Here is a 61,627-nt window from a genome sequence, read left to right on the forward strand (position 1 = left end):
AGAGATGCAAAAAACAATTTTTCGCTTAGACGCCACGGAAATACTACGGGGATAGAATTATGGTATTACTAGAAACATGACAAAAAAACGTCGACCAACATTGCACATGTTTAATAAATATTATTTTAAATTACGAACAAATATTTGCTCTAATTTTGGTTTAAAGAAGACCAATGCTCGATCGAAAGCTTTTCAAACAAGCTTTTAACATATACTTAATTACAGAACGTAGTCAAACTGTTTTATAAACTTATACACAAGCGTATTTTCAACTTGGACATATACTATAAACATTTTTTTGCCTCGCTTGTTTAGACACAGGGAAAAAAAACTTATAGCAATCATGTCTTATTACAGCCGTGTCAAATAGATAGAGCTAAGGTGTAGCACAATAGTTCAAACGCTGCTACACTTGAAAGCGATGACAAATATTTGTATGATGAGTATTAATGATCCTTCATTACGGCAGATCTAGATTGATGTATCAAACATAATGCGAGACAGGTTCTACAGCCATGCAGCACATATATTGTTCAGTAAAAGCTCCTTTTATCCTAGGCGGACATAACGGGCATTCACTGTGTGGTGGGCGTACATTACAAGACTGACATTATCAGATCTAGGGAATACGTTTTAACATAATTATGATTTGTCTATAGATAATACATCTAACACTGGTTGTAATTACCTCTAGTGCTGCAATGAGTTTGCTTTCATTGCGCCCGGCAACCGCAAACGAGAGACCTTCTTCTTTCGACGCTTTGTACATTTGCTCCACTGCGTACCGACCTAAAAAAAAGTTCATCAACTGGCTACTATCAGTTTATAGTAGCAGCGACTTTACTGCCAGAGTAAGTTGAAGGGTGGAAATCGCGGTGCAAGCGCTCAAACATGCAAGCTTATAGTTAATTCGAAGTCGCGGCCTTACTATATATATGCGTATTTGGAAACATAATCCGTGTCAACTTCTACAGCATCAAAATATAGCTGAAGACTCCACTTCAACTATTTCGCTTTTCAGTTATGTTTAAGACAAATACTTCATACTAACTTTGCACAGTTCTTTGCACAGTTCAGGGATGCAACTAACGACTAGCCATAAAGGTTCATAATTTGTACAGACCTTATACGCACCAGTTTGTTGACTTTAAACAGCAAAAGGACTGAACAACTGATGACTGTACCTAGGTTCATGTGATGTTATGCCTAACGTTATAGGATTCCGCCGCGCTACAGCAAACCAATTTAATGAATATGTTATTCTGAGATATCGATGCGTTTTTGGACCATAATACCTTCTAAACCTGAGCAGTTGAAAATAGCGACAAATGATTGGCACTATGAAACGGAAACTTACTCCCACCACGTCGCAGACTGCAGGTTAGATCAATCGCTCATTTCGAAAAAGTGTTATCTACATTAAAGGGTGGGCTAAAGACTACACAGATTGCGCAGCGCACTGCCGAACCCGAATGAAGCATGGAGAAAAGGCGTTATGAGTATAAGACGTTGATAAATAACTGCAGAACTTACCGAGCTTTTGTGTTTTCTACAAACATACACGTTTTCATATGCATGCGTCTTCAAAATGAATACATACTGTATACTTATAATAGCACTGGAGTAAACAAGAATCAAACAAGCAACGAGAATATTTAAATTAGGTGTTGCCCACAAAGTGACGGTGACTGAAGTGTCTGAGATACACTAGAAGCTCTTATGAAGTATTAGTCAGCACCTTCTAGCAATGATTAATGTAGAACGGTATCAAAAAGATTCCGGTTGCATTCCGATAGCCTACGTTAGGTCACAGCCATTATCACTGAACGTGACAGCGAGCGATATTGCCGAAAGTGAATTTTTCATGCCAACAAAATTTTCTCATAAATAAAATCAAATCAAATAAACCTAATTACAGCTTAACATAAGACTCAAAACCACATACAAGCTCTTCTATAAATTAGTTTTAGAAACATTACATTTTCCAAATAAATTACTATTTGTACCTATTAGGCAATGGGTCAAGCAAGCCATGATTTATCGTATTGTTTAAATCTTTTTACATTGTGTCGAAAAGCGCCGAAAATAATTAAAGCAATGAATCGAATTGCATGTCCAAGTATACGTCATCGTTGAAAACAAGGACGCTCGAAATTGCAGTTCTAGAACGATGAAATATGTTGAACTTTCATATTGCAGTTCTGCTGAACTTTTTAATTTATGGACTTGTGAGCCGTGCTGTAATATAGCAAAAATATAGCAAAGAAAAGGCGAGACCGGACTGAATGCTAAGAATAATCATAGATGCCTTACCTTTATACCATATATGTATATATCTATGATTTATTTTGCACAAAACAGATGTGTTTTAGATACTGAGTGTGTACACAACACTATTACTCTAAAGTAAAGCACTAATCCTCACCTATCTCATGGCTACTCAAAAATGCATTTCAGTCGAAGAACGACATGCAGGCCAGGGTATCAAGCTGAACAACGATTTAGGCCCCAAGCCAACATCATTGCGTTTACTATATATTTAATATATACATTACTTTAAAAATACTACACAAACCGAATGAAAAAAAGAAATACCGTGGAAGAGAAATTAAGAATTTTGAGTTACTTCGAAAGATCATACCAGTTTGATTATAGCTAATTATGGGACTTGTTGACCTCTGTGATGTCTTCCCCAAGATACCTCAGTTTTTGGTGAATAACTAAATTCGGTTGTAACTCGGTGTTTACGAGCGAAATCTGGGCTTGTTGACTTCTATAAATTAATAACACTCATTACCTTGATACTTTTTAACAGCATAAATAAGCTTCTCAAACATACATAAACACACAGCTACAAAATTATATTTTTAAAACGTGCAGCTTTACACAAAAAGCCGTAATGATTACTTTCACATACACGCGGCGTAGTGGAAGCAGGTTTTTACTGAAGTTAGCTACTGGACATGAAACTAAGAAAATAAAGAAACTAGGGGACTATATTTTCTTATTTTGCCAATTGTACGCAACATTTTTCGTCACATACGAACGTGTTTAATCAAAAATACTAATCAAGTTCTATTGTTATACAAGTTTTGACCACCCACATTATGGTAATCATCATTAACTTGTCGTTAAATGATTATCATAAGTTTCCTTACGTGAAAAAATTGTTTTTAGCAAGACAATTTTTGGGAACTTTGTGTTGATAAAGTTATTTTACATTTATGTCCCATCAATATCTAGATCCAATTCATCAACATACCTGTATATAATGAAAAATCATAAGGAATGTAACGTTCTGTAATATCAACAAATTACGGTTGATTATTTACTTCTACTACTAGTATATCTGACATAACCCTATGTATATAAAATCACATACAACTTTGACAGACGTACCGGTAACTCCTGTCGCACCAAAAACAATAATGTCAAACTTTCGTGCCATGATGACGTTGCTTGCTGTCAAACCTTTTCGACTTCTTTTTCTGGAAGGTTGTACTGAGAATTTTCAGCGCTTTTCTGGCGACAGCTAACTAAATGAAGCACCGAAGCAGAAAGAACATACAGCAATGACGCGTCTGTCCCTACGTTTCACATCTAAAATATCTCCAGCATGGAAAGCATTGAACCGCGTATTGCAACTGAAGCCTTGGCGTCTACTTGCGAGAGCAACTAGTAACGTTCGTAATAGCTACCCATTGACGGATATGTGGAGAGAAGGATGGCTCAATTATCTACACTGAGACGGCTACACACATCCACAGTATCCACCTAATGTCTAGACTCAGCTGTTGGACGTGTGCGGAAAAGCATGATTTATGATTGGATGGCCGCTTAACTGGTGAGATAGCATATGGCGCCACAATTCAAATTTTTTTCCTAGTGGCTTGATACACTCTGTTCAGATGGAGACGTTTGCTCTGTTACAATTACCGAAAATGTTTAATATGCATTTTTATAGATATATGCGATGGCTGTTGTCAATAATTTTATGTACTAAGAGTGTTGCTCTATTGTCGAACCAGGTTATAGCGCGAAGATTGAAGCTATGCTTTATGAAGACCAGATACGCGTTCACACTTCACAATCAGTGATTAGCTTCTAAAACATTTACTTGTAAAATGATTTCACATGGAAGAATACATGATGTTCAGGGTTCGATTCATTTCTGATAGCTACATGGACGATGTCTTCACGATGGTGCAATGGTAACGTGTTTACTTATGAAAGTAAAAAAAACGGTGTAGATACACTTTGTTCCGTTCATGCTGGCAAGAGCCGGCGTTTTAAAGTAATGCTTAAGCATGACGCAGTGCCGCTATTTAGCTGTATAGAAAGTGGATGCGAAAGTTAGGTTGACAAACAGAATCTTTCAGATCTTTCCCGAAGTCAACATTCCTAAGGAAGGCTCCTAAGTTCGGTAATGATGTGAATGATCGCCGATCGAATGAGCAATTTAGAAGTCAAATCAATTTTATTCTTTTTAAATTTTGACGTACTAAACAAGTAACCATAAAAGCTAAAGAAATCACAAATGCGAAGATCTTAAAAGCAGAGTTGTTCTAAATTTGACATCCCTCAGAAAACGATGTACAACGTATTTTTCTAACAAATATTTAGAAAACTAATATGAAATAGCATTACAATATAATAAATAAACTTTACAAAGCTAGTCTTATTACCAGTCGTTTAAATCAATTACGTTGAAGACAACAAATGTGGGGATAAAAGTTTGATTTCTAAAACGCGATGGAATTAATCACCGCCTAACACTTCTGAATCACAGTCTTTTTAGGGTAAATATCCGAGCTCTAGTGTGTATCTCTTAACACGTAAGCACAAGGTAATGATGGAATATATAGTAAGACGTAGTATCAAATATAAAGATAAATTTTTGGTTACAATCATTATTGCAGACAAATTATATATTATGTACAACAGAGGATATTTTAGAATAGATCGCGAATATATATGTATATAATGTTTGGAACTTTTTGACTGTTATGGTGGCGATGGGAGATATTATATGACCTTAGGCTTACAATATACGATCTCCTAGCTGAGGCTAATTTAGCAGCATTAGTGAATATTTTGATATTCCAATTCCTAATATAAATTCAGTAACAAAAAAAGTAAATATAATTACAGTTCCAATTTGCAGCCCGTTTAAAAGGTATCGATCCCTTAACTAGAGGTATTGATGCTGAAAGGTTTCAGCCCTTGAAAAACAATTTAGTACGTGACTGTAATGAAATTTTACTGGGAAGCTATTACGTTCAAAGTGAAAAACATAATTTTCAGTTCAATATCAAAGTTACTATAGGAAGAGGATTAGATCTATAGATTAATTTCTAAATTAAGCTAGGCAATGAAGGTCCCACGTCTTATTTGTACAACTGATATTTCTGTATTAAAAGTCTTTGTCATTTAATACATTTTATTAGGAGACTGTTATTAAGGAAGCTCATGTGCGACTTTAAACTTGATGTTACATTCATTTAACCACTGGCGTAGACTCGTCGTCCCGAACCCAAAACCTGGAAGGATGTAGCCTTTTCTGTGATGATTTTAGAAAAGACGAAAGAACTGTTAAAAAATTCGCGAAACATAAAGCTTTCGTCTGTGCGTTAACTACGATTAATATAAAAAATTAATATTATTTTTATTATCTCAACACATTATTTATTTCGCATTTATAATATAGGTAAATGAGGAAGGAACCGACGAACTGATTTTTACTAGAAAGTAACAAAATCCCACAATACACTGAATAAACTAAATAAGGTGGTCACCAAAAAATAATGGATTTTGCACAAACTAATCAAATACTTAAACTGTTTGAAAGTATAAATTTACATGAATATATTATGTGAAAAGTTCAAAAGGATTGGAAATCGAAAATAAGGGCTTACATTCTTCATAAAACCCCCACGATCTTCACTTGAATACCGCCTGCCTAAGTTATTAAGGTATTTTTACACTACCAGTCCAACAACGACTTACCTCAAAAACATAAACATATTGCCCTTAAAATGCACAACGCGCTTTAAATAAGCATTATCAGAGCTAAATGAAAATAGGGCCAGGACTGCTTATCTCTACAAAGATCTCTTTTGTCTATAATGAGTACCTATTATCGTCTGAATGGCATCGTCTGACGAAAGCTGATATAGAACAGCTCAAATATTTGGCAGAAATGACTGGATTCAACTTTTGCACTGCGTCATTCACATAGTTAGCTAAACGTAATTAGATGATGTATGCGTCCATTGTTTTTAATACAGATAATAGGGTTGTGATGTAATTTGTACTATTTTTCTTAACTTTTGATGTATTTAATATGGCAAGGTGACATTTGTACTTACATAACTTGCTAATCACTACACTTAGACACAATTTCGTTGCCGCACTGGAAACGCACTGCTAATTTTTATGGGTCAAGAAAAAACAATTCTATGTCGTTTTTCCTTTTTCTCCGTTATGAAGTCGACACTGGTGAATGAAGTTCAACACGCTAAAAATGCTCTGAAAAATCTTCTACACTGAGCATAAAAAGAATAAAGAACACCCCCTAGATCAAAGAGTGTCAATCTCAAGAAATACAGAATACACAATAATTCACGCTTATCCTCTACACGTTGCCATAATCTGAATGCAGTGCAGTCAGCTATGTTTGGCTAAATAAATTTGGCTATAGATCGAATACAATAACAATACTCTTCTGCCATAGCATATCTGTAATATATACCGATGCTATTTAACAGATGTTAGAAGTTCAGAGTGCTATATGCTGTATGCTAAAAGTTCATTCCTATTAGTTCATTTTCTATCAGTAATTAACCATACAGAAAACGGTAAGCGTGCCATCGTATAGTTGTCAACTAAAAGGATCTTATATTTGTATGAAGTTTTCTTAAAATGTATAAAGAACGATTTTTTATAAATGATATAAAAGTTATTTTCGCTCAAGAACATTGTAGGAATATTTTTTTAAAATCTATTGTAAATTTTTTTTAATCTATCTATAACATTGTGATACACGTATGGCACCGGAGTTCTTCTCAAAATGCTCACCCACATTCTGAAGCTAGTATTATATTCACTACGCATTATCTTGCAACTACCACCATCGAAAAAGTCTCGACCTAATTAAGTTTTTCTTTTTTAATTTCGTAATTCTCGCCAACAAAATGGAAACTTGAATTCTGCAGAGATTAACTTAAGCCGTAAGTAGACACGGTAAATTTCTGTGACAAAAGATGAGGTGATACAATAATAAATTTTACCTTGGTAAATTGATTGTAAAATTTTAAATGCAAAGATAGCCTAACTTACACGAAAGGATGAGAAGCTAATTTAATGTATAAGAATTCTCTAGTTTTCGCATAATTTCAAAAGAGTTTGTTTAAAAAAACTTTTGCACCGGCTTGTTGCATAAAAATCTTTCCTGCTGATCAACTCATTTTTCTCCTGGCCTGTATTATTGTTGGGTGCAATCAGCAGAAAGCGATTTGAGACGTGACTCACCCACACAGGCGCTCACAATAGCTTTCCGGTTGAAGCCAACAAATCATACATAAGGCACGGCTGGTTCAAAGATGAATTTATTGATATAACACATTGGAGGATATCGTTATTGGCGATTCATATATATAATGTATATATATATATATATATATATATCGAAATAGGCCATCATTTGTTCCAAACTAATAACGAATTTCTGATTAATTCCGCTAAAACCTGGCTGGAACACATCAATACTTCTGTTATTAAGTAGAGATTCTGAATAGCTATGTATTTTGTTCAAAAAAAAAGCTTGTTACGCAACATTATATAGGAGGGCTTTACTACAAATACTACGAATTTGTATATTGTAAACTAAAGAAGTTTCAGAGCCATAGTTATTTTTCGTACGTAGATTAGCTTATACCTACGAATCAAGTTTTATTTTGCTTTTTTTACCATCTTATACAGCGATTCAGTATGAAAAAAATCGACGATAACCTTCAGAATTTCGTGCGAGAATCCGTCTGGATTCATTTGCATCCAGGCAGATGCAACCTGGTCTCCTCCAAGGTCGAATTCCTTGTATTTTTACTACAAGATTACAATGACTTATAGATAGATGACTGCATACGTCAGCATATACGTACCAAATACTCCTCACGTAATCTAGATATTTCTTAATGCCACTCAGCCATTATATGGCAGCTATTGTTTGTGGAGTTTTAACGAAACTTTTTTTAAATAGCACTCAAGAAAATAGCCCTTTTACATAATTTTCAGCAGACTGATAACATCTAGTTGTTTGGAGCTGCATTCAATTCTCGAGTTAGCGCTTAAACGCTACGTTCAAAGACGCTACACTGTAATATTTTCTTGATGACAAAGCTCTCTATAGTCTTACTTAAACATAGCTAAAAGAAAAAAAAACAAACAAGCGTAGTTCGTCGATGGCTTGCAAACTCTCGCAATAAATTTACTTTGTCTTAAAATAGGTTGCTCTAAACTACTCACAAATGGAAATTTCGCCGTTCGAGACAAAACGCAATACCGTGTGTATGGCAAGCTCTGAAGAATACTGCATATTATAAGCTTGTAAGGCCCGCCACGCTAGAGGTGAGCCCTTTATCCTTTGAAGCCTTTTATTCCATAGTTTAACCATATACTTACCTGAAAGAAGACCAGAATGAACATGAAATGCTGGCATTCGCAATGGAAAAAACGGCGAATCCGATCCTCTTTTAACGCTCAACGTCTATCTGATGAAAATTCATACATGAGAAACCTCGTATCAGTGGAGTTGCTTTTTCCTGGTCCTTAGGTGGTCTAGTTACCTAATTGTTCTTATGACCAACCCTTTCAATTTAGTGGTATTGAAAAACGATCTATAAAAAAATGTACAGAGTGTTTATATATACGCTGGGACTCACAGATGAACGAAAACGTATAATTATTTTCTGAGATGATCAGACTTAACCGGATTCCACACAGTATGTTCTCAGCAAGGTCAAATATTGCCTGAAATTGCCTTGTCTTAACTGTACAAAATTTCACGTAGATACATAAACGTTTTCATACTTTGAATCTACACACGTACGGATATTCTAGCCAAAAAAATTATTACAATTGCAGCTGTATGAGTGCTTCGATATGCAACGAAAAAGAATAAATAAATGCTTTTATGATTCTTTAATTTGTTTCGGCAAAACGTCATAACCCTGTTCTTTTACCTGCTTCACTGCAGTCAATTCATATGCTTAACAATGTCGCAACTGACAAATTACACCGCCGTGTATGTGGATCGCTACAAGCAATGCTCGCTTGATGCCTGTTAAAAAATTATTACATATTGAAAAAATTCTCAATTTCGTAAAGAATAAGCACATTTTTACAAGCCAATTGGCATTCATTTAAAAGGCCAGTCATAAAACACATTTTAAAAAGTTTAACTCACTCTTATGTATTTTTTACTTGCGAATGTTCGATTGTTTTAAATTCTACTTACATTTCTTTTTATTCCACTTTCGTTTAATTATACGGCGTTCTAATGCGTAACTGTACGTAAACTATGTTCCATTTGACGTGTCGTAACTGCCGATGTAAAGGCAACGTTTGACGTTGACAGGCTGTCTGCTAGCGCGGGAAAATTCAATTGTTTGTCCACCGTTTTTGCAGCTGGTCAAACGTAGAGAACTCGCACTGACCGGTAGCTTAATAAGAAACCTGATTGGAGGGAGATCGCAGTTTCGCTGTAATATAATATTTCAATAAATTGCTTGGTATTATGGTAGCGTCATATCTTCAAGTTCATTGTTTACTGTACTCTAAAAGATGAGTCATGGGCTGTTATTGTAGGCGGCGCTACAAACGCCTTCTTTTAAAACATATAGCCCGATCAGCTGTAGGAAAATTTTTAATCATCGGCCAATGAGTGCCAAGCGGCTTGCTATTGACAATCCGCTGAACTGTGTTATAGTTACAAAATTCAAAACCTTGATCGTGTCTAATGATTAACTTCTAAGGAAAAAATTATTTGTGACAGAACTGTTGTTAAGAGTGTCAGAATTAGATTCACCAACCTTGAACTTGGCAACTTTAAAAACAAAGCTTAGAAAATGGAAAATCCAGTTGTTAAGACCATGGATGAAGTGTTAGTAATAATGCAGAATATACTTATATTCTTGGATTATTTTACTTCATAAAGTAAGGGGAAGGTTATTTTGCATTTTTATTTGATAGGGTTTATCCAGTATCAAAAGCGACTCAAGTTAGCTTTGTTTTTGCACGATGACGATATTCATCGTAGTCCTAAAAGGCAGAACGTTTTTAAGATATCGGCCACCTTAATGAAAATGTAGATATGTTTTTAATGATATAATTATAACATAAGCTAATACAATTGTCCTGTATGATGCTCACTCTTGAAATTCTACTTTCAAGTAACTGGGGTTCGACTTTTGGTTATTTCAGCGCCGGGCGCGAGGGGATTATCGCCGTGGTCTGTGCCGACAATGACGGTTTTCCTGTACAAGGTTTGCGCAAATGATCAAATAAATTATACATCAAAATAGTTTGGGATAACCGACAAAGGGTATATTTTTTGAACGAATAATTTAATTTTCTAGACCGACTCGATTTCTCTATATTAGTTAAAAGAAGCTTACAAGTTTCGGGCAGATTTATTTGGATTGCATATATTAATCAATATGCGAAACGATATTGAAAAAATTATTACGGAGGATCGACAAGTAAAATGTTACTGCTGGAACTTCGTACATCGCTAACTTTTGCATTATTTTGCCCTTCAACTCATTCGTCCGTAATTTTTGTCATCCCTGTTGACGTTGCGCTTTTTAGTTCGTGGTAGTGTGCCGTCACAGGCGGCCGGCGTAATCACGCAAATGTGCGAGTTGGCTAAACAACTCGAACAAGACGTGAGCAGTACTCCTACAATCCAGTTGGAAACCGACAATATGTAAGTTTTCACAGCCGGATTTATGGTACGAGGTCTTCTTCGAACGGCAGCCAATTACAGTAAAGCTATACTGACTACCGTTTTGCTTCCACGCTACGATTGCTCTTAGACGACAGATTCCCTTTGTCGTGGGCTCATGCGAATGGCACTATAAAGCATGGACCCTTTGAAACACATCTATGTTTACCTTTGTAAAGGACCTCAGCTGACTGGGAAAGATCTATTCTTTTCGCTGAGAAGGATACAGTTGATAATTTGTGTACAAAGACAAATATACTGAGTTAATTTTCAGGTCAGCTTACAATTAGTGAAGGCTATTGTGGTGCAGACAAAAGGTTGGTTCTATTTTTTTGAGTTAAACTGTTATTTTAGTCACGCTAATAATAAAGACGGTGTTCGATTTAATCTGCGTTGAAACCATAAACTGACGATTGCGGTCGTTGCTGCGTCTCCGTTGAACTGCTAGAGATGGAATTCACGATGGTATCAAGAAACGGTTAAAAGGGATAAGCAACAGAGATTAACGTAAAGTCAACGTTATCTCTCCTTTCAGGAACGTGTTTATACAAAAAAAGGACATGGCGACAGTGGCAGTTTACCAGAAAAAGGAATAATGTTAATAAATTATTAACAATAGTATATCAGTATGTATTGCAATAAATAAGTGAATATTTTATTTCGAATAATTATCTTTTCGCGCTTGTTGGCTTGACAGATTTACTACCGGTTCATCAAGACAGTAGGTTGCTACTTAACAACGACGTCAAGATGACGAACATCTTGATGTCTTATTTTGATTATGTTCTTATAGACTACTTGGAAGGCATCCATTAATTGTTTTTGAACAGGAGTGCCATTGACAGCTAGTAGCCAAATTAGGTTTATTTCTGTTCAACCGGCATACGTCAAATGCGTTTACGTACTTCCTGTATTCTGTTCCTCTTCTAGTTCTATAAACTACTAATAATAAAATGATTGAGAGAATTTTATTGCGGGTCACGTCCTTAGTAGCCTTATTTACTAAATTAGCACACAGTTGGATCCTCAAGAAACAATTCAAAAAATATAATACAGTATTTATTTAGACGTATTATATTCTGGTATCGTTATTCATACTTACACGTCATACGTTTATAGCATGAACGGAAATTCAGCTTAAAATATGGGCTCTTTAATACTAGTCAGAAATTCTAGAACCGTAAAAAAAATACTTGTCTATATTGTACCTATCGAACGGAAAAGAAAAGGTACGCGGTGTTGCTCGAATCAAGGATTAGCGATCAGCCGTAATTTCAGCCAATGGTTTGCTTGTGTGTCCGTTATCGCTATTTAGAATATTATTAAGGGTCGTTTTGAGGCGAACAAAGGTGTCCTAACATTCTTCGGAATTCTCTGCAAACAATCTTGAATCGAAAACTTAAAAAATAAATACGGAAGGAACGCTTGCCGTCTTCAGTTGATTTATCAAAATTCAAAGGTTTTCTTATTAGCGTTGTTACTTCAACCAGAAACAGTATCGCATTTGTCCCTTAATTGTATTAGCTAGAAAAACTGGAGAAAACTAAATTAGTGGTGATCAAGAGCAAGAGCTCTTTTTGATAGAACAGAGAGGTGCTTAAACAAATTTCTGCTATTCTATTTGGGCTAGTGTAAATCTCAAATCATTATATATATATATATATCTAATCTATAATAATCCTATTATAGATTAATAACTTATATATATAACATATAGATTAGATAACTAATAATCTATAATATACCTATTATAGATTATTTCGGTACTGTCAATAAAATAATTTGAATAAGCACAGTAATACTTATTACAACTATTGCATTTTAGGCACGCACTAAAATAATTATATTTGTTATAGGAATACAGAAACGGTTCGAGGGTGCCTTGTTACAAACATGGTGTTGCGTGGTTACTTCTTAGTGCAATCTTTTTTCGGTACAACCTGCTACATCAACATAGGCCGAATAGAGACTCTTCAACTGTTGAGATACTCTTGCCTGATCCTGTACATTATTTCGTCTATAAAAAATCACCAAGGTTGTGTAGCGAGCATTTCGGATACGGTGAGATTATCCTGACTTTGACGGCAGGCTGTTGTAGAGATCTTTGCCTACTCGTGGCTCCAAAAATGGGGCTCAGGCTTTAAGCGGTTAAAAAGCTAAAAACCTTTGAGAGTTGGCACACTTGAATCCCAGATGTTTACAGGTTTAGTTGAAATACCATAACTATGCTATTTCTTAATACAATATCAAATCAAAGTGTACCAGAAAGCTAATCTCAAACCACGTTGCATTAGATCAAAAAACCATCACTGTAAAAATACGTTTCAGAAGTTTAACTATGATCACAAATACATAAAATTAGCCAAGCCTCAGCGATTATAAAATAAAATGAGTCGGTTTGAGAACTGAACCTTAGATACATATAAGAAATGTGATGTGACTTACCATATTGTAAAGTATATATTATGTTCTTAGGACTCATTTGCAAGGGATGCCCATCTTAATAGCGCAACGCTTGGATACCATTGTGTAGCACCATCCAGATCGTAATGCGAGTGTCATATTGTAATTACATTAAGATTATTACTCGTTTTCCTCAATATATTGACATGGATCGCTTTAAAGACAACGGTTGGATATCACGGCAGATATAAAGCAACTGACTGAATAAGTATCGGTGAAAGAGGTAGAATTATTAGCTTCTTAGATGGACGATGAAGTAAGTGCAATTTCAATATCCTTACAAAATCGTCGCAATAAACACATATTATGGATGCAGATATTTTACTTGTAACGAAATGTAAAATAAGAAGCATAATCATCAAGCAAAGTGATATCATCGTCGTCATAGATTTCTGTCACGTACGTTCTGCAAGGATCTGTTAAGGAATTAATCCAATGAACTAAAAGGCGCTTCTAACACTTACCATACTGATACATTTGATGCTAAAAGGCGTGCCTTACACGATAAGGTCTATTAGTGATTCTGTCTACCGCAAACTACATGTGATAAACAAACATACAAAGGTATCTTCAATAATTGGCCTGCTTTCGCTTAGACTTTCTTCGAAAAGCATATTGTATACATGTGTTTTATTTGTAGCATAATAACTAGCGTGATAACCTGGTGCGAAGCTAGGCTAGCAATAGTAAAAGGTCAGGTTCGATACCCAGCCGAGACTCAGTAATTTTTAAGTGATTTTCAGCGGCAATGGCTGAGTATCTACGTTGAGAGGCTTCAGCTGGTGCAATGAAGTTTTACAAACCTAAGTGATCAGTTAGAATCTCACGCGAATTAGGCTGCACATTGCGGTTATGACTGCTGTTACACAAAATATATATTAAATATATTTAGTAACTTTTTAACTTTCAATAGCTACTGCAATACCTCTATGGCTCACAACATTCCACATGGAATAGATTTATCTCACATGGAGTAGTTTTGTTTGTTTTCCATTAATAAATGAAATGATGATGAGGGGACATCAAAGATGCGCATCATGGGTTGCTGTGGGCTTTCTATACGTATTTTCTTTTTGTAAATTTGTCCTACTATTGGCGATGTTTTGAACAACTTCTATTTCTATAGTATGGGATTTGTTCTCCTAATTCCAGTCGAGTATTTGAGTTGCTTTTTGCAAGGGAACGTTGCGTTATTAACGACGTTGAGTGTAACTGTATCATTATCGACTTGACTGTTGCGTCAATAACATAATAGGTCCTCTTGCCATAGTAGCTGCCATTAGATAAAAATCAGTGTCCATACAAAAGATCATACGTTTCCAAAACCATACAAGAATCATATTTTATATCAGGATATCAGTTATATCAAAATTAAAGTAGGTTTTTTAAATAAATTGCTTTGACGGCGAACCGGAGATTATTATTGAGTTTTTATTTACTCAAATGTAACTTGAAATCACTTTAAAATCGAAGTTTTAAGGTCCATTGTTGCGGCATCTACGCTAAATTTTGAGATACCTAGGGCATCGATAACGCATTATTCTTCAATGGTTAGAAGTTTAAATCTTATTTTTTGGGGCCTTGTGGGCTTTAATGTGTCATCAAACTCAGTACAATCTGAGCCTATACAGGATTTTGGCTACACAACCTTGGCAATTCCATGTTTTCCATCAAATCACTTTTCTCTTTGTTTTCTGTGCTTTTGATTTCCGATATAATCATCTGTTGATTTTGCTTTTCGATTATTTTCTTGCTCTTAAGCATTATGTTTGTCAGTATGAATTTGCGCCATAGGAAGATGCATAGCGAGTGATAAACTGACGAATAATGCAAGTGCGATATCACGGTGACAGACGCGATTCGATATAAAGTAAGAACCTTAATGAACCCTTAACGAGAACTCATTCAAAGGTATCCTAAAATGTCCGCTCTGTTTGACTAAACACAAGGCTCGAAATGAATATTTCTTCAAATTATGTAATTTAGCGTCTAGCTTACGTATACAATAACGCAAAGATGGCCACCTTATTTTTGGCCCTCTGAGGTCTACCGTGCCTTTAACTTCAGCTAGTTCGGTAGCTAGTGAATTGAAAAGTTTCACGACGGCTTTTCCTGATCTATAAATCGAAATGGATCAATATTGAACTTTGTTTGATTCAACATTTTCCATTAATTTCGATGGTTACCAGGATGGTTTACTGTCCAACAATATTTATTGCGAAATTCGTTCATTCATTCATTCATTTTCACTCTTATATTCAATCCACATGGCACTTGATAGTGGTTATTTCAATCGAAACAACGGCATTTTTTATATGATAGTGTGTGTAAATGTATATTATTCACTATATCTTCTTTCTGTATAAATAGCAAAACCTACGTAGGTATTGACTCGCGTTGTGGCAATGTATGTTCTATTTTCGTTAAAAAAAATATCAGCTTTTGCAAATAACGAATTAGAAACAAAATTCGCAGTAGATACATATAATAAAATGGTAGTGTGCTATATTTATAATACGTTTTCTGTATTGATGAATGTAACTAGATCCGTATCATTTGTATTCCGTTTCAGACCTTGTGCCGGTTTAGAGAAAACTATTATCATAATTAGGCCTATCAAATTCTATCCGAAGCTTTTTAAGAATTTTCTGTTTCCAGTTTTCGATTTCCGTTCCTGTCGCCAATGTCCCCTTGGTCTTTTTATTTTGATTCGAGCCAAGATGACTCATTTGAAATTTAATCAGATTCAGTTACTACTCGTTTTGCGGTGATGTCGACCCTGTAGTCGAGCTTGAGTTTGAAGTTATAATATCAAATTTAATGTATTCTGAAGCAATGTTCAAGGACGTAAGGTGAAATAAGGTTTAATAGGTAAAATGGTTAGCACTTGGACTTAAAGATATGATTTTCTACATATATATATATATATATATATATATATATAAACAATCCGAAAAAATATTCGTATCCTAATTACAAGATGAGGAATATGATGATATTATTTGATAAAACAATGTTACTCGCCCAATATGATCTAGTGTCATGCTTGTGCTTTCAGAAATGATCTACATGGTATATCATGCTATGAACTTATCTCGCTGCTAAGTTATGGTCCAAAGTACATTCTTTTCCATGTATCACGCATCAAACTTCAAGCAACTTGACTAAGGAAGCATTTGAACTTCTGCCTTGTGACATTATAGCTTTATAATTGCAATATACAAATGCCGTATAACATACCTATGAGGTATTTGCCCCTACCTACTGCTATGAAACTGCTATGACACGATTTCGCCGCCCTTGGCGCTGGTTGTTCCTTGCATTAGCTAGACGTTGTCGCTTCTTCTGCAAGTATAGCAGCAGCGGCACCGGCGACGCGCCTCGTCGACGTCAGGTATGGTTCATCAAGTGATTGTCAACGGTGCCTGTTTTTCTCACTAGTGCTTAGTGCTTTATTGATCGATAAATTAGTAAGTTTGTATACTGTACATCTGTTCCGTGTCAATTTATCTTGAGAGTTGCTGTTGGTAAAAGCTGTTATAGATCATAATAGTTTGCAATTAGTGTTGGTATGACTATGCCAATGATGATGTCCTCTGAAGTTCCATTCGAGCATTTAATAGAAACGGAAACAGTATTTTTACTAGTATTATACTTTGTTTGTTTGTATCAGTGAGCAAATCCCTATATAAGCCAGCATGAAAGCGTTTTGTGCAATCATTTTCGAACAGGAATCCTATCATTTTTAAGCCCTACTTTAAATGAAAGCGGTGCATTACAAGCAAATTCGTACCGAACAGCGTAGCGTATGCTGGTTCTAAATACCGCAGAAAGATCGTTTTGACTAGCTATGCTTAAACCGACGATGAAAGTATACTTCTAGAATGAACATTATCTACGTATTATATTCTCTTGGCCAACATATGTAGCCCTATTCTAAAACAAATTAGACACACAGGAAGCTGAAGTGTGATTTCTGATTTAGAGATCTACGTTTGTCGGTAGTACCCTGCACAGTGATCATGAAATAGAAGAAAGGAAACCTTGTATCAAAAAGCGATGACTATATTTATCACAGGCAGTGGGCACTTTCTATTTCCCGATTACAATTGATATAACAGGACAACTCAAGCGAGGATAAAAACTGCTAGAAACTTCTGAACTGTCGCCTGGCTCGGCTGTCCGAAAGTTCCGCAGCTGTTGAGGAAGGCTCTCTCATAAAAAACGCCGTCCTTTTTTTCTTTTGTCCTTTTGTCGTCCTGACACACTTCGGACACTTGCAGCTATGTCTTGTAGAATAAAGATGTCTCAACGCACTTTCTATCCTCCAGAACATTTTATTATGTCTCAGAATACGTATATGGGTATATATGCATATATATATATATATATATATATATATATATATATATATATATATATATATATAGAGTACGGAATTTGAATTGGGATATTCTTATGCTGTTTTTGACACTGTACTTAGGATCAGACTGTAAATGGAGTACAAGAACTTACCTCAGCCGCGGTTACTTGCTTCAAGTTCGCGTGGCATCCATCGATCTTCGTCAATCCAAGATAATTGTGCAGGACTTTATAACACATATCACAGTCATGTTAACAGAGGTTTCACACACAAGAAAAATCGTCATATCTTTTGTTTGGCCTCAACGAGTTCTTTGCCGCCACGCACAGCCACCATCAATAATTAATGCTCCTAAACGACCTGCTTTTTACAGTTCCTAAACTTTTCGGGTAGTAATTTGCGCGACCAGCAGCGAGGCCAGTTAGGGCTGTGTGTCTAATAACTTCTAATAGTTCTATTTAACTTCTGTTGGCTTCAAAGTTTTTGTCAGAATGAACTATATTGGAACGGTTCGACAGCGTGAGCCCGAGCATTCTTCTGCAAGGGAACCACGATATTGTACTCGGTCGGAACTACAGTGAGAGAGCACATCAGCGCAGCTTCCTTGGACGGTGTAAAATAAGTCCAGTTTTTGCGTATGCTAAACGAAAATAATATAGTACTAACCGCTGTGTCGGCAAAACGTAACGTCAATAATTTTACGTCATAAAAGCTAAAGGTACCAGTCGCGATAAGGTTTGCCTATTAAACCTACATTGAAAAGGCCAAGGTTAGGGGCCAATCTGTCAATCGATGATGGATATGGCACCGCATCTATATTTGAGTATTTATTCGGCCTCGTCCTCACTTGATTATTTTGCTACAAATACATAGCTATATACAGTTGGTCACTATTCCATTAATCGCCCCTAATTTTGTAAATATTCTATTTATATATCCGGATGGTTTTAACACCATAGTGTATATATCACAATATGTACGCGTATGTTTCGTAACTGTCCCGCCTATCTTTTGCCCCATTATTTTTATTAATGAAAGTAGAAAAAAGCTATTAGGGGCGGGCATTCCTACACATCGTAAGGACACAGCGTAACTAATCTTAAATACATTGGAGGTTCTGCACAACTATGGACCTATAGCTACAACAAATGGGTGATTCACAACCTCGACGAAGTGAACGAGTGCGACTCCAATGAGAGAGTTCAAAGCCTCTTCTTCTGTTTCTCACACTGAATGGATCGTACAGACGAAACTATGTTATCTAGGAAAAAATCGTAGCACATCTTAGGCAAAGCGTGAGTCGGGCATGTTAAGACATCATTTGGTTCATGATGACACATCAATCACCATTAAGATTATGAAACATATCATGTACTGCTTGAAGTAGGACCCAACAATGCGGCACAGTTTGTCTTCTGTTTACAGTCACGGCGGAATAGGAGAAACTTTAGGCATTCGGTTGGCACCCAGAATGATTTTTGTCGTATCTTTCTAGCTAGTCGCATAGAAGAGACGTCAGCAAATGGATCGACTATAATTATCTTAAACGGAATAGCATCACCTCTGCCGTAAATGATTTGTCTGTCGGCCACATCAACATACATCTTTGTAGGCAACCATAAACCTGTTAATTATGGAACCGGCATGCGAATACAGAACCACTATTCATTACAATATCAACCAATGTCAACAAATTGTCATCAAATGTCTGTTTTTTTGTTCAACTATAATATCAGCCGGGCCACTTTAGACTTTATCATCATGAATACCTTTCTCGACGGTAGGTTATTCCGAAGCCGGTATTTTAATAGTTTGATAATGTTTTAAAGCGAATCGTAGATACTTCCACCACGAAATTATTAAATCGTCAACGTTTGCTCCGGCGTGATTTTCGACTGTGTTTTCCGTTTTAAAACGTATTCTCTGATTGGAAGCTTTGACAAAAAGGGCGGAGTCATACTGAGTCACATATACGAGGACCTGGATCAACAGAGCATATTTATAAGCGCTTATTTAATAAGGGTCAGCATATACAGAAATAACAGTCGACAACACAACTGTTAGAATACCTCCAAGCGAGTATGGTTGATGATCCATACATCGAGACAAGATAACACATTGTATCAATAACTGCTTTTTAAAAAGTCCAATTCAATATATAGAGTTGTTTTGGCATATTCTAGGATGTGTTGTGAGACATAAGAATCACTAAGAGCTACAGTGGACGGGTTTCCTTGAGCTTTATTGGTGCAGACACGCTTAGCTACTACAGAACAAACTACGAGAAGGTGCTATTTTGCCTTAAAACGTATATTGTCCTTCACCAGTGCTGTATCTGTAGATTGGCAGTGTTACGTTACATGCTGTTAGATAATTCTGCCATAACTGCAACAAAAAAAAAGAGAAAGAACGCACATGTATCCCTAGTCTTCTGAGAACGCCGTTATTTTTTAACGCCTATGAAGACCTGCCGCCATATGATGAGACAGCAACCGTCAGTAGTCACCGTATATATCGTCTCCGATGGAACGAATACTTCACTTGTCAAACGGGTACGGACAGAAGGTGACGTGCTTGTAATTTCTTTAAATGTTATTGCATGATTTATCTATTTTCAGGTTTAATACCATTATACGCCACATATTGAGTAAGAATAGTCCTTTTCTCTAGGTTATAATTATTTTATTTAATATAATTCCATGGCTTTGTTTAACCAGATTTGAGTGAAATTTTTTTTTTTTTTTGAGACGATTTCAGCTCTATGAGTCACTGAACTGACTACAATGTAAATTGTACGTTCCCATCGTATATTATATCTCATGTACGTATTTTGGAAACACTTGCTTGTGGAAATGGTGTTTCAAAATTCGACCCTTACATTTGATTTCGACTACGGAAACCGTAGAGCTGTTCTTGCTGGAAGGGATCTAGTGCAAACTCTCGTTTTACACGTCATGCACGGGTCCCCAATTCGATCGTATTAAGCGCACAGATACCGCGTCTGTTGCAATATGGTTCTTAGTTTAAATTATTCGGCAGATCGAATCTGATTTGTTCGACCTCTAATATATACAACCTGTAATTGGCTGCAGTAACTTGTTTTAAGGATGACATAAAAGTTTTTTTTGTGCGGCCATTTTCAAAGGCACGTGCATTCTAGAAGATGTCAGTCGTAACAAATGTGGAGCGTGTTCACCAGCAGAGTATATTTTTGTCTCATTTAAATAACTGAAAAGACCCGTTATATTCCCAATATTATAGTTACCACTTAAAGCATAAATGAAGTTTCAGATCTGTAGCAGAAGAGTCAGTGTGCTGGGCTTCTATCTTCTGCAGTCTGTTCTAGCTTCAGCGTTGTAACTAGCGTATAGCACAAGCTAGCAATATGGCTGCTGTCGCTCTATGAATTTTATTGGAACTTGTTCTTGGTTAATAAGTTAATCATGGGTTAATAAGTGTTCATGTATAGGCGTTCCCGTTCTGTTCGTAATATAGCACTGATGGGTTGAATAAAGACAGGTGCGGTTTACTCGAATCGAAAACCGTTACTAGGACAGCAATGATCCAGAAAAACATATTACCTTTATCGTGGAAGATTATATTCGCAAGGGATTTCGCATTTTAGCTGCTTCTACTAGTATCATTCGCTCGGTCTAGTTAGGTTAATCAGAAATGAAGAGACGCTTATCTTCAAAATAGGCCCTTCGATACTCTTCTGCAACAAAAACTTCTATATTATTTATAAAAAAAATAAAAGCAGTAAAAAGCATCACTATCGGAGCAAGCAGAAAAAGCCATAATGTCTTCAAGGTAACTAAAGAGGAAAGAGGATATGACTACACAGGGAATGCGGCGCCAAACATTCATTCATAACCTTGTAATGGGATTTTTTTCTGTCAGAAGAAAGGAGCGCATCGCAAGGTGTGCTTCAAGGTTCTGCCTGAAAGTCGTAACAGGTTCGTACGATTTTCAATCGTTTCTGATGTAGTTCTTATAAAACGAACGTTTACGAAATACAGCTTCAATGAAAAACATTATTTTGTGCCCGCTCACTTATATCACTAACTTTATTTGGTTGTGGAACATATTTTATTAAAACATGCTTTGCCTATATGCAAATTGTATCCGGGGGCAATTCGTCAAAAGTTCAACCCATGGTTTTCGTGAAATATGAGTACTAAGTCGATCGTCTCTCCTGAAGTCTGGAAGCTTGAAGTTCACCGCAGAGCGTTCAAAAGTATGGTCCGACTTCGCGCAGTTCTACAGGAAGATAACGCAAAGCGAACGAAAAGTAAAGCTGCCTCATAATCTTTATACTATGGGTTTGCAAAAAGACGAAAACCTTTTACAAGGCACACGATGTATTTCGGTTTGCGTTAATGCTTAAACGACTAATTTTAAACGAGAATTGTAGCTGGTTTATGATGTCCTTCGGATGTCGAAATGGGTTCTGACGTCGTTTGTTGCCCGTGCACCTTACAGCGCTTTCAAGTCTCAGTCAGCAGGACAACAGATCATAAAGCTCATTTTATACGCATTGCGTGCCACGTGTAAGACACACGCTTCTTTGCAGATTGACAACACAAAGTCTTCAATAGTGCACTTACCTATAGCAACGAGGGTTTTCTCGGAATTCCTCGTTGCTGTAGACCAGTGTATTGACACATCATATTGGACGTGAGTCACGATTTCAAAAGGTTTTGGTCGGGCGACTTGTTCAGCTGTTAGAAGTTAGGTCCAAGAGTTCTTAGCAGGACTCTGCACTCCTGAATTCCTGTTTATGACACAACTTCCGTAAGTAACGAAGTTCAGTAGTTGTAGTATATCAACATATTTTGTCGTTTGAGCAAGCCTAAATACATACGTATTATAGTTATTATCAACCTGCAACATTTTCAGAGTTCGATTAAAAAGAGTTGCCACTATTGAGGATAAGGATTTCATCTGTTAGTCATCACTGCAGGACTGCTCAGTAACCATTGATACGCGTGAGCTCGTCAGGACCTGCAAACTAAATTCGGGTGATTGGCTGAAGACACAAGTCACATATGTGGATTATTTCTTATACTTGTTTGTTTAACTTATATTTAAATATTCATAACTGATAGATAGTGTGCATTACTTGCCTTATATATACATATATATGTGTGTATATACTGATACGTGTTACATTGTTGAAGCTCAGCTACATGCCGGTATACGATTGGACTTCCTGGAAATAATATTATTCCTACTTTTATACACTCAGCTTCATTTGTTTTTAAAGGAGCTGAATTTTTATTGAACTTCAGAAACAGCAGGCAGTAAGTCGTTGCCATAACTTTGACGAGACGAAGCTTGTGAGAAAGGCCTAGTCAAGTAGATAGGCCTTTCAATTTGAACGTGTGTGGGTGCTTGTGTACAAACACCTCAAACTGTTTTTCTGAGGGTCCGACTCGCTTCATCTGCTAAGGACGCCTTACTAACCCACAGCAAACAAGATCATGTCGAACAAATATATAACGGTCTTTGTAAGAGCGAGGTTTGCATTTCAGGTACAATCTTAAAATTGTCTGACGCCATTTTAGGAGCACCAAGCCGCAAATAAATATCGACGCTCCACAAATAGGGATAAATCTCTAAGCATTTTTAAGGTATCGGGTCTCTGCTCTTGATCAGTGCTAGAAACGTGTCTACTTAGCTCTAAAGAAAACCTTGAACTACGGTAGCTCGTCAACATTGGCGAGTATGTATTAAAGGTTATATATCATCATATATATATATATAGGTATCATGAATTCTAATTAAGAACTATCTGAGGCAAGGAGCAATGGACGCCTTGTTTGTATGGGCGAACAGCGCACCGCGTAACCATAAAGGATCATTGTAGACGGTAGAAAAGTAATTATTACTTTACAGATATCTGGTCCACTCCGTCCACTGGTACTCTTAGGCCTGTACATGCGCGAGGTACTTTAAGCAATGTGATTAGAATTAATGTGCTCGTAATGGAAGATGATGCCCTTTTTATATCGATCAGTATGTGGAGCAGTTTCCACATGAATTTGTACTATGTTTGGTATTAAGCCTGCTTATATGTAGGACCTAAGTCGTTCCACCCATAGATCGATAAAGAAAAGGTGACAAGCTAATTATTATTACTATTGCAAACATTTCTGTTTAAAACTATTTGGACGTAGATAAAACTACTTTGAAAGACAGTTCGTCATTGTAGGTGCACTGTAACAGGCACAATAACGAAACGGAACAGGGATGAAGCTACCCTAAGATCCCGTAATAGAACAAGAACGTACCACAGCACAGTGTCGAAATCATAAAAATAGCAGACCTAGGCTTATATCTGTTAGGCTCGACTGGAAAGGCCATGGCAAATCTCAATCGTACTTTTTAGGTCTATAGGTAATAGAAATTAAGAGCAAATAAAAACATAATCTCAAATTAGACATAGATATATAGTAGTATCATCATCACTTGTTTTGAAGTCAAAATAAATGTCCTTTTGCATTAAAATAGAACAAATGTGTCACTAACCAACGATTAACTGTTTCGTACCAGAGTAAATTTACGTTTTATTAGAAGATAGCTAAAGAGCATTCTGTCTGCCGTGTTGTTTACTGTAACTTAGAGATCTCCGATATGAATATAACTTGTTTTCAGAAACGTAATTATTCAAGAAAGCAGCAAGAAAGAACGAGTGAAGTTTAAGCGATCATTCACAAGAGTTTCAAGGATTTGCCCGTACTGTGGCAGACTTGAAGCCTCGGAGAAGCCCGTCAGCAGAACGTTCGATCGACGTTCTAGTGTCGTGGAGTAGCAGCTTTTATTGCTGCCTCTGAAAATATATATAATAGATGCACGGATTGCAGAATTACTCCCCGTCTACTACGACACAGAAATTACAAAATGAAATTGCAATAGAACACATTAACAGGGTCAGCACCTTTCGATTATCTAAAATTTTCCCTTTACATCTATAAGCATCGCCTTACAAATTGGAGCAGGCGTAGCGCGCACTTACCGCTTTGTGAGCTTTACTAATAATCAAAATCGTCAAGAGTGCTTTGTTCCGTCTACCCCCAACAAACATCGCTTCGCATCACATCAGCAAACAGAAAGCAAGTTATTGCGGTGGAAAGAAAACACGATTACCCCTTAAATCATCGAAAGGCCACCCATCCGTTGACACCCTTCCCTAAATATTTAATTACGCTATATATATACATATATTCTAGATTTGTTTATTAAATGACACCAGGTGAACCTTTAACTGGCTTCTTCGTACCCTTTCTTAAACTATAATCGAATGAATTTCAGTCCGTAAGCGGCTGGTCGGCACTGAATAGTGGGCCAACAAAAAAAATTGCATTATGTCACGCCAGTAGCGTTGTTGACGACTGAGAGACAGGAAACGTTTGTTATCGGCCGTTGTACGGCGATTTTAGGGTTGACAGAGGGTCGAAGCAGTTCTTGTTCGATCGTAAGCAGCGACAGTCAAAATAAACGTCGAGAGTGGAAAGCAATTTGCCAGTACTGACAGTGATAGTGTCTCTATAACGAACAGAGTTGTGACGGCTCATTGGGTAGATTTGGAAAACTTGTTTACTTCTACTTGCTTCTTTCCGGCAGAGTCGCTCTAGAGCATCATCCAGGCGTCGTTGATGTATTGGCGTTAACCTGCCATCGCTTTTGTTGCTATGCGATAGCAACAGCGCTGCAGTATGTTCGGCGCGGTGACAATAAACCCTAGTGAAAGCATTGGTGACAACGTTGGTTGTAACAGCTGAAGGCATTGCTTCGAAGGCGATGAAAGACTCGATAGTATTATCTATGCTGTTTCTGGATTGGACCGCGCAATAGCTAGTGTTGCGTATTTCTCCCTACGCGCCGTGTATCCTTGAGTTTTACAAGGCGAAAGTCAGTATAGCCACTTTAGGTACAGGCCGATTATTCCGGCTATTATAGAAGTAGAGTCAGTTTCTTAGTCTATAACAAAGTGACCCACTCTCGTTGCAGCGATTAGAATGACCACTTTATTCTCATTTGGCCTATACATAATCACTGAAACCTGTACACGGGAAACGAGTGCTTTTAATTCCTAGCTTGGAGTCGTCGATATCAGCGCGATCTATGAAAATAAAAAGACGATAAAACCATAATTACTAGGAATATAAACTATAGTGGACCTACGAAATGCAGAAAAAGCGAAGGCTGAAAAAATTAGTCTTTGTGCAAGTAACTACAAGTTCGACGAAGTTCCACCTGTAGTTCCTTAAGCCGATCTATCGATTCCATTTAAGTTGGTTTCGGCTCATATTAAACGAGTTCGTAAACGAACTGGTCTATGTTCAACCGGCTATATTGCAGATCTAGAAAGTGAATTTCCTTGCTAGCATACACTGTATACTTATTCTCTGCACTGTCATTGCATTGACGAAGTACTGGTGGCTAGCTGTTGAAAGATTGAACGAAACAGAGCTTGTTAATGTGTTTTAATAGTAATCGTGATTCCATGCAAGTGCGCTGAGTCGCTGCCGTCGCTCCGGCTTCCAGTGGGACGTGGGGCGGGGAGGTGTTGTTTCCCTCTTTAACCCGCTTCACCCATAGTTACCTGAAACGTTACGCAAAATCGGTCACACTACGCCCCGCATAAACGCTATTACTCCTGACGCTAGCGACACCGCTCGATCAGTGACAAAAAAAAATGGCGACTCAACAGTTAACCTGCGTCCTCCCTCGCCTTTGCCGGAGATGGCTAATCAGCGGCAATCTAGCTGGACATCACCTGTTATGCCATGGATATATCTGCGTGCGATCATCTATTTGCCATTGCGCTGTGTCTTCCACAGGGCGAAACGATATCCGCAACGCATACTACGAAGGCGCAGTTCACCTGAACTGCGTCAGTTCTTACACGCATATGTAAACCAGTGAGAACCAGTGGTGCACTATTGTGAACAGATATTTTTGCTTGAGCTGATATGATGACAACACGTCTGCTCGTAATGTTGGGAATGGCCGTTGGTGGCGTCTGGGCATCGCCAGCGGAAGAAAAACTTATACAGAGTCTGTTGGCAAATTACGAATCGAGCAGCAGACCTGTGACCCGCACCGGCGAATCGCTGACGATCAATGTGAGCTTTGTGCCGATTAAACTTGATGTTGTTGATGTCGACGACAACAGGTTGATGCTGCATGGCTGGGTCAAGCTATCGTGGAAAGACGTGCAACTTAAATGGAACGCGTCGGATCACGATGAAATCACTATTCTCAATCTTCCGATCGAGACCCTTTGGAAGCCTGATCTTAGGCTATACAACGCTTATGAATTAAGCGTCGAAAACACACTAACCCTTGTCAGCAGTGATGGAACGGTAAGAATTTAACACTGTATTAGACAGTATATTGCTATCGACAGACGTTGGTATATCGTCCTCGCATGGAGTCCTTTCGTTCGATAATTCAAATCTAGATAGCCCTTGTTCGATCCCCATAAGGAATCGAATAAAAAAAGCATTTTCATAGGTGAAATCGAGAGTTTTCGGGCATATATGTACACCTACATACTTTTTTTAGGTAACCAGTGCCTTTATGCGTGTGCTTCTCTTTTATTATATTTCTTATAATAGCAGGTTTCGGGGAATGATTTAGCCTGTGTGCGTATGCAGTTAGCATAATCTGTTACATTTTTCGTTAATCTCACATTTTATCCATTATTTAACGATAATCTACTTCAGGTGCTGTGGGTGCCCCCGTTGAGCGGTGAGGTAACATGCAATCTTAGCGCGATATGGTTCCCGTTCGATATACAACGCTGCACTCTCGTCTTTGGCAGCTGGACGTACGACAAGACAAAAATTGACCTCCAAGTGGGCACCGATCTTGATAATGATGTTTTCATGCAAAATAGCGAATGGAAGTTGATTTCTACAGAAAGTGAACGTCGCGAAAAGAAATATGTCTGCTGCGAAAATGCCTACCCGAGTGTTCAAGTGACGCTGACTATACAGCGTAAAGCTTGCCGGCACGTAGTAGAACGCGTCGTGCCGCTAATCGCCGTTGTGACTCTTGCGCTTCTCACGATGATGATCCCCGCGACGAAGGCCGATATCCGTCTGTTAATCGTCACCCTGCTCCTGGGTTCGGCACTTGTACACCTTCGGTCATCGGACGAATCGGTCCCAGAAAACTTGTCTATCCTTACCGTTCTCAATGGCTTGTTCATTGCAATTCTGTCTGGCCTCTTCCTGTGTAATTGTACTCATTTGGCTATTTTACGCGGTCACATGGACTGCTCATTCTTAGCTAAGCTGACGGGTCTCGTGGGGGCAGACGGGACCGCAGGCGAGAAGTCAGAAGCCCTCATTTCTGATGTTGAGCAACGTTACCACCGTACGCTTGATTCCGTCTTTACGGTGCCACTTGCTTTCGTCGCAACGCTTTCAACTGTATTGTTCTTCTCGGTACCGCTATTCTGAGCAGAGCGCCTAGAAACGTATAAAATTTAGATATACGTCTGCACGTATGCCCGGGTAACAACCGATAAATCGCTAGTAGGACCTAAGATACAGTAGGATATAGTCCTGTGGCAGACCATATACTTATATAAATACTTGGTACGTCCAAATAAGTACTAAAGCGGCCAACAACGGGTCAGTCCGCGTAAAAATGTACCTTTTTTCGTAAAATAAACTTATATGCAAATTAGGTGAGATTATTTATTACGATATTATTACTATCACAGGTGAAATATGTATATCACGTCCATCGATAGAGCTTTAAGTAAAACCGTGCATATAATTACTATCGATCTATACAGATACAGACAACGGACATTCGTTCCGCCATCTATTGGGCAGCTAGACTGATTGAAAAAAGTCATTAAATAAGGTATATTGAGTGTGATTGTATTATTATTATTATGGTATAGTTTTTGTTAAACGGTAAAAAAGCAGTTACACAAATGATCCCGTCCTCGAATGATTTGTCACTGCTATATGTTAGAAACGTACCTGAAATATTGACTGGCTCGAAGCATGAGATTATAGTTGGTGGTTTAGTTCCCATTAGAAGTGGTGTATTTCTATTCAAGAGGTGTAGTGCATAAGCCAACTAGAAGCAAAACACGAGAGCTGATATGGACTGTATGCTTACAGACAAGAACTTTATAAGGCTGTTCTGTTTTCCATATAACGTGCTATCACTCAAATGTCTGGCTATTGCCGCACGGTCGGCTATTTTCCTATTGAGGAATATTGATCAATGTATGGGCGTTAGTTTGAACGACAGAGATAAGACAGACTGGGTTAAAGACAGACAGACAGACAGACAGGCAGGCAGTAATATTACATACGATAAGCTCTCTTGACTGTCACATACTGGAGCTAACAAAAAAAAGTCAGGTATAAATAATAATGAATTTTTCCCGGGAATTAATTAGAGGCGACGAGCTGTTGATGGGACTGATTTTATAATTTTGAGCAACAAATAAGCGTAAGCTTCCTAGCGTACGGCATTTATGTTGTCTTTTATTATACGTCATTGTTTATATGATCTGTCAGTTGCTATATAACAAGAGAGGGACGAGAAGTACGGTTACGCTAAAATCTTCATCGGCCATGGGAACTAAACAGGAGCGTCATTGGGTCTCGCTTCTATTGATGCCACTGTTCAATATGAATAATTTTCCAGTGAACGAAGTGGTACAAATTTTCTTAGATTGTATTATATTTTTTTTCAATACTAAGCTTCACACAACTTTTGAAAATTACGTTCGATAAATCAGCGTTTGAGAGACAAAAGCGGTTTGTATTTTCATTCATTTTTTATAAATCCAATCCGTCTTTAGAATAAACATAACTTGGATTGCAGTATTCTCCTGCCATCGATAAGTTAACGCGATAGAAATCAATTCACTTCGGCGCAATACGTGTTTGAACGAGAACACAATTTGAGGTTAGCAATTAGCTATGCATGATAAATCCGTGCATTTTTATCAAATCAACCAAGGTAGATCGTTAACAAATTTTCCTGAAGTTAATAGAACAGTTATGTTAGCAGGAGTTCTGAATAATGATTCGTGTACAAATTTCATCCGAGTAAAAATACATCATCTCGATTTATGCAGATAAAGTTCACAGATAACTCTTCATGCAAACGTATCATTCGATCAGTTCCAGCCACTTGTTCGTCCTTCCTAGATCGAGCTGGTCTATAGAACAGACTATGGTCTTCTCATTGGAAATGTTTGCTAAAAAGCTAGGCAAGCTCTGGCGATGCCTAATGAAAACTTAGAAGTTAGCTTTGCATCGATTTAATAGCATTTCGGTGTTTTCTCACCTGGGGTCACCAAAGAGAACGAGACCTTTGTGTCAAGAAAATTTAGAGTTTTCCTAACTGGTGCTGAGGCTAGTATAATAATACAAAGCTTACACCTTCTACCGAGCTTACCTTTTCTACCTAGAATAAAGGGCCGAAACGCACGCGAAGATGAGTATTCTTCTCCAGAACTAAGGGTTTCATTCATTCTGAAGCTAATTGTCAAATTGCTTCCTTCTCGATTAACTTCTGCTTGAGTAATAAGTCCTAATTACTGAAATAAATCACTAAGACACTGAAATGGATGCATTAATCGGATTCGTCATGGTGATTTTTAAAAAGATCCTATCCTAGATAATCGCGACAAGCCATCAAGTTACCCTTGGCGGAGCCACTCTAATTTGCGTCAAAAAAAAAAAGCTGTTTCCCGAATAAGTAAAAAAAATGTGACGCGTTCGACTATCGTGTTTTTCTGAACGTTGGGCAGCAGTTAACTATTAAGTTTCATCACTTATATATGTATAAGTGGTGAAACTTCCTCAAATCAGGAAGAGTGCCACCTTCATAACACTAATAGGGATTTGCTAAAGGATATATAATGCTTTTGTAGAAAATCAGAAGCTCGCACCAAGAACGGAAACGGTAGATCATTTCTAAAATAGCGAATAATGTATAGCTAGAAAACAGTCTTTTCAACGTATAATTTTTCATAAATTTATATATGTATACACTAAATACATAAAGGCAATAAAATTGCGCCGATAAGAAAATTAGTTCATTAATTACGTGAGCGATTCTTCAAATTGACACGTTCTAATTCTAATTCGTTGAAAAAACTGCATCACAATGGGGACCTCTTAGTGAAAATGCTTTCATTCGATCAGGCGACGTTCCCGCTTATGGCATCAACTCTGCACACAATGCTACTCTGTGGTCCGGGCCAAAAAAAAACTAGGGGGTCGATCGCTATTGACAGGTGACCCAAAGTCACCTTAATAGGTTAGGATTTTTCCAGCCTTTGAGAATCCATTAATGGTTACGCTATGAGAATCATCGGTGATATTAATATGTTTCACGATACGATAGCAAATGTACCGCAGAAGATTACGGCGTATCGTACATGCACAGGCCCACCACAAACATCCTCAAGTATGCTACGTCAAGTTAAACACAACCCACTTCCAGCGGTCGCTTTACTTTATTTTCTCCGTCCGCATTAACGGTTACATAGTCGGCCAATGTGACGTGAGCGTTATTTAAGGCAAATAACTGTGTCACTGCGTTAACAGTGTTAATCATAGTGTCGTAGCGATGACCAGCGGCAATAGCAAGCTGACAACAACAAAGGTTTTTACACAAAAACTACGTCTGCAGGAAGTAGCGAAAGTTAAGAACACGTAACTGACGAACGTTAGACGCAGCATAGTCAACGAGACGAAATAACCTCACGATTTTATACGGAGACCAATGATGAAGTGCGCGTTACTCGTTCTGGTGTTTGCCTTCAGTTCAGCCTCGAATGTTGCCGCCCAAAGGAACTCCTATTTGCAAGCTTCTTACAGAGTGTGGCCGCACCAATAGGTCTGTAACTCGTGCACGTGACGCGATTATTGTCAGCGCAAGCTTCATGCCGACTGCAACGGATGATTTCGAATGATGCTTCGCAAGTGAAGACAACTGCCGTGAACGGACACGCAATTCGGTCGAACGTCTGGAATCACGAAGAGACAAAAGTGGCGAATCTACCAATTAAACGTTTTCTAAAACGCGACCTCAAATTCCACAACGGACTCGAATCCAGTGTCGCTTTCTTCTGTCGTAACTGATAGAACGGTGATTATTTACTATTTTACGGTGTGGATTATACTTACTGAAGAATGGCCATTTGAAGCTGCACTTGAATTTCTATTTGGCGTTCCAACGAAATTAAAAAAAAAAATAGCGTCACCGTTGTTCATAAAGACTAATCCCAAAATAACAATATCTTTTCATGTTTTTTTTGACAGAGATACTCTGCAAGAGCGATTTTATTCAGCGCAATTATCATTTGCTTCAGCCTAACCCGTGTCCGAAACCGTACATACGTTACTGCGAAAAAATGCTCGTTTTTAATTTGGGGTAATGTTTTTTATTGGCCGTATTTGTTGTAACGGCTTATTTAAAATGTTATTAAAGAATGTTAAAGTTTCACTCAGATACGCCCGCCATAAAGAAATCTAACGGTGCTTAGTTGAGCTCCATCTCTCGAATATTCATGCTTCGTGAAAAAAAGAAACACTGAAATTTCTGATATTCCGAAGAAGCGCAGCGAAGGCCGACTATTTGGGTGTACCTGAACAACCGGATGGTCTTTCAGTATGCCCCGAATAAGATAGCATCTTATTCTTGTGCATCAAGGTTCTAATATAAGCAGAAGGTACGTTGTATCACTATTTAGGGGTCTGTAAGTCCTACGTACGACTATGGGAACTAGAAACGGCTTCAACTGCTGAGTTCAGATAGCGAATTGGGCAAATTTACGCGGTGGCTTCCGCGAAAAGTGTTTCTTTATTATTGGCTTTCAAATTCTCTCATTATACAACTATGGCTGTGTCATCATTGTTCTGTTGTTGATAGAAAACAGAGGTAAGCAAACAAAATGCATCACTGTATGAAAGAAGCGATTAGTGAAGATTTTTTTCAAATCAACTAGCTAAGCATATAGAGGGCGTAAATCTCATGCCCAAATTACATCGATCGATTAAACATGTCGTTCGTTTTACGTGTTCTATTCTCTCCAAGGAATTAATTTGATCGGCTGACCTATAATCTGTGAGAGCGGAGACGATTCCAGCGTTCATATCAAGCTGCATTACGGCGACAACATTTCTTACCTGGTGCTTTTATTTAAAGGCCTGCCACATTGTTACAAAATTTCTCTATCCATCGATCGAACATTTTAACTTACAAAGTAAAATTTTATTTCAAAAATCGAAAACCTAGCCTTTGCGTGAATATGAGTTAATTTTATTAACTTGGATACGGCATTAACTCTTATATATAATATATCGAGTTATATATATAACATATTAATGTATTTCATCTTCTTGAAATCGACCTTGAGATAGAAATAAATTTTGATCCGATGATGATCTGTACATAGCGAACCCGTATAACCGAGTCATCTTGGGACCGAATATAAAACTTCACAAGAAGTTTTCATGCATAAGATCACATGTTGATTTTTAATACTGTTAATAGTTAAATGCTAGTTGCCCAGAAGGTAGCTAGTCTACCCACCAAGCAAATCGCTCAAAATAAACACAAGCGAAAAAATTGCACTAACAACAATAACCGCTACTTCGAAAGCGATACACTCCACATGTAAACATAATTTATAAACCGCGGAATTACACATGGGCACAACGATACGACAGAGAATTCTGCTCTAAGTGACAAATAGAGCCTGAGAGAGGTCAAGCCACTTCTTCAGCGTCGGTGGCAGAGTAAAAAGGATGCCGGATCTCCAACCATAATGAGAGTAATCTTCAATTGGCACTCGGTATGTTCTTCAATTGATTTGAGTCATTCGGATCATCTTACAGCGCTGCTATATTCCATCCATATTACAATTCGAATTCGAAATTATTCTTATTACGTCTCGGACAACAGCCCTTTAGCAAAGCCACCAACTGACACAAGTGCTTTGAGCGATGCACAAATATTATCGAAATCGACAACTGTTCCCACGAACCATTTCATAAACCGATACATTTACAAAAGCAGGCTTCACAATACAGTTAATTTCCTGTTAGTTCGCTGCGGAGTGTCCTTTAAAAAGGTTTCAAGGAAATCATTTAAACACGTTTGGCGGAGGATCGCCACCCCGCAAAATATTAGTGGGTTTAAATTAATTTCTGCTTGTAATACCGTTTTTTGCTAGAAGCCAACAGCTTAAACAGCAGTCAATAATTAGCCAATCCGTATCATAACCTTACCTAGGTAAGAGAAATCGACAAGCGGTGCCGCCATCGTACGAAGGCCATTAATAATATTTCAATTTCTCTGTTACTTTTTTTTCTTTTTTGTTTCCATTTTTCTCTCTTTTTTTGTATAATACCAGGTAAATACCCGTATTTAAGGGTACAGCACATGGCACGAGCCCGAAGTATGTTCCGTGCATAATTGAAATTAATAGACATTATTGATTCTCATTAATCGGCATTCGAATTCTTGTAGATCCAATATAGATGCAATTTTGCAACAAAACCTATGAAAAATAGTTCATTTTTCTTTTTAGTTTACTTTCGAAGTCCTGATTAATGAAGCTGCTGTTTTGAAGCATGAAAACCATTTTCGAACTCGAATGAGGGCTCACAGGCATCGTCGTAACTATTTTCAGATGGTGTTATAAAATTGTTAGTCACTTGAATATGCGGTGATGTTATATATTTAATAATAATATTATTATTTTCTGTGCAATGAGCATTTGTGATCTTTCATTTATTTTCAGCACACCTCTTTAATCCATCCATTTTTGTTTACAGATCCATGACCTGACCCAGACAAACTTTTTCTGTAAAAGAACTACCTTTTTTAATTCTAAGAGGGGCTATGCAGTTGCCACAAACTTTTCCATTGAACCCCGTACCGAATACAGCCTTAACTCTACATTGCTCACGTACAATACGCCATTTTGGGTACAACCGACAGAACTATGTACTGCAGTCATCACAGACACTGGTTTCATACAAAATCTCGAACGGAACTCGCTTATTGCGGAGATTACGAATCATGGAAAGAAACACGGCTGTTGTAAGACAGCACCAAGGCCGAAATGACTTTCAAGCACTAAAGTATATTACCGTGCCGTCGGTCACGTTTTGTCATTAATCAAGTTTGTAAGGCTCGGCCTATTGAATCTCGTCGTCACAAGCTGCCATCCGCCTGTTGATCGTCACGCTACCCCTCCTGTGTGTCTTCGGCTGGCCGATAAGGCAGTTCCGTAAACTTTTTCGTATCCTGTATAACTCTATTTGCTAGGTTATTTCCCGAGGTAATAAGGATCTTCCCGTTGTAGGACAAACTGTCCCTTTTTATATCAGAGGCGTAGCTTCGCGCTAAAAAGCATTTTTGATTTAGCGTAAATTGAAATTCGCGTGTTGTCGTACATTGATTACAATACTACGTGTTGCGCTGTCTACGTATGTACCATTGTTCCATAAGCGCCCAATTGGCTCGAAACGGTGTTTGCACTGAGATGTATTCTTATGTACGAAACATTAACCGTAAGGTCTTGAAATATTAAGTTTGGAGAACTTATTATGAGCCACGGTTGCTAAGACTAGCAACACTGCTGTAAAGAGTGGTACGAAGTTACCTGCTTCAATATCGCCTCGGAAAGTTTCCCTGATATTAGTACTATTGGAATGGTGTTTATACACCTTGAAAAGTCGAGGTCAGCGACCGAATATGTGGGTGTAAAAAATATTTACAAGACAAAAGTTACCCCAAGTAATGCTTAATATTTTCTTTTCTGTTTTTGTTGAGAAAATTAACGTTTGTAAAAATTGTTGAATATTTATAAACTAACTAATAAGCACTAGTATTGTTCAGAACAAAGTTCCATTCGCCGCTTTGTCTGTTTTTTCGAAAACAACGTAGCCAACGTTATTTGAGTAGTGCATACGTACAAAGGAGTGATAGTCTCTACCTTTCGGCTGAATCAATATAATTCTACACCTACTTTGGAGAAAACTACTGATCTAAGTAGTTTAATGACGGTTTTTCTTATTAACTATGATATATAGGTCGTGTTATTAAAGCCAAACCAATAAAATATAAAACAAATAGCTATAGCCATTATAAGTACGTTCTACTCGTTGTCTTCATCCGCGTGAGTTAATGGAGTTGATCTACAATTGAGTAGGATCTGTTTGTCATCGATTCTACGATGAAGGCGCTTTTAAGAACAAATCGTAGGAACATTTCTTTTTTCTAAATAATGATGTGATGATAATTCGTTTATAGTTTTCTATCTGTTGACTATTTGATGAATGTCCAAAATCACGATATTTTCCGTTAGTTGCCCTAGGGATTGGCCTTATTCTCATTAAAGGCAACTACGTTTCTCGTGGACAATATAGGATCAATAGTTTGAGTAGCTGGTTCGGCCATGATTGTCGTCTGGTCGCTTTGAGATTTCATTCTGACCCACATGTGGCGCTACTGATCTATAGCCGTGGCGCTCCTGATCTATAGCCGTGGCGCTACTGACCTATAGCCGTGTCACTATAAAATCATAACTACAATATAAAATGAGAACGAGTGAGAAAAAAAACTCGGTTTCTCAAATTGGTGATGTAGAAAACCCCACCCAATTACTATTTACAAAAGGCGAACTATTTAAGCAATGATTATCAGTTTTTCTATAGGACCAACACATATTCAGGCGGTAATAACCTTTTCAACACACATCGTCAACTAACATCTTCACCCGCACTTTCTCATAAGGATGCAATATAGTTCAATATATATATATATATATATACTTCTCATACCTCATACTTTTATATAATATAACATTCAATATTATATATTGACGTACTCTACTATATCATAGGCGGCCAGAAAATCTAACCTGTTTAGATATATAACACAAATAGATAGCAATGACCTTTGATTAACATGCATTGAACTCCAACAGCCTATTTCTAACTGCAAACATCTAATGGTAACCGTCAACTGTGTGCGGTAACCTTCTTTGATATTCAATCGAAGGTACTTGTTTATTCTAAACATTTCTCCCTGAGGCAATGGCGTGCGCTCGTATAGGGTAGCCAGTATTTCCTCCGATGTTACCCGCACGCAAGACGTTACGCCCCATAACGCTGGGAGTTAACAGGCTGCTAGAAGGGTGGCATAGCATTGTTTGCAGAATCAGAACTACATCATGATAAAGAATATTAAGCCTTACGAGGAATCATCATTGGGAACAGTGTCCACACTGAAACACTTAATTGCGATTGTGACCTTATGTACACGGGCATTTCTTAATTAGCCAATGGGCCAATCTATTTGAAGACTAATATATTCGAATTCGTTTATTGTTTACGAATGAATATTCCCTACACAAGTTAACAAAGAAAGTTACATTTCTCAAATGTTGATTTCAGCTGTGAGATGTAAAACAACGTTTGTAGTTTCCGGTAAGCTTGCTGCCTTACCTTAAGCCAAAATGGCTTCGACTCACTACAGACTGACGTCAACACGCACCGCATGGCTCAAGACCCCAATAACAGTGTATCGACACGATTGGCCAGATTGTCTTGTGTATATTCAGTTTTTATTGTTTATTACCTGCAAAGAAGCGTATGCATCTAGTCTGACCATAAACGCATAAAAAGTGTTCTATCTTTTTTTCAAACAAGCTCTATATATATATGGATAGCGTCAAGTATCAGTTTACTGTTTTAAATACACTGTACATTTTGGTCTTGTTTATTTAGGAATCGGTACGTTCAATGGTCAGGTCAAAAGAGGTTTTTTTTCGGTAATCGATTAAAGATTTCTTCGAAGAGTCTCAAGTTTATATAGCCCTGAGTGGGGGGGAAGAACATATCGCTATTGTACTGTCTCGGGGACTTCTAAATACTCCAACTTTAAACATCACTTTTTAGGTCGACCTTTTATCCGGCCTACTTTTTGATTTAATAGGACAACGTAAGGCCCATGCTAATAATAGGAGCCGACGTGCAACGCCAGTCTTAATATATGACGTATCAACGTTTAATTTTTTCTGTAATCGTAAAAACTTAAGTCTAGTATGCAAATACAAACGAGTGTGAAATTTAAGCTTTGTTAGGGTAATTATGCACAACTAATGAAGTTAGCCATGTTAGTCCTCAAGACAACGTTTATTGGAATTGGTTTCCAGAGGAACTAATGAAAAATACACTTCACGCTGTTTGTTTAAGGGTACAACACAGGGCTAACTTATAAGCAAAATGCCCATAAAAGCAATTAGAGACCGACTCTTTAACAAGTCGAAGCAGATTTAAACAATAGGCTCCTCTCGAAAGCATTGAAAATTTAAACATTGTTGTTTGAAACGTTGGCCAGATAGCGCGAAAGTACCGTCTGACTGCTCACTAACCAATGCCGATGCGCGTGCGTCGATAACATTTGCACTAAGCTTCTTCTAAGCAGTACAAGGAAGAGAGGCCCTCGTGGAAATTTGCCTCAGGCGAACGCCCCGTGGCCTACAGTGACTTCAATAAGGCCACATGCACCTTTAGTATCCGTTGCCAGTTTGGTAATAACGAACGTTTATTCCATTTTGAATAGTTTTCTTTGGTTTGTCTTAAAAAGTAACGGTTTGTGCACGGAATTTCCCGAATATCGCTGAGCCTATATAGCTACTAATAATAAACAGGCAAAGGACTCGAAATACATACATTTTTATACAACCACAATACACTTTTCACCGGTTGGTAGCACAAATAGTGTCCTGTTATGTGCTACGTTGTTCTTTCCGTTCGAGTTTATAGAAATACTGTCAGAATTACGCACAAAATACTACTTAAGCAATGAATGGGTTACACCTACTCGGCTCAATGGTATCTATGAGTGATCTTAAGTGCAAATACATACTAAGCAATTCAGTACTAGAGTATAATATCATTGAGCAAAAGGCACTACTGGTCACTTGCCGGCAATTTCATCACCCGAGACTTCGATCCCTCGCTGGCGCGTAAATAAAATTGGTTTTTTATTTTCCTGATATATGCATTGGAATAATTAAATATGTCTCTTTGATTGAACTGTGTTTGTTGCAAGCAACAAATGATAGCTTGCCAGGTCAACTCCTATCGAGCTTAGCAGGAAGTTGTAAGAGCCTGCGGATGGCAATAGACGTGCACAGGTCACTATATATATACATATATATATATATATATATATATATATTGGTCATTTTTGAGAATCATTTTGCGTATTGACAAATATCCCATGCGTAACTGCAGATTCCAACAAAGTATGATTCTCACGGTGCTATTACTCAGTCACTGTATAAAATTCACGCTTAGACATAAAAGACTTGAACAAGGTAAATACGTGTAAGCGAAGGGTCGTAACAATATCGAACGGTCCGTGATCAACTAACCCCTTAAGTAGTTCACTGATTCGGGTCTCTATTTATGTTGATCGAAGAGTGGAACAACATTAGAACCAACAAAGAGCTTAGGTTCATGTTTTACTAATTCTAAAGTGAATATTAATATATGATAAAGTCGAAACGGGTACACAATCAGACAAAATCTATCGGGCAAGGGTCGCCCTAATCGGATCAGAAACTATTTTTCAACCGATTTTTTTTAATTGGAGCAGACTATCGCACACATTTTTACAAACTAAATTTTTCAGTTGACTCTTTTATTATAGAACTGAGTTAACAGTTACATGCTCTAAAATGCACGATGCTTCTAAGCGTGCGTCCATGTACGCTTTGTTGGGATACACTGTTGAAGACAAGGCCGCGTTTTTTCACGATCATTTAGTCTAGACTCGAAACTTATTTGAAAATCACAAGGAGTGGGTTTAGAAATAATCTGGGTTCGATTCTGGGTTTGCCAGACGAAAACTGTAACCACGACCCGAGTTGGATAAAGGCGGTTAAGCGGATATATATATACCTCTCGAGATAAAGAAATCTACTTACTTTTCGGTTGACGTTAGTCCTGCGGTGTCGTTGATAAAGCAGAGATAACTGTTAATGTATGAAGCCACGACCATTTTTCAAGCAGAACCGCTATTGCTTTATGACCACGTCAATACCCTGGCGTCGTTAAAGACCTAGTGCTACACCTCCAACTGACCGCAGCCCATCAGACGTAGATGAAAGGGCGCTCTCTGTTAGAAAGCCGCTATGGTTTGGGCAATATATATATATATATATAACTCATGTTTTCTTTTCCTTTTCATTAACATTTAAAACTAACTTTATTAATTATTATTATTATTTGCAACAAGTGTAAGATCGATCGCAAGGCTGTGATATGTGCCCGGTGAGATATTACTATAAGATATAGATGCAAGCATAGAAAAATCACAAGAATACAAAAAAAAACAGCTGCTTTTCTTCACAGCTGTTTTTCAAATATCAACCAGTGAGTGACGCAATGAGAACTTGCTATAAATAGCAGGTAAAAAAAATACCTGGCAGGGTGCATGTTTTTAAATGTCACCTATTAAACCTTTTTTGTTTGCTAAAACTTATCTCTTTAACAAGTGCTTGTGGGTCAGGAGAAGCGGCTGAGCACATTGGAAGTCAGTGAAGTGCCTACTTCTAGAAGGCGTACAGTCCAAGGGACTTCACTTCCTGACAAGGTTAACTTTTATAAATTTACGCTCAATTGTCCTGTATTTATTATGTTCGTTCATATGTTCTGTACCCCGTTTTTCCGAGCACATTGAATACTCAGCGTTGTAGAACTGATCTACCCATGTCTGTTGAACCACTTCGTTGATACATTGAAAAATTATAGTCTCTAATAAGATTTGCGCGTTTCAGCATAAAACCAGCTTACCTAAATTGCGTTATCAAAAATTTACTCGCGCGTGCTTCGAGGCAAACTGACCAAGCGCCTCTTCCATACTTATCGATTCCGATAAAAAATTAGAGTATTTAAATAAAGCAATCTAAAGTAAAAAAAGCCTAAATGCGTAGTGTTTGCTTTGTCTATCTAACCCTATCTAACTTTCAATTGGGAAAAAATAGCGCTGTCCGTGCGACGACGTAGTCCTGTTCTTGAGTTTCCTTTCCCAGGATCCAGGTGCAATCAGTGAATTCTAGATTTTTTAAGTATAAGTCGAATTTTGAAGGCCTCTAACCAAATTTCACCCGAACATCGGCTAACGCGTCACAAATTATTCATTCATTCATTCATTCATTGTCGTTGTTCTCTGCATCGGCTGTCAATACGTACGGCGCTCCTGTTATGAAAATACTTAGTAGGAAGCGTATTCAAATAGGATAGAATTTCCAACGAATGAAGAGCGCACGCCCCCCTTGAAGTGACTTACTGAAACGGAACACTTTTATGGCATAGATTGGGACAGGAAATCGGTTAAAACCCAGAAAACAGCTACGGTATTAAAGCAACACTGAAAGAATAAATAGAATATTAATTGGACGAAACACGAGAACGGTTAGAGGCCTGCATGGCCGATCGTTTGTTACGTATCCCTCGAACTCGTTCACGTAGCAGTTAACTACTGAGAGGAAAGTGATCAATAGAATTCATAGCACGGCAATGGCAAAAATACCCAATAGAATTAAATGAACATTTCGTACAACTAACGTTAATTACCAGCTATGGCGCTCCTTTCTTAGTTTTCCGTTTCTGTTTGATACTATTATGTAAGCTATAATCAAATAGGCTTAAATAACGCTATAGGGAAAATGGCCGTGAGTGGAGCGACATCTATCGTTAGTGACAGTTAATTTTCGACTATTCGGCATCCCATACGATCGACGACATCTCAACTTTCGATGAAACTGATCCGTGGATATATTTCTCGAGCATGGAAAGTGTATTACCATTTCCTATTTTTGCGGTTTTCTCTTTCTTTTTTGAAGAATAGAGCCATACGCTCGCGTCTTCAATGTATCTAGGCTTGTCGTAGTGGTCCAACATGGCGAAAGACAACAGGAGACCGTAAAGCTCATTAGAGCTCGCATTTGAATTAGGATAGTAAATGTATTCGTTTATTTATTTAACCGAAATCGATCCCTTAATGATTTTTTCTCCCATAGAGCTTAATGTTAATTCAAATAAATTTTGGTGTTCTGTTAGAAAGTTATAGAGTCTAAGGTAAGCTTTTGGTTGAAACATATTTTCTACTGACAGAGTGGCAGCCAAATGTCTGTATGGAACTCTATGTGAAAGGGGTTGATATCAATCGAAACCTTTCGCTGGGCTGAATTGAAATGCAGCCCATATCCTTGGGCCCAAATCTCAGTGGTTAGGCTGAAAATATTTCCCAACGGCGAAAACCTTCTATGTAAAGTTTCTTCCTTGACGCCTTGGCGAGCTGAGCAACGCAATTTTTTCACGCTTTTATACCTGAAAATGGCGAAGGACTTATGGAAAGGTTAGTTTCGTCCACGTGACTGTGGCACGACCATATGCCTTGAATCACTTTTAAGTACTTTTTTTGATGAGGTTATGATAAGTATTAACTGAAAAATTGTGACAGCCGAATGTTTGAGTTGAACATTTTTTTAATATTCCCTAAAACATCTTTTGACGAAGAGATATCAAAAGATTTATATATTTAACACACCATTTAATTAACGCCGGTGTTTTACACCGATGGATCTGGATGAGCTGGGTGAAGATGCGATATAGTCTTCCTCGAACTAATGTTTCAGTCTTAAAGAACCGAACGTAGTAAAACATACATAATTGTAAGCTTTGGTGACGTCCCGGAACATTTACATACCAAATCATCATGGACGATTCATAATCACTTATTCTACGACGGGAACGGAAGGACCGTTACGCTAATTTGTGATTTGTCGTTCAATGATATATCATCCCATCGATACGAGCAAACGACATTTACCTGACGTTATTTGAATCATCTGTACCGTCACAGCAGGGTCCCAACTACTCGAAAACAGAAAAGAAAACACCTCAGGTACAGCATGTACACTAGCAGATTACAGCCTACATCTCCTAGGACACACACTATCCTATATTCTGTAGGTACACACGAAGTAGTTCTCAATCGAACTTGAATAACGTCGACAAACGTTTTATAATACAAATAATATGTAATTGTCTAGATTCGTTTTCTGAGCAACGACTGAATGTGATCCGCCTTATCCAGAGCCATGTAAATATCCTTCTAGTTATGTCTATCGGCCATGAATCTGTTCCATGATGATGAATATGTTACATGAGAGATTTCCTATTGGTATTTCGCATTATGTTGACCTTACGTATTATAGCCAAGAATTAAAAATAGGCTCATTAAGTATGAATAGAAATATGTCTTCACTGAGAGCCATCCAAAAGTGAACTTGTTGAATTAAACGGAACTGTTCAGTGCTCTCTACTATCCGCGGGCCATTAGCCTACACCGTATTGAACATCGTTTGCCACGAGACTGTTGCGTTTTCAACAGCCAAAATGCCAGCGTGTCGCGTATTTGAGCGTACCTGCGAGACTACGCAAATCTATTATCAGATCGTGCCGGTAGATAAGTGCGCATCGACCCAAGGAACGGCTAAGCAGACAAGCAAATAAAGCCCTGCAGGGCAAAAAATGCCTAAATGTGAACAACGGGAAACATGGATACGCGAAACGACAATGGTATACATCCGTCAACGATTTACCAAAGGCGTGCTATTGTACCCTTAGTAGATGGTGGCAATAGTTTCTTGACGTTTGACGGGTGCTCTCATCTCACTGACGGTGTATAATGAGCAAGAGTGATGAAAAACAAATGGGGAGAATAAAGAAAGCTTTGGCAAAGCCAACGTGGACGCAAACACGCGTCTTAATGTTGGCAAAGTAGCGGCGGAAGGAGCTTTGCAATAGTTGCTCTGCCTGTGATGATTGCTATCTGTAGACATTTTCGCGCTAAAGAACTGAAAGGAAAAGGACAAAAGCCGGTAAGAAAGGGTTGATTTAGTGTTCTTGGCAAAACGAAGAGACGCGTGTCTACGAGTTCGCATGCAGGTTGGTGGAGTGTCAACTATTTTCAAATAAAGCAAATTAACGATTTTTCTGATTATCGCCACGGCTGTGGTATGCCTATGCCGGTGCCCATGGCGTGAGAACTTCTGAAAGCCATTGCCAAACTTTGAATTGTCCGTATGTCATCTCAAATAAACGTTATCCCAGTAGATTTTCCCATTGAATGCATCGTGTACTATGTGTACTAGAATACCAATAGCAATAAACCGCAACAACGACTCGATGCCTTCCGCAGCACAAGATGGCGATAGTTTTCTCCTTTATAAGAGAACCGCGATTATTAGTAATATCACGGCATTATCTAACGTTATATTTTCTCGACGGGTATAGTAGACACAACAGCTCGCGCGACGTGTTCAAGACAAAACTCTTCCATTCACCTATTCATTGTTTTGATCTATCGTTTTTTGAAATCTTACCTTTAGCTATGCCGTCTGCATCAAATGCTGTATGCGCATGCTTGAAAGGCACATTCGATCTCTCCAGTAGCGCTGTACGTTATATGCTTTTTGCAGAACTAATATCTTTGTCTGTCTTCCCGTGAGGTTTGTGTATTGCGGTAAGGCTTAACGTTAGCAGTACCAGCGTCAAATTTAACTACAGCATATGATATTTAATATTGCCGCAAACACTTCGTTCAATTTGGCAAATATTAGGAGATATTGAAAAGAATTATCGCCATTCGACGTGCCGACGACATCGCCTACGACATCGCCTACGACTTGAGATCTGTCAAGGGTATTTAACGCAATATGTTTACCTCTGACGAAGATTGACCTTAGAATGGTCTAAAAATCTGTCATACCCAATCACATTTGATGAAATAATCAATCAGACTAAGAGAAATGTTTTGAGTAGGTTTATGGCTGATACTATAGTCGGCCATGTTCGACGATGAAAGACGCTACAGAAAGCCAATCAGGTACAACAGGAATCGCGTTCCAACAGTAACGTCTATAGAGCCGTTCTGATCGCGTCAGTAACCTATCGATTACATTGAACGATCATACTTCACGATCAAATGGATGAGGTAATCGGAATCTCGGACTCTACACGGATTGAATACGGTGCGGCCTCTATCGGCCATATGATTATAAAAAGGACCGCTTTCCCAGCCGATCATATGTACTGCTACAGAGGCTCGTAATATCTTGTTTGATACAGCGGCTCCTACCACGCATATGACAACTGATGGTAAGGCTCATAACGGACCGGACACGCCATAAAGGTAGCATCGAAGCGATGCCGTATCAACAGTGATCTTCACACAGTTGTCATACCGTCATAACAGTGAGCACTATTCCGCATTTTGTACATCCTCTCTTGCATTTTTCTTTGAAAGAGGAATATATATTAATTGTAGTCGAGGCAAGGATCCGAGCTATAAGGAAAGTCATTAGCTAAGAAGACGACACGGTGGAAGTTCCTCTCTAGTTGTACGGGCTGTATGCCTTTCAGTTTGCCAATCGTCCGTATAGTTGTCTCCATAGAGAACTATACGGCCTCTGCAATAGCTGCCACAGATCTCGCACTACACGGCGGGAGATCAGATGAACGCTAAAACGGCGGAAAAACCATTTCGGAAACGTTTCGATGCTGTTTAACTTATTATTGGCTCCTCAGCATATACCGTTGACCTATTCGCAAGCAATGCTTCGTCTTGTAAACGTTAAGATTTCCTTCTTTCAGGCAATATGGTTGGCAATCTAGTATCCATCTCAGAGCGCTGACAAAACTGCAGATTCTTTAATTCCGCTGTTATTTGAACTAATACGTCTGGACCTCTTTCTGGCTCTCGGAGAAATCGGTGGTGTGTGAAAACGGTGTTTTTGAATTGAAGGCGCTGCTGGACAGCGTGAAGATATGCTATTAATTTAGATAATACTAACTTACTTTCGGACACGAGTGCGGTCTTTCGGGTTGCGGTTGAAGCCGTGTCTAAAATCAGTTTGATCTATAAGACAGCATGTTCTCACTTTCGCAGTCCTAATAATCGCATACTGCCGTGCTACAACAACTGGTGTGTATGAACGTATAGCACAGTGGCTAAGTTAAAACGACAGGGTGTAATGATTGATTTCACACAGTAAGGTCCATAATGTAAATTTGCGCGGGCTGCGTCAAATCTTCTCTTGCACGGTGTCCGTACGAAGCGCCATCCATGGCGGCTTGTTTCACCACACCAAAGTCACCAATTTCCTATGCTATAATACCTTCCGCTATGTACCACTATAGATGATCTCCTGTGTGCTAGGGCATTAAGTAAACACATTGTCGCCCTCTAAGCCCACAGTGTGAGCGAATAAATTACACATTGCAAGATAATTTGGGCGCCGATATCGCATGATTGCAGCTTTACAAAGCTCGAAAAAACAGCATGGTTTGTCTTGTTTCGCCGATGGTTCGTTTAGCCTGCTGATGATGCGATCATATGTTGCGTTCATTTTAACTATCATGGAATAGCGTTCGCCCTAAATTAACCGGTGCCATAAACAAACAATGATTTTTCTTTTCGATTTAATGTGGTGAACCCAGTCAAGCCCCAACGAGTAGTTGGCGTATGCACCATCCGGCTGATATTTTATAACCTTTCGACGTGTTATTATAGGTACAATATTACCCGGGAATAGTTCGACGCGATACCTGCCGTATATCCTATTTGCTGCTTGGTAACGTTCAATATACGAATGACGGCCAATGTTATTGAGATAAAAAAAAATAGGTATTATACGTGTGATGATGCTTTGTGACACAATCCGTGAATGGCACAACTTAGGTGATAGTCAGCAAAGTTAGATCAAGTTCTTGGGAGTACGCAATTCCATCATCTCGAAGTTTTTTCATGTTTGGCCAAAAGGGTCGAACCATTTAAGAAGCTGGTCTGAATCTAAAGACGCTTTGACGGCATAGCGAAGTATTCGATTGCGTAGATAAGAAAAATTGCACCCGCATACTCTAACTAGAGACACAACTACAGTAATTTCTACTGCTGCATAGATTTTTCTAAATTCTAAAACGAAAAACACCTCGTGTTATCACTCAACTCCTGTGCCCTGAAAATGGGTAAACGACTCATGAGAAAAAAAAAACGGCTTTGATATGCCCAAAACATTGACTGCAGCTACATTAGGCCGTAGGCCCTCTTCTTTTAGCTGTAAGTATTATTACATATTGTGCTTGTTAATAAAATTTAAAAAAATATTACCTGTTTTTTCTTACCTAAGCATTACAACAGTACGGTTCAATTGAAAGCTGCAAATTATCTATCATCTATATTCATTTATGAGCCTAATATGGTCTTTATGTATATTAGATGAAGTTAAATGTAATAGCCTTTCAAAAGAATGGCATTGTAGTCAAATGCTGAAAGAAACATATGTTCTGTTGACTGTAACACTTAATCGAACACGGACCACAGTAGAACACTGCCTGTGATAGGTTTGTATGCTAAGTTTAACTTTCCCTCGATTATGTTTGTGTGTATTTACTGTGAGCCGAAGCCTCGAAACAGGACACTAAAATTTCCGCACGTTCGGGTCTAAATAAAAAGTGTCCTAGTTCACAAGGTTTAAAAAATTACTATCAATTTACCAGATTTCAGAGCAACGACAGTTGTCTGTCGCCATATATGGCGTGCTTCCTAACACGTAAATAAGCTGGATAAATTTAAAAAGTTTTCTTCAAGAGGCTGGGGAAAGGCAGAATCTTTAATACTGCACATGCTATAAAAAAAAAAACAAATACTTTAAGTTTAATGTGCATTTGTGAAACAGCATTTGTAACAGATTTGTAAATTCAAAAAGAACTAAACCAGTTTGCGTCTCGTGCGTCCGCGGTGTCCCTTGAGTAGTTTGCGGCCGGTGGATGTGATGGCTTCAACGAAAAAACGTTTTCATGACTTGGACATGACGATTCAGGCCAGTTCGTTTAGAAAGGCACGTCCACAGCAACACAGATACTCCTAACTCTTGCAGAGGAGGAATAGGACAATACTCACTTCATCTGTCGTTAGTTCAGTCGAATGGAAAATACGTACTCTTTTTATGATGTCCACAACGTAATTACCAAGAACTTTACATTCGTTTGTTGCAGACAAAGTAACCTGCCAAGCGAATCAGCGAAAACTGCGTAGAGAGTTTTCCCGGAGAAAATTGTATTGCCATCTACCTATTTGTTCTAGACATATTAGAAAACGTTTCGTTAGACGATCTTCATTTATGGAAATACGCGGCGCCAAATTTGGAACACGATGTTTATATTGCTGTAACAGTGGAAGCTGGGTTTCGACGTAAGACGTTGATCTCCTACCAACTACAGGCTTGGGATTCATAGAGATATTGTGGGCATCATCTAGAAATGATGCCTGCCAAAAGCTGGGCGACTCCTATCTCTACAATTGAGATTTGGCTTGCAAGCTCGTGAAGCCTCATGGAGCAAAAGTGCACAATGGCTACACATCTCTAGGTTACTACATTGGGTTGGAGCAGCTCTCTAGGGAAACTCTACGTTAGTCTTATTCTCGGCTGATATTAAGGTGCAAGGTTCCCTTCTCAAAGCCAATCTGTGAGTGTCTCTAGTGGCTGAGCGAGGTCGGGAGTGATGCACTCAATTTTATGTCTGAGTTGACACAGGATTTAGCTATTTACAGATTCGGTCGGTGTAGCCTCCGTAATCAGCTATGGAATATAATGGACGGCCGACAAACTGTCATAAAAAAAAGATCGCCCTGATGCATTAGCGCTAAGTTACTCTTCCCAAGGGTCTGTGGATTTCGCACCGCGTTAGATGTCGAGCCTGGCATGAATTATTAGACGTCCTGCTCAGCGATTTTCTAATGGATTGTGAACAATTAGTTTTTGAAGCGGAACGACTTGTAAGCCGCTGACCAAGTCTTCACACGCTGATCCTCTTTAAATCGGCATTATATTATGGAACATTGCCATTTTTATTGCACCAAATGAGCGTCAAAAATGCTGTGTAGAAAAAGTAGAATTTTTTATGCAACGTATCAAAGCTTAAATTTTAAGTTAATAGTCAACTTAAATCACACACGAAGAGCACCAATGATATCTCGTCCACAGTTAAACATTAAAAAAAAGTCTTTACTCGTCGTGCATAGTAAACATTATAAGCTCGTAAAATTGCATCAAATCCTACACGTAAAGAGATTTCAAACAAAGTTCGGTTACTTCTCTAACTAATAGGAACTCAGTGATCTGGTAACATGCAATACGACAGTTTTAATTCACACACATTTTGTGCCTGCATGCCCCGAAGATACCCCGGAACCCGGCCGGTCAGCCAGCCGGCCAGTCTCCGACCGTAGCTCAGTTTTCGCTTACTGGTGACACGGCTCTATGCAAAAGGCTTATCATTTTTATAAGATTATGAAAATTTTTAGTATACTGAACCAACCAATATAGAAAAATTATGGACTCTTTACAAAACTGCTCAATTTTTTTTTCGATACCGAGTCACAGCGGTCTGAAAGCGGGTTTTAGCTGTTACCATTGCATACACATCTATAATATACGTGACTTGTGATACAGACGGGACTAAATTGACAGCTGTTATAATATTTATCTGAAGCAAATAGCTGGGTTTCGACCATTCGTAAAATAAAATAAATATTTAAAAGGCTCTATTTTATTATAGCGACTGTCTGGGCTGACTAGACACGCTGTGCTGTAGGTTTAAGCTCAGCCATAGATGTTTCATGCTGGGAGTCAGCCGTCTGGACATAGAGTTGTGTATAAGTAGGTCGCTTTCATAACCGCGCATGATCGGGATACAGGGCAAGTACCCTGCAGCACGTTACTTAGGATAGTTGATTCGTTTTGTTAGTAAATTATTATTATGTATATATATATATATATATATATATATATAATTGTAGCTTAAATTCGATAATCGGTAACGGGAGGAGATACAAGTAGCTTTTTGTCATTGTCGAAGCGAAATTTCTGGAATGATTAAGTCTCTCGTATATTATTTGTTACGTGTACCAGCATAATCAGAGGGATACCAATTATCAGCAACGTGCATATCAATGATTTTAGATATATTGTACTAGGTTCCTGCTGTTACTGGCCTTTCTAATGACGCAAGAGGCTATAGGCAGGTATTACATTGCAGCCTGTGAACAAACGGCTTTTAGCAAACACAATGAGTGCTGGTATGATTACTTGCGTCGTACTTGCAGAACAACCTCAATTCAGGGACGTGTGCCACAATAGGTGTCTAACCAATTTCGTGTATATATAAAAAAAGCCTATGGAAATATCTGCCCTGAGAGGTACAGGACATGATGCCGCTACTTCACTCGAGAACGGGAAAGGCGATAGCAGGACCCGGCTATCGGCGATTATTTCCGACGTCGTTCTCTAATTGCTTTATCGGCTACAAATCCTCCTCTTGCTGGTTGCTAATGATCACCATTGTTATCGGTTTTGAGCCCCGCCTCGAGTGCGTGACTGCGTTCCCTATGGTTGCCTAGGCCTGCCCCCTCGCCTCACTCGTTCAGTTGCAAGAGCATTTAGAATCTCGAGTAGCATGGAGCAATGAAAGGCCTGCTTTAAGGTAGTCGGCGTCCACGCTGCTTAGGCTAAGCATTTGTAAATTGAGCATAATTGCAATCGTATACTTTAGTCACCAATTGAAGCTGATTGTTACATATGATGGGTGGATAATTGAACGCATCGTCGTCTGCTTCGATTTGTATCTACCTAGTCATATCGTTTGGTACCAGTCCAGCTAAAGGTAGTGTTACATCGTGATTTGCTGACTTGCCGCTAATTGGACATGCTGATACTTTCAATAAAAAAAAAAAAAAAACTACCTGTGTGTACGTTTGGCAGGCATTACAGTTCCCTGGTTCCGACAAAAGCTGTTGTGTCTAAGGGCCAAAAGTCCTAACCGGGCAAAGCTTTCTTTATACTTTCCATCCGGCCACTGATTTGCCCATCTACCGGCGGTGCTATCGAAATGGTGTGTACTCCTTTAGTCTCTGAGCCCCTTGAATCAAAGAAGCTTACTGGCGCTCACACAGGGTGTTGAGGAGTGGCAAGGGCCATTTGCAGACCCTCGCCACGATGATCGGCGCCTGGGCGAATGGGCGGGCGGGCGGGCGTTCGTTTGCATCGGTGGCAGAGGGGCGCGAATCATGCGCGACAGCATGCTGTTTGTTACTGCCAACACCGTCGCCTTCGTCTCTCAGACGATTACGAAGCGGCTGCAGAAGCAGTGGTTTTCTCGTGCGGCGTGAGGCGCGGCTGCGCGCCAATCATCGTGGCCTGCTGTCATCGAGTCGTAGTGACGTGTGCTTTTGGTGCTCGAAGCCTGGCGCCTGTCACCGCCTGCCAACGCAACGATGTCGTTGCCGGCCAATGCAACGATAGCTGCAGTTGTCAACGACAGCGGCAGAGATGGTAGCGCCGCCGCCGCCGCCGCCGCCGCCGCCGACGCCGCCACCACAGCATCGACCGTGGCCACGACGCTCATCGGTAGTGAAGCCGATGGCGAACAAGTGAAGCAAGCCGTTTACGATTTTGCTGTGCCGCTTCTCGTGCTCGCGTGCGTTATATCGACAGTGTTCAATCTACTTGTGCTCGTATCGCTGCGCTGGCTACGGCGCGCAATCAATCCAACGTTGAGTTTGAGTCTAAGTTTGACTTTTGCGGATGCTTACGCCTCGTTCATGCTCGGACTGGGTTTCGTCGTGAACAGTTATTTACCATTGAAGAATCTCGGCATAGGCCAATGTTTCAACCTTGTGCTCGAAGCGCTACGCCTCAGCGGCTTAGTTGCCGCCGCATTGAACCTGCTTGCCTTGTCATTTAACCACTATCTAGGAATACTTCGACCGCTACATTATGCGTCGACGGTGACGCGACGTAGCGCCTACATCGGAATAATTCTATTATGGGCTGTGCCTCTAATGCTGTTCTTTACGTATTTTTCGAGTGTTCCAGGTCAGGGTTTTCAGTCGACAGAGTGCCAGGTTATCGCATTCTTGCGCCAATCACGATTTTCTGCTCTACTTGGCATGATATTCACCGTGCCGCTCATTGTAATGATGCTCATTTACATGCATATATTCTTCATTATTCGACAGCACAAAATCGGGTTGTTCGGACAGGGTGCCGTTACCACGATGACCACTGCCCAAGGCCGGCATGTCGTCTGCAAAAAGACGTCGTCAAATTCGTCAGTAACAACGAGTCTAACCTCCGCAACCTGCACGCAGGCCAGCCGTCGCCTGCAGAACGTGAAGGCGGTGTATACTACATTACTGATAATCGGCACTTACCTCATTGGTTGGATGCCTGCCGTCTTCTTTTACGTGTTTACCTGCACCGACAGCTGCCCGTTCCCCATAACAGAGATTTCATATCGGACACGCATCTCTGTTGGCATTCTCGTTAACGCGCTTATTGTACTCAAGTCGCTTGTGGATCCATTCATTTATGCCGCTCGTATGCCTGAAGTTAGTGAAGCGCTCTATCGGATGTTCCGCTGCCGACCGCGAACGAGCTTCCGACACGTGCGCGGGCCTAGCTACAATCGGCACGGCAGTAATCACCTCAACAACTATAATTTTAATCACTCAGCCCCATACTGCCCCAAATCGCCTCCTGGCATTCTAGTTCGAGGTGGGAGTCAGCAAGCCGACTGCACACTGACCGGCTCACGAACCGTGTACGTCGATCGTCCAGAGGGAAACCTGCCCGGCTCTCAAAGGGTGGCCAACTCATTGCCCCGTGAGGACCAGTCGCCTTCCGCCTCTGCTTCAGTTAACAATGGCCTCAACAACAACGGATCCATTTCGCGGCGTCAGCTGCATGCCGCGGCGGCTACGACAGCAACTGCTGTTACTGTAACAGCATCCGTGACAGCAGCAAACCCTCATAAATCTTCTTCTCCTGTTGCTGCCCACACGGCCACCGATAACGTGACAACAATTGCCGACGACACGAATCGCTGCGAAAGCAAAAACTGTGTTGTTGTTGTTGCACCCATTACAGCTACCGCTTCTGCCAACGTTAATGATGCTACGAGCGATAGCTCGCTATGTAAAAACAACACAAACTCTCAAAATAATGTTACTTATGATGACGACAATGGTAATAATAAGAGCAATTGTTATCTGAATGACAGCGACGCAATTAACAGAGGCCTAGAAAACCCAAACAAATGTCGGTGGTTCCGCAATAGTTGTGAACAGCTGGAGGATCACCATGACGGCTCTTGTCATCAGCATCGTCTCGCGTACAACGCTTTCTGAGATTCGCCAGGACGGCGGGAGCAACAACTGCAGCGGCTGGATTTCAGCATCTGCATCAACAGAAACAGGAGGAGGAGCAGCAGCAGCAGCAAACACGCTGCTATCGACATCGGTAGGACGTTGCAATCAACGACCGCTGTTGGGCGGTAGCTATTACCCCTGCGGCGGTGAGCAGCACCAGCCCAAATGGCTCGTAATGGTAGTTGCCCACACGCCCGTGTTTGCAGTTAAGATTAAATTATAACGACACCCAATTGCGATTGCGGCCACCTGACTCATGCGTCGCTTTCGAAGTCTGTTAGGACGCTCGTGGCCTAAAAAGGCCCAAGAAATCTTTGCCTCGAAGGATACACATCGATTATGATAATAGCCACCCAAGAGGGATGTAAATAATAACAGTAATAGTGTGATTCGCGTATGACGACCGTACGCCAACTTCCAGCATCTGTCCGCCGTCAACGGTCTGATCATGCTCTGCGTTTGTTGTTAGTCCGAACTAAGATATTCATAAAGACGTAAGAAGCTTCTGCGTAAGGTAGCAGGAGAACTTATCAGGTTTACCACAAGGCTCTTTGGCTTGTTAATGGATACACACTGTATCTTTGGGTACGGAGATTATGATGGTGGACCTCGAAGTGGAATCTCTATAGCAGACAGAGAGAAGAAAAGAAACAGACATCGTACGCCGATAGTGTTTGGGAGGCTCGTTACGCGGATATACTGATATTTATATGATGTAATGGCGGTCCCAGCCAGCACCGTAGCGCTACTTATAGACTCTGCTGATTGTATAATAGCATGTATATAAACGAACGATTCGTAATTAGAATAAAATACATTTTATGAGGAAAAAAATATGGTAAAACTCGACAGGTGGATAGATTATAAGAGGTTAATCAAGGTTCAGGTTCATCAAATAGCGTGGCAAACTCTTCAGCCCGACGAATCACTGAAAATATAGTGACACAGCGTTAACGCTTGCCAGAACTTAGAAACAAAGAACAAATTCTGGGCGAACATAACGCATTATTATCTAAAGTTCATGATATCCAAATTCACTGGACCAAAGGATAAACAAGTCGGTGGTAGAAGGGTCTCCGCGTGTTGATGACGACCTTGAGAATGACTTTGTACGACAAAGTTATCAACGAAAAACATCTTGAAGAGGAATGCTTCGCCTTTTCACTACTTCGTTTTTATTTTGCTTCGTTTGAATATAGGAAAATATCTTTATGGAGAAACCCATATAGCTTTTGTGAATCAAAGCCAAGACAGTAAAATGTACCGTTTGCACAAAATTGAACTTGTCTATGACAACGTTACCGGAAGCTAACCTACTGAGTAGGCGCATAGGAGCCCTATGAGGCCATACATATCGCTTAAAATTAGCAGAAATAGAGCACAACTCCCACTAAATTTCCCGGCTTTACTAAATAAAATAAACCAGACAGCAATTTGCGGTCCCAACAAAACAATCCATTGAGTCACTATTGCCATTGAACATCTATCAAGCACATTTTTCGATAATATGTAAAACCCAAACAAAAGCACAGACAAAAGGTCCATTTCAGTGAAAGAGGCTCGACATTACTCTGACCACTTGCCAGCGCTGAGTAAAGAGCCACCCTTTGTGGGCTTTTGACCAATGAAATTCGTGTATAGCCTCTGTCTATGACGAGTCTATAGTGTCTCAGGCCATGTTACCTGTGATTACACGGCAGTGTGACACACGCAAGCGCACAAGGCTTCCTCACTTGAGTCGGCCCATCTAAATAGTGTGCTAGCGATGATCTTTTGCTTTATAAAGGGATTACTTTCCCAGTTCATAAAACGCTCGAAGGCTCTTGACATTGAAGGAACTCAAATTCCTCTATTTTTCTCCTAAGAAGATATTCGTTCTTCATTTTATGCTAGACACTAAGGCACAATAGAGCGATTGAACATAACCCTGCCATTATTCGATATTGTTTTAATATATATGATTTTAATAATATAATAACATGATTTTTTTTTTGTAGAATTAAGTGTTACTATTATTATTCAGGCGGCCGAGTGTATCAGGTCTTCATGTTTGCTTTCCTTTATATATTCCTTAAATCGACTGTAGTTTTGATTAGTTTCAGCCACGAGTATCCTATTCAATATTGCTAGAATGCTTACCAATCCTTTCTTTTATTCTATAAGGTGCGAACTAAAAATCAAGCTAAAACAGCGGCCGACGTAGAACGTCTGGAATGACACCTAGTAGGTACTCCGTCTACAATATCCCTAGATAACGAACTCCTAGGTGATTAGCGCTTCCTTTTAATTACCAATTGCTTCCTGCTCTTTATGCGCACTGTCCTGCCAACGATATGTTATTGCACACGGTCAGTATAAACAACAAAAAATATATGTTTTTGTACATATATATGTAATAATTTTCCACATTATTATTATAGTGTAAATAGTTCTATATTAAACGTATATAAAGACGTACTCGACTATAGCATTACTCTGCCGCAGTTTGCCGATAAGATAAAACGTTTCGTAGAAAAACTTCCGGCCTTACGTCGCCGTCAGTAGCCACCGAATGAGTGTCAGCTTTTTGTTACTTTCTTTGATGTTGATTGCTGGATAAGATGTTGGCAGGGTTCCTTCTACATAACGGATTTCATGCGCTGAAAACTTTCGAGATACACTCGTTACACAGGTAAATGCGATTCGTCTTTCCAACTCCAATAGAAAAGACCTCGAACCTTTTAGCGCTGACTGCAAGCTAAAACAGGCCGAAGAGAAAGCTGCTCTAGCATAACCACACTCAAGTGAATTTCCTTAAAACAAATCTCATTCTTTTAGTACATTTACATTCTAGTTACCGCATATCATTCTCGCGATAGGTGTTGATATTATAGATAGATAGATAGATAGATGTCCAAGCCCGCTGTCACTGTATCAAAAAGCACAAGATATACGCGCAGTTAAAAAAAAAACAGTGTTTACGACGACGACGACGTCGTCTGCTAAACAGTGAAGTGTCGAGAGCTTTGTCGCACCCGATGTTCGCAGTCGAGATATTTACAGTTTACCGTTGTAATGACAATAATATAAGTGTATCTGTAGCGCTAGTGCATCGTAATAACATCTTAATGCTTAGGTAACATGTGGCTCTGGCTAACATTAAAGAGGTCACTTTCCACCACTGCGCCCGCGTGATTGAAACCTTTGGAAATGGCAAGAGTGAGAAAAATGTTCGGGTTTTTCTATCTGTGTCATCCTGACTTTGCTTAAGAACTGTACTAATCATTGTTACTCACAACGCATCAAATTATATGAACGCATGAGTTGCTAGCTAAGCGATGCGAGAATGTACATAATGTATATGTGATAGCAAAGGATGTACTGACTGCCCTACCATAGTACTTCCATTAATCGATTCCTTTTTTTTGTTATTAGCTCGAACAAAGAACATTGCTGGGGAGAGACTTATGCTTGAAAGAGTCATTCGCTATCCAGGGATTTGCGCTCGCCGTAGCTAATAAGATGAATGTAGTTAATGCCTACATAAAGAAACAGTAGTTCAGGCATATCAAGTAAATAGGAGGTGCGGCACTTGTGCAAGGCTAAAGGAAGATTCGAGCCGAACTTAGCTATGTGTATGTTAGAGGGCCTACTGCTTGAAAGGGGTGCTCGCCGGGACCTTGTGCTTACCGGCGACATAATACCAAAGTCGACTCAAAACCGATGACGATGGTAGTCACTGGCATTAAGCAAAACGAGAATTTGTAACCGGTAAAGAAATCGCGTGCATGTGCTAAAATGATTAGAGAACAATGTTGGAAATAGTCGTCGATAGCTGATATCCGTTACCGCCTTCTTCGTAGTACAGTAGAGATTTAACAACGTGTCCTATATACATATATATATATATATATATATATATAGAGAGAAATGATAAGTACAAATGCATATAACTTTTGCTACTTCTATTACTACTGGAAGAGCACGGTGAAGGGTAAAAGTTAGCAGAAAGTCTACGTTGGCCCTTAACAGGGTATACACCTATAGAGCTAAGACAGACGCTAAGACAGAAGACTAAAAATCTGTTAATTGCATAATGTCTACAGGGGTTTTGCTAAACCCGCTCACTGATCTGAACTGTCAAAGAAATTTACATTGATCATAATAGAAAAATTAGAGTAAATGACGAAACAGATATTGATTGAGCCAGGACCTTTATTTTACGGGAAAAATTAGTCTATGCGAGCCGCACTTCGTCTGCGTACAACAATTGTACGAAATAAACGTAGATATAAGCAACTGTAACAGAAAGAACTACGTATACGTTTATTATATATACACGAACTTTTGTTGTTTCTGATATAGATTCTACAGTCTGATTAGGTGTAAATACCGACGGCAAACGATAAAAATAGTATAAAAATGGTGGCAGTTTTCCAAACCGCCGAAGTTTCAATTTGAACATGTTTGTAAACTTTTCGAACAGTAGTAAGGACAAGGCAGACATATTGATACGTGGGTAAAACCTTTAATTTTGGTAATTGTTTTCAGGTAGCGTTTAAATAAATCTCTTATTATTAATGTATTTATTATTAATTTAATAATTATTCTATAATTTATCTAAGTTTTTAATTTGGCAACGATTGCTTGCTTACAATAGGCCAAAGGGAGTTGTAAATCGATCGATCGATCGATGAAGTCTGAAAATGTTTCTTTTTTTGTGATGGATACATACAAATACGGAGGGGGTTTTCAACGACCGATGCTTATCAGTGCTTACCTGTTGTCATGACACTACCTATCGAAGAAGTCAGCGACGTATGGCCATGATTTGCGATCGCATCTCATATAGCACTATTAACTGCTGCTTTGGAATGATAGGAAAGATTAGAATATCTGATAAAATCATATCACGTTAAATTTATTATTTACAATACCAATCGAGGGTCGATTTCTGACAATGTTCTTCAATGGCAGCTATAACGGTAACAACACAAACGGCGTTTGTTAAACACGAAATGTTTGATAGGATTTGTACATTTTAAATCAATGCTTTTAAAAACTCGTGTATATATATATGTGTGTGTGTGTGTGTGTGAGTGTGTGAAATCAAGTGATGATATAATAATGAATTAAAACACTAAGCTTTATTATAATAAGGCCAATAAGGATACTAGCTAATCTAAACACGTCCTTATGACCTTCAATCAAAGATGACAATAAATACAGTTCGGTTGACATATTTTTCGAACCACACTAAAAGTGAAAGCGTATTACATGTGCTTAATATTGGACTTCTATATGCTCCTACCGTTAAATTGGAGGAAGCGTCAGACAAATTGTTAGGACATTTCAGAATCTCTTCTACACTCTCACAGATGACTATCAGTCTAGAGACCTGCAAATATTCTCAATTTTTTGTCCACCCAGAATCTGATCATTTCGCTTCAGGCAGCCGTATATCTTTTATCTGTCGAACGATTTGTTGCATAGCAGACCTGATTCATTCTGATCATAATTGAGCTTCCCTATAGCTTAACTCTAGATAAACCAGGAGTGTTTTTCTTTTTCATATTAACGAATTAACGGTGAGTATTTCGTCTAAAAGTAAAGGGCCGATTTAGCCCCTTTTTCTTTACACCCCATGCAAGGTGTCGACGCGATTGAAAGCATCGAGATTGCAATACTCAATGATGAGCAGGAGTATAATGTGTGAACTGTCAGACGAAGTTCCAATAGTAACTCGTAATCCAGATCGGCTGGGCAACTTTGTGTCTGTCGCCGTCAGTCAGAAGCCATGTTACAAGAGCTCCAACATTGTGTAGTAAAAATGAAGTGAATAGTTGGTCCATATATACGTTCATGCATCTGGACTGTTTATCACACGGTATATTTTTGAGAACAAACAGAAAGGGTTATCGCTTTAAAAAGATATAGACTCTTGAGTAATTTTCTTTGAAGATTGTTCTTTTACCGTTCATTCTTATGAAAGTATCCGTGCGACTAGGCCTAACTTGCTACGCTTGAAATCGAGAAAATCGATTTTTTTTTTTATGTGAAGAATAAATAAAAAGGTTACCTACTAATCTTTGTTAGAGCTACTGGATCTGAAGTTTTGAATTTGTCAGCTGAGGCGCGCGCAAACGATTAGCTACGTGTCGATTTCCATTGACCCCTTTACCCATTGTAGTACACGACGTATATTGCAGTGAAAAGGACAAAAACCTTAAGGCGTTAAAAACAATAATTAAGCCATTTGACGAAGTCACAGCGCCGGACACACGATAATGTTTCCACCACATGAACAGTGTTTTGTTATTCAGTGTTTTTAGATAATATTGATGGATTAACGAAAAAATTGATCCCTTCAATATTCACAAGACAAAAGGACCGTAGGATGCACGCAGATTATAGGACACTGTGAGTAACGATAAGGACGCTCGAAAATTACAACTCGATACAAGCCACACTCTTTTAATCATAAGTCATACGACCCTAAAATTTCGAGGTCTCCTTATTTTTACGCTTCGTTAAGCATACTATACTTATCCAAAGTTTAATAAATCTGATCACTTCTCTACTGCAAACATCTCGCGTCATTTTTATAAGTCCTATTTCTGTCACAACGTCCGTTCTGTCCTATCGAATGTCAAAGGGGCCTGTTTCTTCGCTACCATTGATCAAATCTTGTTTATCTTAAATAGCGGAAGCTTTTATAAAGAAAGCTTGCGCTATATTTGGTGCAATAACTTTCCAAAGTTATTAAATTAACGTTCCGAACCTTAATGCTAGAATCGATATGCTTTAGAGGTAAAACGTTTGAATTTCGTAGTCTATCCTAGACAGAAATGTAGTGTTTTGGAAAGTAAATGGTTTACTTTTTACCTTACCTGCAAAATAATTGTTTATGCCTAAAATAAAGGGGCGATAAAATACTCTTATTGTACATAGTTTACAACAGTTCCTTTGGCAAGGCGGCTGTCTGCGTATATAAAACTTTATGTTTCCCTAATGGATATCTATGTAAAGGAAGAAAAACTAAACACACTTGTTCCATCCATCCATCTTGTTAAAGGCACCATTAACGTCTGCAGGATTTATTTCAGGTAGTCTAAACTAATTTTTGATTTTGTCACTATGGAAAAAAGAGCTGACTCTGTTAGTTAAATGTGAGGCCATGTTACCTTCGGTTGGTTTCTCCGAAAAGGCTTTCATTAAATGTGCAATCGTAGCGGAAAATTATTTTATTGATCTATGATTAGAATCTCTAGAGGCCAGTTCCAACCAGGACGCAAGGGCTTTGATGGGTAACTCTCCGGATGAAGATAGAAATAACCTAATTGAGATACATTCTTCACACGTGAACCGTGTACATAGATAGGCACTGTGCGAGGTAGAGGTCTTATAATTTTTCATCGAACTTCTTTCGTGCCTTACTAATTTTGCTCGCTGACTGACTGATTGGTCACGGGAATCGCAATCATAGTGAATGTCACCCTATTACGGTGCTAGTTATCAGTGTTTCGTAGTACCGGTACATTACACAGCTCGTCACCAGAAGGGGGCCGGCGGGTAAGGTGTACTTTTTTGATTTTATCATATCCATTACACATTAAGAGCTAAGCATCGGACTGTCGACTTCTTTAATCCTAAGACAACCTAAAAATTAAGCTTAAAATGGAAAAAAAATTAAGCTTTTTACATTGGGAGCAGATTTTGCTTTTCTTTTTGTCTAAACATAATTTTATTTATAGTAAATTAATTTTATTTTTAAATAAATTTATAGTAAACTTAATCAAATCGACTAAATTTAAAGAGCCAATTTTTTTTTATATATTGGGGTCTAATTAGGTGAGATTTTTTTGCACACGCACGGTTCTTCACAGCCGAAACATTGACAAATAAACATGGTGTTCAGTAGATTGAGAGCCTTATATTATTTCGTATATAGGTGACGGATAAATGTATTAAAAATCAAATCTAAAAGCGTACACTCATTGGGCAGCAACATATCGGAAATTGTTATATGTGAACTGTATTTGCACAAATTACAGCCGTCTAAATTGAGACCAACGCACACTTTGTCTATAGGGCATATTTGTATATCGTTGATCAGAATATCTAGTATTTGTCCCTTTTCGTTAAGTCCCTCTTGCCGCAAAGCGATCACACACCGCCGACAAAAAAAATTCGACTTATTTAAATACGCAGATATAATATAGAAATTCAAATTATAACATGATAAATTGCAAAGTTAGTATTAACAAATACACAATATAGGAATATTATATGTATCAGAGTACTGTAAAAAGGAAGATCCAGTCCACATGTGGCTGATCTGAACACCTACTTTTCCGTTATGCTTGTGCCCGCGGACTGGATTGGGAATGACGTTTAAAAGTAAACAAATTTTATATTAAGAACATTTGCTTACAATATGAATGTAAATTATATAT

General features: G+C 38.8%; 4 protein-coding genes and 1 long non-coding RNA gene across 15 annotated transcripts in view; 3 read left to right on the forward strand and 2 right to left on the reverse strand.

Annotated features, from left to right (window-relative positions):
• LOC111253428 (saccharopine dehydrogenase-like oxidoreductase) overlaps nucleotides 1–8,731 on the reverse strand; it is a 14,363-nt gene extending 5,632 nt beyond the window's left edge. The window contains exons 1-2 of one of the 3 annotated variants that reach the window (XM_022812796.2): nucleotides 8,680–8,731; nucleotides 689–789 (exon numbers count right to left, since the gene is read on the reverse strand). In XM_022812796.2, the coding sequence (XP_022668531.1) occupies nucleotides 689–789; nucleotides 8,680–8,716 (138 nt within the window). In that variant the 5' untranslated portion in view covers nucleotides 8,717–8,731. Of the gene's footprint in view, nucleotides 1–688; nucleotides 790–3,399; nucleotides 3,679–3,698; nucleotides 3,718–8,679 lie in introns of those variants that run through there. The other 2 variants (XM_086977776.1, XM_022812788.2) reach the window with 2 other exon arrangements.
• Nucleotides 8,732–9,886: 1,155 nt separating this feature from the next.
• Nucleotides 9,887–11,673, forward strand: Lamtor5 (Late endosomal/lysosomal adaptor, MAPK and MTOR activator 5). Its single transcript, XM_022807795.2, has 4 exons — nucleotides 9,887–10,159; nucleotides 10,480–10,541; nucleotides 10,867–10,984; nucleotides 11,538–11,673. The coding sequence occupies exons 1-4, from the start codon at nucleotides 10,125–10,127 to the stop codon at nucleotides 11,596–11,598; spliced, it is 276 nt and encodes a 91-aa protein (XP_022663530.1). The 5' UTR covers nucleotides 9,887–10,124; the 3' UTR covers nucleotides 11,599–11,673.
• Nucleotides 11,674–22,073: 10,400 nt separating this feature from the next.
• LOC147758229 (uncharacterized) lies at nucleotides 22,074–40,028 on the reverse strand. 6 transcript variants are annotated; one of them, XR_015319336.1, is made up of 4 exons: nucleotides 33,469–33,483; nucleotides 32,946–33,016; nucleotides 22,436–31,854; nucleotides 22,074–22,088 (listed from the first exon to the last, which is right to left on the reverse strand). It is a non-coding gene; the product is annotated as an uncharacterized LOC147758229 (long non-coding RNA). The 6 variants fall into 6 exon arrangements; XR_015319338.1 differs by lacking the exons at nucleotides 32,946–33,016; nucleotides 33,469–33,483 and adding an exon at nucleotides 33,537–33,551; XR_015319337.1 differs by lacking the exon at nucleotides 32,946–33,016.
• LOC111255488 (neuronal acetylcholine receptor subunit alpha-3-like) lies at nucleotides 26,807–28,532 on the forward strand. Its single transcript, XM_022817501.2, has 2 exons — nucleotides 26,807–27,199; nucleotides 27,563–28,532. Exons 1-2 carry the CDS (start codon nucleotides 26,807–26,809, stop codon nucleotides 28,301–28,303), a joined length of 1,134 nt encoding a protein of 377 aa, XP_022673236.1. The 3' UTR covers nucleotides 28,304–28,532.
• On the forward strand, nucleotides 33,544–57,756 carry LOC111243151 (uncharacterized). 4 transcript variants are annotated; one of them, XM_086977712.1, is made up of 2 exons: nucleotides 33,544–33,684; nucleotides 52,002–57,756. In XM_086977712.1, the coding sequence occupies exons 1-2, from the start codon at nucleotides 33,658–33,660 to the stop codon at nucleotides 53,169–53,171; spliced, it is 1,197 nt and encodes a 398-aa protein (XP_086833838.1). In that variant the 5' UTR covers nucleotides 33,544–33,657; the 3' UTR covers nucleotides 53,172–57,756. The 4 variants fall into 4 exon arrangements, with proteins under 4 accessions (XP_086833838.1, XP_086833837.1, XP_086833836.1 ...); XM_086977711.1 differs by lacking the exon at nucleotides 33,544–33,684 and having other exon boundaries at nucleotides 51,037–56,401; nucleotides 56,607–57,756; XM_086977710.1 differs by lacking the exon at nucleotides 33,544–33,684 and having other exon boundaries at nucleotides 51,037–56,390; nucleotides 56,607–57,756.
• Nucleotides 57,757–61,627: the final 3,871 nt, after the last annotated feature.

The sequence above is a fragment of the Varroa destructor genome, unplaced genomic scaffold, assembly GCF_002443255.2.
Source record: "Varroa destructor unplaced genomic scaffold, Vdes_3.0 BEIS01000001.1, whole genome shotgun sequence".
NCBI lineage: Eukaryota > Metazoa > Arthropoda > Arachnida > Mesostigmata > Varroidae > Varroa > Varroa destructor.

Excerpts from the sequence above, each read along its gene's own strand:
- Lamtor5 (XM_022807795.2), top strand. The coding sequence starts at position 10,125 with ATGGAAAATCCAGTTGTTAAGACCATGGATGAAGT. Across the intron at positions 10,542-10,866 it reads TGACGGTTTTCCTGTACAAG|TTCGTGGTAGTGTGCCGTCA; the intron begins GTTTGCGCAAAT and ends TGCGCTTTTTAG. Across the intron at positions 10,985-11,537 it reads CAGTTGGAAACCGACAATAT|GAACGTGTTTATACAAAAAA; the intron begins GTAAGTTTTCAC and ends CTCTCCTTTCAG.
- LOC111255488 (XM_022817501.2), top strand. The coding sequence starts at position 26,807 with ATGATGACAACACGTCTGCTCGTAATGTTGGGAATGGCCGTTGGTGGC. Across the intron at positions 27,200-27,562 it reads TTGTCAGCAGTGATGGAACG|GTGCTGTGGGTGCCCCCGTT; the intron begins GTAAGAATTTAA and ends AATCTACTTCAG.
- LOC111243151 (XM_086977711.1), top strand. The coding sequence starts at position 51,258 with ATGTCGTTGCCGGCCAATGCAACGATAGCTGCAGTTGTCAACGACAGC.